The 60948-nt window shown below is 36.9% G+C and overlaps 2 protein-coding genes and 1 long non-coding RNA gene across 10 annotated transcripts; 2 read left to right on the top strand and 1 right to left on the bottom strand.

Annotated features, from left to right (window-relative positions):
• The first annotated feature begins 1251 nt into the window (after window positions 1–1251).
• On the top strand, window positions 1252–26387 carry LOC110806410 (transducin family protein / WD-40 repeat family protein). 8 transcript variants are annotated; one of them, XM_088223101.1, is made up of 7 exons: window positions 1282–1513; window positions 1588–1644; window positions 1754–2146; window positions 3435–4260; window positions 14203–14304; window positions 24512–25141; window positions 25965–26387. In XM_088223101.1, the coding sequence occupies exons 4-7, from the start codon at window positions 3463–3465 to the stop codon at window positions 26178–26180; spliced, it is 1746 nt and encodes a 581-aa protein (XP_088079227.1). In that variant the 5' UTR covers window positions 1282–1513; window positions 1588–1644; window positions 1754–2146; window positions 3435–3462; the 3' UTR covers window positions 26181–26387. The 8 variants fall into 8 exon arrangements, with proteins under 8 accessions (XP_088079232.1, XP_088079227.1, XP_088079231.1 ...); XM_088223105.1 differs by lacking the exon at window positions 1754–2146; XM_088223102.1 differs by having other exon boundaries at window positions 1282–1644; window positions 1754–1856.
• Window positions 26072–35402, bottom strand: LOC148253313 (uncharacterized). Its single transcript, XR_015821713.1, has 2 exons — window positions 34917–35402; window positions 26072–26498 (listed from the first exon to the last, which is right to left on the bottom strand). It is a non-coding gene; the product is annotated as an uncharacterized LOC148253313 (long non-coding RNA).
• Window positions 35403–45466: 10064 nt separating this feature from the next.
• Window positions 45467–58840, top strand: LOC110806411 (GC-rich sequence DNA-binding factor-like protein). The gene is made up of 6 exons (XM_088222320.1): window positions 45467–46914; window positions 49248–49415; window positions 56045–56724; window positions 56900–57182; window positions 57405–57694; window positions 58007–58840. Exons 1-6 carry the CDS (start codon window positions 45706–45708, stop codon window positions 58197–58199), a joined length of 2823 nt encoding a protein of 940 aa, XP_088078446.1. The 5' UTR covers window positions 45467–45705; the 3' UTR covers window positions 58200–58840.
• The last annotated feature ends 2108 nt before the right edge of the window (window positions 58841–60948 follow it).

Here is a 60948-nt window from a genome sequence, read left to right as displayed (position 1 = left end):
ATCCATAATCTTCCTCAAATCTTCCCTCAATCATCTTCACAATTAATTAAAATTTTCTCCATTTAAAAAGTTTATACAAAAGGAGATCTTATCTAATTTATTTTGGTTATAATCCTCTTAATTTTTATTATTTTCTTATTTAGTTGAAGATTTAATTTCCGATGTGATTTATGCAATTAATCTAGGAGATTTATTCTTTATAATGCACATGACCAACGCTATAAATAGGTGTTCAATTCATGGTTATACTCATTCAAGTTCAAACAATAAAATCAAAAATTTTATTTTTCAATGACTGAGGTATTCCTTATCCTTCTTGTTGGACAAGTAATTGGGTCAACTTATTAAAGTAATCATATGACGTCCTTTAATTTTTTCAATTATCTTAATTCCTATCGTCTATTGATAGTGGTTTAAGTAAGGATAGTTTATCTAAGATTTAAGTTTTGATACTATTTGAGTATTTTATGAGTTTTGGATTGTATTGTTCATCTTCGCTTTCACATCAACTTGTTTTCAATTATTTTGTGGGGTTTTTGTATGAAAAATTAGTCATTTGCAAACGAAATTTCTAGATAATCATTTTATTAACATTTTATGGATAATTAAATAAGAACTTGAATCACATAAAAAAGTTGTAAAAAAAGTGGTTTATAATGATACCTTGGGGCATCCGATGAGTGAAAAACATAAGAAGTTTCAAAACTAGTTTCTTGATCCAAGGGGGTTGGTGTTATATATAAAAGATGCTGGTTGAATCTACAAACTAATTAGCAATATGTTTTGAAGAGAGGTGAGACGACACTGCTTATCATTGACAATATTTTTTTTAACTTTAATATAATTACCTCTTTTTTCTTTGTCATAGACATGCCTAGGAGTGATACGCATAATACAAAATGAGGCACGAACGTAGACCACTCTTAATGGAGTAAATAATTAATTTTGATTTATGAATTAAAATTACTATATCTATTAAAAAATACAATTGTCAATTTAGTGATATACAATATATTTTATAATTTTTTTAAAACTTTTTTAATTGTGAGATTGTTATTTGATTATATTAATTTTTTAAATATTCTATTTAGTTGAATTCTTAAAAGTTATAATCAGAAAGTAAATCCTTTAGCTAAAGAGACTATTTTTATATAATTCTAGTGCCTTTATTCGTATATAAAAATTAGAACTTAAAATCTGAAATCAGATTCGGGTCGGACCAAAACCCGGGGAAACCCCGACCCTTGGCTAGGTCTCTCTTTAAAAATGGTGTCTCTTGACGGCTGGCAGTGGCTTGGTGCTTACGAGTTTGGAGTGTGTGGAGGCTGGTGTAAGAAAAGGACGAATTTGGCGGCGGCGAGAGGATGAGGAGGAGATAGACGGTGAGACTGGTTGAGGATAAAATTGTCTTTTCACTATTGAAGAATATAAACTGACCTGGAACCAGCAATCTCCTCTTTCTCGCGCATAAGCTCTCTCCCTCTCCTCTTTCATGAATTCACACTAAAAATTGGTATCCTCCCTTTCTCATCTTTACCTACTGTTGGAATCTCTTTCTTCTAATATCATAATCATCATCATCATCAGTTTTGATTGAACCGGAGTATACGCTAGGATGCTTTCCTTCTCCTGCTGTTTCTGAAGGTTTTTTGTTAGCTTCTTGTCTCTTTTCGTCTTTTGCTTTTTTTCCTGCTCGGTTTTTGGTGCCAGTCGGTTCTCCTTGCTTGACTTGTTCCCCTCTTTCTGTGTGTAGTCGATCCGTCTGCTGCTTGGGGTTTACCTGATGACTTTCCTTCTCTTTGGGTTTACTGCAAGTTTTGATATATGGGTCTTGCTTAATCGTTCGTGAGATTGAGGTTGCAGTTGTATCAAATCCATCCCAGATTGAAATTACTTCTTATCTTACTCTATTCCTCTCGGAAATTTTGGATTTTGCCTGCTCTTTTTCCTGCAAAATTGATCATATAGGTGAGCAGATGATAGAGTGGATCAATAAGCGGATTTAAGATAGATGTTCCACGAATTTTCTGCCGATCCTCGCTGATCCGCTAGAGCTGCGGATGGAGAAGGGAGGATGGATTAGGGCAACTATCCACAAGCCAGATTAGTGGAAAGCAAATCTTTGAAAATTATTAATAATTATTTCGTAATTTCTCGTTCTTTCCTTATACAATATATATAGTTTGCGTGGTGATGGGGGTTTTCTTGTTTCTTGCTTTTTTCTCCTCCTCCATACGCGTTTCCTTTGCAGAATTGGATGGAGTAGTTTTTCAGTAATTTTATTTTCTCGTCTGATAGTTTCTTTATCTGTTTTTCTTTTTTTTTTTTCATTTCTCCTTGGAGGATCAACCGGAACTTTGTTCATTTTCATGAGTCATGCAGAAAATTCGGAAGGAGTTTTAGTTAGTTGCGTACTATCTTCGTAATCGCTTTTTGTTTGATTGTTCTATCCTTAGTTTTCTGGAAGTTTGTAGTTTCTCTTAAAACAGAATCATAAGGTGCTTTTATTTTTCCTTAATTATTATTCCGATTTTGAAATGTTTTCAGTCTAGTACAGTTGTTTCATAATTGTAAAAACTATTTAAATTAAATTTTATTTCCTGCCAGGAAGAGGAAATCAAATCAAAAGAAGTCTGTTGCTTAACATTTCTTCTTCTTGAGTTACTTATTGTAAACATCATGAACTACCTTTGTCATGGTGGCTTTATTTTCCAACTGGGCATGTTATGTCTAAAAGGCTCAATGGGCCATTTTGCATATCAGAGTTAGCGCCATTGCTGTCATCCTCCAATTTATGTCATGATTCCTCTCCTACAGGATTTATATTGTTATTTTTATGGAAGTTTCATTCACTTTATACTTTACCTATGGAGCTATTTTGGTAGTTAGCCTTCAAATATCTAGGATTACCAGTGTCATCCAATCTAGTTATCAGCAGAAACATTTTGTTCCTGGAAAAATCAGTCTCTGAGCAATTGTGTTTTTTACAAGTACAAAACATTATTGTGCTAATGCAATTCCAGTTGTGGTCAGTAAGTCCCTTAAATCTGGTTAATTATCCAACTGCATCAGTCTCCTATAAAAGGGGTGGATGCTTTGCTTCAAGTCCTTTCTACCTTAGACGGAAAGAAATTGTGCTTGAAAATGGTCTTCTTCTATGTTGTTTATCGGCAATTTTTTTAAATTATTATATGATATAAGTTTCTATGCTTATTGAATATATAATAATATGGAAAACAAACTTTGGCCTTTTTATTCTTGTTAAGGATTTATTTTCTGTCTGCAATAGTGTGTTTTTCTGTCTGCAATAGTGTGTTGTTTGTAAAAACTTAATTTTATCTTATACATTATCATAAACTGCTGCATTTTTGCCCTTACAATGCTGAATAGGTCAAATATTTCTCTACTCTCACTTGCTCCTTTTTGACGTGTAGGATATATATGGGCTGAGTTGGGAGTTTCATGGGAGTTGTAGAGGATAGTGAGCCACCCTTGAAACGAGTGAAAGGGCTTGTAGGAGAGTCAAACAGCTTCTCAGAAAATTCTTCTCTTATAGAATCTGCAAATTGCTCTTTGGGAGACTTGATGGCTAGGCCTTTGACCTCCCAAGGGGATGAAGAAACAATTGGTTCGAAAGGTGTAATTAAAAAATCAGAATTCATCAAGATTATAACTAGGGCGCTGTACTCACTTGGTTATGATAAAAGTGGGGCTCTTCTGGAGGAAGAATCAGGGATACCGTTGCATTCATCAGTGGTTACTTTGTTTATGCAGCTAGTGATGGATGGAAAATGGGATGAAAGTGTTGCTACATTGCACATGATTGATCTTTCTGATGAAACAATTGTGAAATCCGCGTCTTTCTTATTACTAGAGCAGAAGTTCTTTGAGCTTCTGAAAATGGAAAAGCTGACTGCTGCTTTAGATACTTTAAGAAATGAGATTGTGCCTCTTCATGTCAATATGAAACGTGTTCATGAGCTTGCATCCTGCCTTATCTCACCTTCACTGTGTTTAATGCTTGCAAGTTCTGGTCAAGATACTGAGGGTGCAAAGTCAAGGTCAAAAATTCTTGACAAACTGCAAAAATTGCTTCCTGCTTCAGTCATGATTCCTGAAAAAAGGTTAGAACATTTAGTTGAAAAGGCTCTTGATGTGCAACGAGATGCTTGTGTGTTTCACAACACTTTGGATAGTGATCTCTCCTTGTACTCTGACCATCAATGTGGAAGAAACCAGATTCCTTCTAAGACTGTACAGGTTAGAATGCCTCCAGGCCAAGATCATATACTAATGTTGTCGTTTGTTTGACATATTTTCCTTTCTTGATTCATGGGATAACAAAATTTAAATGGTGGGTTTAGGGGGAAAAGGAACTTGGAAGATAAGAACAGTGGAAAAGCATTAGTGATTATCCTCTTCTAGTGATTCAAGTATTAAGTAATTTTAGGTGGCTATTGGCTGAATTGTCATCTCTTGGCCATTCATACGAGTGGATGGGATTCAAACCATCGGACTAGCTCCACTATATCCAACACATAATGCATTCAAACACGTGCACATGCACACATGCATAACATGCATAAATGCATATCGGTTAATTTGTTTCTGTACTGGTCATGTCAACTCTGTTATCTTTTTTTAAACGTTCTAGATAATTGCATATATCTTTGATATAATATCTGCGAGCAACTCTCTTGTAAGTTTCATGATTTATTATCAAGTGGTTGAAATGTTTGCTTTCATATATTAAGAATAAAAGATCTTCTAAGAAATGAGGAATTGGAAAAGGTAATAAATTGACAAGAAAGAAGATCAATGTAGAATCATACCTCAATCTCTTTGAGAACTAGCCAAAAAAATATTCCCAAATACTCATGTGCCTTTGCCCACAGCCGGGCTAGAAAAGTCATCTTATCTCGAAGAAGAGACTTGTTAGAAAAAAGTCTTTCAAGAATCTATCATTTCTCTCTAGTTCCAGCACCCACGAGCCAATAAAAAGAGCTGCTCTCCAAAGTGTTTCTTTCCCCATTCTGTGTTTGAGATAAAAAGAAAGCATTATAAGCAGGGAAACCACACATCATGTGAAGTCAAGATATCAGTGATGTTTCCAAGATTGTCTCCATCTAGGAGAGGATGACCTTTAATCAAAATGGATGAGATCTGGAACCAATGATCTCTAAGCTAAGAGAGTTAGAGCCAATGCCCTCAAAATACTTGTATTTCTTTCTGTCCAAGTATCTCATATACTGGACAACGAATATTTTCTTTTTGGACTTTCTCTTATGAAGACCATCCCAATCCCAAATGTCATGTGAAACTATGCCACCAATGACGCATGACAAGTTGAGAAGGCAAAGGACAAAATTCCACAACCATCTAACTTCTTGACGGTGCAGAAGGGGAGAGGGTTGGGGAATTCACCCTCATAAAACATTGGAAGCCATTAACCAAATTCCTCTCTCACTTATCAGATTCTCAGTGGTAAATATCTTTCCCCACACAGCTTCCCAAACAAAACAGTCAATATGAGAGGAAGCTTTCCTCTTCCGAATTTGCGTCCATGGGTAACAAAAGCAACTTGATTTGAGACTAAAGATTACGATAGAAAGACTTCATCTAGAATACTTCGCTCTTAGAGAGAGGCCAGCGAGGAATGTCCTTGCATTCTAGGTTGATGTGATTGGGGCTAAGATATTCATCTAAGAGACTATATCACTCAATTCCTAGTCATTGAAATGTCATGGAAGTTGTAGATTCCACTTGAATATTAAGCCATCTGATTTTAAGCTATCACTCACCAATGCCTCTTTGTCTTGGGCTAGGTTGAAAATATAGGAAAATTGGTCTCCATTTGGTGTATGAATATGTTGTCCACATTTCATTTTCTAAGTTTATTTGTATTTCATTCATAAATCTATATAAGTTATTTAATAAAAGAACATAGTAAAAATAATGATCGAGTTAGAAAACTTTAAATGTTTTTTTATTGTTTCCAGAAAAATTCTTTTTGTTACATACTTTCATGAATGATGATATTTATGAAATTTAGAAAATGAAAAACACAAAATGTTTTTATGTACTAAATGGAGTCTTAGTTTCTCAATGGTCTATCACAGTAGCAACATGCCTCCTAGAAGCTCAAGGAGCGACCATACTGATCTTAAAGAGACAAGAAAGATCAACCTCTAGGCTTCACCTGACTAGTCCACCCTCATTAGGTAGAGCCATACTCTACCTACATGGTGTCCAACCCCTCCTGGACAGGTCATATTTGGCACTAATAACCTCTCTCTAGAGCCCCTTGATGTAGGAATTCCACGTGGTAGATGAATCTCCACAGCTATTTGGCTTTTAAGGACTTGTTTTATTCCTGAGGGATCTAATGGCGAGTGCCCCACTCGAGAGAGAGACCTCTTGACCATATCCCAAGTCCCTGGATGAGGACCTTCTTTGCAAACTAGAACCCATTCATAAGAATTGACCTTGAATAGCTTCAAAATGTTTAGCTACCTTAACAAGGAGACAAAAGAGAAATGAAATAGATTGGGAGGACAAGATGTTTTTAACGAAGGTTAACTTGCCATCCTTAGAAAGAAATCTCATCTTCCACCTTACTAGCTTCCTTTCTGTCTTGCAAATAATAGGATTTCAAACTTTGGTTCTTGATCTAGCAACAAGTGGCAGTCCAAGTTACGCCGAAGGCAAAGAACTATGCCTGCATGCTAGAATTTGAGCTCTCCTCCATTCCCAAGCCTTCACCAAAAGCCACTGAATTGATTTTTTAGGTTACTCCTTAGGCTTGATGTAGCCTCAAAACACACCAAGATATATTTAAAATTTAACAGCTAATCTTTATTTGGTCTATAAAACAAAGTAGAGGGATCAACAAACAGTAAATGGGTAACTTCCTTGCAAGAGGTTGCCTCAGCCAAGACTTAGACCTTGAGTGAAATTAATGGCTCTGGCATTTTGAATAATTTTTATGAAAGTCTCCTTGGCTAAGATGAAGATGGAGGGAGAGAGACTCACCCTTTCCTTGTTATTCTTACCCAAATGGCGAAGAAAAAAGAAGATTAAACACTCAAGAGAAGGGTACAATACTTACGTAATGCCAAAAAATGTCAAGCAATTCTTCTGGTGGTTTTACACTTGGCATTTTAGCTTCGTCTCTCCTCTTTTTTGAGATCTATTATTGTTCCAGCACCTTTTTCACTTTGTGGTCGAAAGATAATGAGAACTTTTGAGACATCCTCTGCATTGAGAGGCTTATGATTGAGAATGAATTCACAAGGAGAAAGGAGGAATTTGGAAATGAGATGAGGAACTTCAAGTGTTAAGGATGGAATCTGGTGGCTTGGTGAAGTTGACATGCAGTTTGCAAGGAAAGAGAAAATACAAAAATGAGCATCATTACTTAGTCAAGTGGTTTTTGGAACAATTTGAGGTTTCAAGATGAACCATTTAGTTAGTCTTTGTAAATGCTTGGAACTACATTGTGAAGAAGAGAAAGAGCATGATTATCATGCTCAATGGTGTGAACTTGTGGAAGCCATATGTAAGCAATTTACTTTGGTTTGGACATCTTTAATCTTTAGAAGCTTATGTGTGGATAATAATGGTTCAAGGTTTTTGAAGCTGGGAATGGTAAGATAACTTAAAACTGTATTCTTCTTCTCCTTAAAAAAAAGATTAAAAAAACCTTGAATTGTGTTCTCTTTTCTCCTTATAGGACTAAGGATTAGGACCATAGAGTAGTCCCCATTTCGGCATGTAGTAAGATGGGGTTACTTGTTGGACCTTGGGAAATGCCCAGGCTGGCCCTATTTCCCTTCAGAAAACACTCCAAACTCTTCTGTTTCAGAAGTTATTTCAAAGTTGATAATAAAAATATTACTTTAGATTTAACAAAGATTTTGGTAAAAAGGATAGTTCTTGAGAAATACAATTTCTTGTCACGGTGGGTTTTTTTTTTTTGGAGAGAAATGCCAGATTTTTCAAAGACTCCATGTCTCATTTTTCCATCCTTTGGCATATGATGTCATTTTTGGCGTCCCTTTGAGTTAATGCACATCAATTTTCCCTATTCCTTATCTACTCTGCGCAGAGATTAGCCAACCATTATTTGTCAAACATTACCGGATTTCTCCTTTTCGGTTGGTTTGTTTTCTTTCTTTTGGGAGGATATGTAGTCTTTGCAGTTGTGTTTTCTTCTCTTTCTGGTAATACTTTTTCCATTAAAATCTTGTCATGGTCAACATAATATTCATGATATCTTTGATAACTTGTGCTGCCATTTATTCATAAAAGTTTTCACTGCCTCTTTTTACGAAGTATGATATGCTTGAAGTTAAGAATGATTATTACTTTTTCTCTAATGAAAAATTTGCAATAAATTTTCTTGTTTTTTTTTTTCATAGAACTGCTTTATGCTTTTATCTTTGTGTCAAATAGTTCATGTATCTTTAATGAAATCAATCGGCTTAATAGGTTTTATAAAATATCAATAGAGCTTTAAAATCACAGTTCTGGTTTTTTCTCTCTCATGGATCAATTTCTGTTGGTGTTAGTTTTTATGATAGTAATTTCTATTTTTTCACTGTAGAAACATTCTAAATGGGGCACATATAGTTGTTATTTGACATGTAAAAAAAAATCTGCTGTGCTAATTATTTCAGTTAAAAAGGTAATGAACTATCTGATGCAAAAATGAAAACAGAATGGACTTTATGATAATAACCATAATGATAATCAAACTTACCTTGATATTATTGGACTTGCTAACTAAACTTATTGGTAATTCTTTCAAGTTTGTAGGAAATACCTCTATCTATACCTTTTTTCGTAGACTAGAATGCTGCTCTTTTTATATCAATGTTTGTCTACCTTGTCAAATAGGAATTACCCGATTTTGTTATGTTCCTTGGTTAAGGATCGAATCATCGGGCGGTTAATATCCTTATTCTTATTACGAGAGCAATCTATTTTTGTGAAAGTAGATTATAGCTCATTAAAAGCGAGTTGTTACATTAGACTTCTTTTGAGAGAGATCCCACCTCATAGTTTTGAAATAAATTCTAACTTGTCTCTATTAATAACAATGATATCTGTACTTATAAATATTACAATTCTTATTTAGAAATTTTAATTTATTTAAGAATCTTAATATAATTATAAATACTCTACTAAAATATTGGAAATCCTATACAATTTAAGAATGTAATATCAATGGAAAATTATATACTATTTAAGAATATAATACTAATTAGGATTCATGTTTAATGTTTAGGAATCCAATACTAACGGAAAATATATACTATTTAGGAATCCAATATTAGTTGGAATTTCATGTTTAATTGAACTTCAACCTCTTGTTTAGCTGTTATCTTCCTTCCATATTCATGCCCTACAAATGCGTTCATAACATTACTCCCCTCCTAGCCTTCAAGCTTATTCTCAAGTTTAAAATGTGGATATGGCTGGCCTGTCAGTTTTTTCTTGTTATCTAGTGTCGCATTAAATCTCAAGACAAAACAACTATTTCTATTGGTAATCCAAAACAAACGGCTCATTGCAGTTATAAATCAGTCCTTTCGACTTTCTTTCTACCATCTTTGACCTTGTTAAGTTCTTTATAAATGGAGAGGAAATGTTACCAAATTGTGCCAAAACGTTGTTGCCATGTGGAGGCGGTGTTCCCTGAACTAAATTGTTAGGCTTGGTAATGGACTAAAAATGGTCACTATAATTTCATTTGGTCATGACCCACTATTATTGTTTCCTTTCAAAAGTTCTAACCTTGCCAATTGCATGCACTAGAGTGGTAGGTCATTGCATCTCGACCTTTAAACAGAGAGAATTGATGAGTCATGTTGTGAATAAATCAACTTACTGATCACGGCCAGTAGCCTCTGAAACTGTCGTTCTTTTTCCTTTTGAAATAGAAGTAAGAAAGTAAGTGACACCAAGGGGGTGCCCAATTTACAAAAAATGATACAAGTCAATAAGTACATCTACAATCGCTTCTAAGTCGGCTATAGAGTATAAGTTATGACCCAAAATATTAGAGACAATAATGAAATCATTTATCTTTGATATTTACAAGGGTTTCTTCAATATTCAAAAGTTTTATTGTTCATTTCCTTCCAAATAACCTAGAAAATGATTAAAGGAATGAGACAGGATGTTTGGTTATTAGAAGTAAAACTCTCCCACGCTAGAAGATCATTAATTACAGAATCGGCCATCACCCAGTGGACACCAGACAAGCTGTAAACTAGGGACCAAAGATGATATGTGTAAGGGCACCGAAGCAGGATGTGATTAGAACTTTCGGTGGTGCACTTGCAAAGGAAACATCTATTAACCAGATAGTTCCCCCTTTTCATCAAGTTGTCATTGGTTAGGATGCGATTCTTGATTGCTTCCCAAGCAAAAAATGATATTCTCGAGGGGGCCTGTGACTTCTAGATGATTTTGTAGGGGAACAGAGGAGTGATAGTTATGTCATTTTTGGTCAAATAGCTGTAAAAGGAACTGATAGAGAACATTTCATTTTTCTTAAGGTTCCAACGGAGTTTATCATTGCAGTCCTTGAGGTGAATATCCGGCTTCAGATTCATGAAACTTTCAACTCAATCACCTATCAATCCTTAAGATTTATGCACAAATTAACAGAACACACACCTCTGCCATCCTCACCAAAAGGGTCCCTGACGGATTAGTCTGTTTTGAGCAATAGCATATATGAGAGGAAATCTCTCTCTTAGTTTAGAGTCCCTGATTCAAATATCATGCCAGAATTTGTTGTGGTCCCCTCTTCCAATCTGCCAGTGGGAGCAATCATACACAATCTTTAAGACATTCATGATACCCTTCCATAAATTGAGGCTGTGTGGTCTGTTGGCTACATAAAAACTTCTAAGTTTGTCTTTCCTCATCCATTTAATGTCTATGATTTTTTTCCAAAAACTATTAGTCGCCACCAAGTATCACAAAATCCATTTGGCATGTAGAGCTTTGTTTGTAGTGGTGATAGATTTTAGGCCCAAACCGCCTCGTCTAGTCGATTTCTTGACATCAACCCAGCGAATGAAATGGTATCTTCTCTTTTCATCAGTATCCCCCCAAAAAAATCTGTTCTGAATAGCTTCAAGTTTTTTGGCAATGTGAACCGGGATGGTGAAAACAATCAATTAGTACATAAGGAGGTTGGAGAGAGTGTTTTTGATGATTGTCAATCGACCCTCTTTAGATAAAAAAATGTCTTTTCTAGTTGGCAAGGTTTTAATCACACTAATAACCGGATCCTACCCAGCACTATCTTTGAACTTGGTACTGAGCGGAAAACCAAGGTATCTAATGGGTAAATTAACTTCCTTGCATCCCAGAACCATAGCCAACTGTTTCCCGTAGATTCCATTCCCAGTACACGTTAGTTCATATTCCTAATATTGATCTTAAGGCCAAAAACAACTTGGAAGCAAAGAATGATGCATCTCAAGTTAAGCGTGTAATCAACCCTTGGTTTATATAAAATTAAAGAGTCATCCGCAAAAAACAAGTGGGAAACCTCAATTTGGTTTGGGAACTTACCAATTTTCACCCCTTCAAATAGGTTCAGATCACAAGCCCTCTTCAAAAGTTTGTTACTAGCCTCCATAATAATGATGAAGAGGAGAGGGGAGAGGGGATTGCCCTTGCGGAGACCTGTAGTGGCATGGAAGGAGGGTCCTCCATTGACCAAAACCACAAAGCTGGTGGTGGTTATGCATGTTTTAGTTTATTTCCTCCACTTTGACCCAAAGCCATGCTTGAAAAGTAAGTAGTCAAAAACAAATTCCAATTGACATGGTCCAAGATCTTCTCCATGTCAAGCTTGCACAACACCCCATCTTTTTTATTTGCTATCAGATCATCAACTACCTCATTTACAATCGTGAGGGCATCGGTGATCTGTCTCCCTTTAACAAATGTGTGTTGGCAATCTTCAATGATGAGATGGAGCACTTTAGCCAATCTATTAGTGAGTACTTTAAAAATCAATTTGTATAAGCTGCTCACCAAACTTATGGGTCTAAAATTCTTGATATTCTTAGCACCAACCATCTTGGGAATGAGAACAAGGGAGGTCGAGTTGAGGGATTTGACAAAACACTTGGATTTGTGGAAATCATTAAAAAGATCCAGGATATCCTCTTTAAGGAGTGGCCAGAAGGTGTGAAAGAATTTAAAGTTAAAGCCATCCAGGCCTTGGGATTTATCTGCATTACATTCCCTTAAACAATTCTCAATTTCACCCTCGGTAAATAAGGCTTCCAGAATTTCTTTGCTGTGAGAGTCCAAGACCTCAAAAGGTAGATTGTCTAGCTTGGGGCGGGCGATGAATTCTTCCCTGTACAGATTATGATGGTAACCTTTAGCCACTTTATTCCCAGTAATGGTAATCTCATCAATGTGCAACTCTTCCACATAATTGGATCTTCTTCTATGATTGGCAAGGTAGTGAAAAAATTAGGTGTTCTTATCCCCCTCCTTAAGCCATTTCTCTCTAGATTTCTATTCCATGAAATTGCTTCCATGTGAAGCTTGTTGGCCAGTTCCATTTTCAATTAATTTCTCCTGGAATTCCCCACCTAATCGAGACCATCGAAACCCTTTAAATTGTCAAGAGTGCTAAGCTTGGCCATCATCCCGTCAATGCTCCCTTCCTCCTTAAAGACCAACTTCTTTGGTCCTTTTTTTTTATCTCAGCTTTTAGAATTTATAGATCTCTCTTCCTCCTTAAGTCTCTGAAATTGTTGCTGATACTTCTTAACTGAGCCTGTTTTCTTGAGGTGGACCAATTCGCCCGATGGGTTGTTTTGGAGGGGCGGTCCAGACTGTAGGGTGCAATACTCTATGAATGTTTCCCATGTCATGTCCGGTTCTTCTTATTATAGTTTATAGTATCAAAGTTGGGCTTCTCCTAGCATGTAAAAAACTGTTAGACTAACCTTGTCAGTGTGTTGCTGATTAGCAAAGAATTGCTCACATCGATTGAGTCATATCAAAGGATCTTATGTCTCGTCGTAGGTGGGAAAGTCCAGTTTAGCGTAGCGTGAGATAATTCCTGTGCTTCCCAACTCTGTATTTGTAGTGCGCGATTCCAATCAGTTGTCAGCGTGACCGGATTGGACTGTGTGGCTTTTGCCGACTTCTGTTCTGCCCTCTAAATCTCTGTTGTGCAATTGGATGAATCTGAAGAAGAGCCTCCATCTGTTGAGATAGTTGTTGCTGCTTAGCATCTATCAAGCCTCTGATTCAGCTTACTAGATTTTTTAGTTCCTTGCGCAATCCTTACTTGCCCATAGTGTCTTGATTTAATACCAAATTGTTATGTTCCCTGCTTAAGGATCGAGTTATTAGGCAGTTAACAACAAAATTGTCTTCAAGCAAGGGGTTACTACCCTTGCTCTTATTATGAAGGTAATCTATTTTGTGGAAATAGATTACAACTCATTAAAAGGGAGTTGCTACCTTAGATCTCTTTTGAGAGACATCTCACCTCGTAGTTTTGAAATAAATTCTGACTTGTTTTTATTAATAACAAGTATACTCTTTTATATAGAAGTTATAATTTTTATTTAATAATTTTAATTTAATTAAGAATCTAAGTTTAATTAGTAATAATTTATTAAAATATTGAAAATTTTATACTATTTTGGAATTCAATATTAATAAAAAATTATATGCTATTTAGAAATCTAATATTAATGGAAAATCATATACTATTTGGGAATATGATATTAATTTGAATTCCGTGTTTAATTGAACTTCAACCTTCTATTTAGCCACTGTCTTGCCTTCGATATTCATGCCCTACAAATGCGTCTATACAGGTTTCACAATGCTATGTTTATGGAAAATTTCTTATTTTTTGTTACATTTCAAGCCATTGCCATTATTGTTGTTGTCAGTAGCACAGTCTCAAGCTGTTATCTTTAACATATCAACAACCCAGTTTAGTATAGGTGCCTATTATCGTTAGTGGTTTTGTTGTCGCAGTCTAGTAATCAATTATTTGTTGAATTTCAGCTACTTATATGATATTTATTTGATATCTCATGCTTAAATATCTAGTGTAAATTTGTTGCATATTTATTCCCAGTTATAGAAAAATGCCAGAACGTGAACATTTTTCTATCTATATGAATGGATCAGATATTGCAAGCGCATAGCGATGAAGTTTGGTTTTTGCAATTCTCCCATAATGGAAAATATCTGGCATCTTCGTCAAAGGATCAATCTGCCATTATATGGGAGGTAAATTTTTCTTAGCCATTTTTGTTTAAAATTTTTAGCCTTGCCTTACCATGTCTGTTCACCTCTGTTAAACGTTAAATGCCAAAAAGATTTAATGATGTTCTATAAAATCCTTTAATGTTCTCTGATATCTTTTTATGTATTGAAGCTAGATAATTAAATGAAATGGTCCTTTGGTAGCTAAATTGATTTAGAAGATCCTTTAAGTTACGTAGTAATAGATACTTGAACAAACTTTATATTGTGGAATCGTATTTGAATATTTGACAATGGATTTTTTTACCTTGCCATAAAAGATAATGCTTCTTTAGCAACCTTACATTTGTCTAATCAAATCCAATTGACTTCTCATATGTTCTTGTGAAGGATCCTCCCTTCACTAATGAGGAAATCCTGGTGGAATTCGTGTGAAATTGAACATAATTTTATAATGAAACAGCTTTTGGTAAGAGATAAAAAAACATGATGAACATGGTTCGATTGAATAGTTAACCAAGTTCCTTTTTTTTTGGAAGAAAACATCAACTTCAATTGTTCAGCAATTGATTGTGTTTCACCTTCAGTTTAGGAAAGACAATTAAATCAATTCCTAGCATTGCGAATAGGATCAACTAAATCATAAACACAAAGAAACTCAAGACATATATGGGGACTGTTTAGTGGCATTAGACTAAAAAGTTTTTACTTTCTGTATTTATTTTCTTACAAGGTATTTTTAGTGTTGAGGTTCCTAAGCAATGGTTTTTAGCTCATGTTATTCTCTCTCTAAAATTCTCTCTACTCTCTGAATTTTCTTTCTCAAAGCAATAACTTTTTCCCTATTATTTCCTTTTCTATCCTATTTACACTTAGTCAACATAACTGCGTGGATTCTTTCGCCATGGTCGACCGGTCCTCTTAGTCCGGGGTGAAAATTAGCCCTAGTGAGATCTAGTGTTTGTCATTTAGTTCGTTAAGGGGTTGGTTTTCGCTAGCTAGAATGGTTGTTGGAAAATGTAGGTTTTTGAAGATAGGAGGCAAGTCGTTTGATGTGGTGGCAGAAGGGCAGGGTTTAAGGATTTTCGAGAATGGTAGGGGCTTTCAAAAATCAATCTTCTATAGCAAAGACGAGGTAGAGTGGGGCTGAGGGAATGCTTTAGACAATTCCATTGGGAGAAAGGGGGAGAATCATGAAGCAGGAATCGAGGCAGTAAAGATCACATCATGTGGAGGGCGTTGAGCGGAAATGGAAAAGGTATTTTCATTGTTCTTTCTCGTATGATGAGGAGACAAAAGGGCAAATGTACCCGTATTTTCATCCTGGAGGGTGAAATAGGAAATGGATGGTGGCAGATGATGGGGGCAATATACAAGGTAAACGATGTCGAACTAGTAGCACCGAACTGAGTGAAAAAGAAGGATAAAAAGATCATTCCACCCAACTTCCCAGCCATTATTGCTAGTCAAAACGCTTTGTTTATTGAAAACAGATGCCCATGTTGTAACACGGAGTTGGTGGTTTGTCTGGGTAGAAAGAAAAGTGAGTCTTTCATGAAAATCCTTCAAACTGATCCCCAAACCCTAAACCGGGTGAAGACAAAAACACCCAAACCGGCTCCTCAACCCAGCCATTTCAAATTTCAAAGTGCCCAATTGCTCCAAATCAAGGCGGGAGAGACCCAAAACAATCTGGGCAGAAATGACACTCTTTCAAGTCATTCTACACTAAAAGGAAAGCCAAGTGTGGGCTCTTTGTTGAGGGAAAGGAAAATCGCAAATATTGGGCCAAAGTCAGGTTGCAAGTTCACTTGGGCTGAAAGGGGTAAATGGGCGATTGATGCGGATTAGGCTGGCCCATCCAACAGGCCCTATTTAAATGGTTGACTGAGACGGGTTGTAGCCAATCCATTCAAGCTGGTGGAATAGTTAAAAGGAAAAATGGAAGAATTCACAAGGTTCGTGCCCAAAAAGAGAAAATCCTGGCTGAGAAAGAACCTTTGGGAAAGCTACAGCATCCAGGCGGAGAGAAAGATTTGTTGGAAACGATTATTAGTTCGGCCAGTCGACGAAGAAGCAAACTTGACAATTGCTTGTTCGAGCGAGTTGGAGATGATGGGTTTCGTGAGAAGGGAAGAAGTGTATGAGGAAGAAATTCCGTCTAACTTGATGATAAGTGATGTAGCTCGTGAATTGGGGGGAAGTAATGATTATTGCTATTCGAGCTCTTTCTTCTTCGAAGATGAACAACTTCATCAGATGCAGTTAGTTGATGTCCTGACAGAGAGGCCTTACATGAACAGTGAAAGGGACAGAGAGAATAATCTTCTCCAAGTGACTCTTGAAGTTAGAGAGGCCTCCAACACAAGGGAAAAGAAGTTTGCTGCTGATGTGATGCTTTCGGATGATAGTTCTACTTGGGTTCTTGAGAATGTCCAGAGATTAAATGTAATAGTTGGTGTGGTTTTAAGGGTCTTGAAAATAGAGCTATGGAGCTTTTCAGAGATATTGAGAGAAGCCAGAGATATTGAGAGAAGTCGTATAGAAAAAGAAAGAACTAAGGCAGGGAAAAACAAGGGGAAGGAGAAAATGGGAAGTGCAGTCTCAAGGGAACTACAGAGACTTATTTCCACTATAAATTATGATGGAGTTAGGAAGGAGAAGGGGAGAGAAGGGGAAGGGGAAGGGGAAGCTGAAGATTTAAATTTTTAGAAGAATTATTTCTTGAAATGTGCGGGATATCAATGACAATAACAAAAGGCAAATTATCAAGAGCGGTCTGAACAGATGGAAACCAGAGGTAGCATGTCTTGAGGAGACAAAAATGGAAGTTGCTGACAGCAAGACAGTAAGAAGTTTATGGAACAGAAAGGAGGTGGGCTGGTGTGTCTCCCCATCCATCGGCGCCTCGGGGGGTATCGTCATCATGTGGGATGATGGATGAACATGAAATGTGTTGATTGCACCCTCGGATCCTGTACATTATTGTGTACTTTCAGAGATACCAGAAATGAGATGGAGTGGCTGTTCATTGGTGTCTACAATCATGGGGAAGGGAGGGAGCGTGCTCTTCTGTGGAGGGATCTCGAGGAGTGCAAATCCATATGGAAGGGCCCTTGGGTGATTGGAGGTGACTTAAACATGGTCCTGAACAGCATGGTACGTACTGGTGATCACTTCAACAGAAAATGTGCTGAGGAATTTAAAGATCCTAGAGAAGCTCGAGCTGATTAACTTTCCTTTGGTCGGGGGTAGATGGACTTGGACCAACCAATGCCTATGTCCTGTGAGTTCCAGAATTGACAGGTTTTTGGTTTCTGTTGATGTACATTATAATTTTCCTAACCTTTGTCAAAAAAGATTAAGCAGGATTACCTCCGACCACTTTCCCATATGTCTGGAGGCAGATGACATTCTTTGGGGTTCTTGCCCCTTCTGGTTCGACGATTCAAAGAGATGGTTAAGGTGTGGTGGGGAAGCGTATGCCCTGCAGATACACCCAGCTTTATTATTGTGAATAAATTCAAGCATTTGACAAAAGAAAATAAGAAGTGGTGTAGAAAAGAGGATATGAAGTCTAAGCTTCAAATGAGTGCCATGATGAAGGAAATGAGCAGCCTGGATAAAAAGGAGGAGAGTGCTCTGTTGGCTGAGGAGTGGTTACACAGGGAGACACTAAAAGAAAAAATTAGTCTCTTTCTACAAATGGAAGAGGCTAGCTGGAGACAAAAATTAAGGAAAAATTGGGTCAAGGTAGGGGATAGAAATACGAGATATTTTCACTGCCTTGCAAGTCAGCATAGAAGAAGCAATTTTATTGGCTCGCTTAGGTTCGGGGAAGAGGAGATTGAAGGTAACCAGAATTTGAGGGATAAAGCGACTGAGTACTTTCCCGCATTATTCACAGAAAACTTGGAGTGGAGACCTAATCTTGATGGCTTGTCCTTTAATTGTCTGGATGTTGAAAGCAGTCAGGACTTGGAAAAATTGTTTACTGAGGAAGAAGTCCTTGAAGGGCTAAAAGATTGTAACAGAGAAAAGGCGCCTGGGCCGAACAGTTTCCCCATGGGTTTCTTGCTGGAGTTCTGGCCCGTGATTAAATCGGACATGATGAAACTGTTTGAAGATTTTCATAGGACTGGAAAATTTGTAAAGTCTATTAATTCTACATTCATTGTCCTTGTTCCAAAAGTGAGTGGAGCCCCTACAATCAAGGACTTTAGACCTATTAGTTTGGTTGGTATTGTGTATAAATTGATTGATAAAGTTTTGGCTAAAAGAATGGTTAGGGTTCTGGACAGCATCATTGGGGGACCTCAACACGCCTTTGTTGGGAGTAGACAAATCTTGAATGCAGCACTTATAGCCAACGAATTAGTAGATGAACTACTAAACAAAAAAAGTAACAGTGTGCTGTGCAAGCTTGACATGGAAAAGCCTATGACAATGTAAGTTGGTCTTTTGTTAATTACATGTTAAGGAGGCTTGGTTTTGGAGTTAAATGGAGGAAATGGATCACCGCTTATGTTACCTCTGTCTCATATGCTGCGATTATCAATGGTGGCCCATCAACATTGTTTAAGCCATCAAAAGGGCTGAGACAAGGGGATCCCCTGTCACCATTCCTATTCATTGTGGTAATGGAAGCTCTTAACAAAATGATCCTGAAGGCCAGAGAGCAGAATTTATTCCAAGGCTTGAAGGTAGGGAAAGGTGCCTCTAAGGAAGAAATTTCTCATTTATTTTTCACTGATGATGTTCTATTATTAGCGAACCAAATTTGGCAGCTTTGTTGAACATTAGATACATCTTAATGGGGTTTCAAGTGGTTTGTGGTTTGAAGATTAACTTGTCAAAATCTGAATTTGTGGGGTTGGGTGAAGCGGATGACAAATCATACTTGGTTGAAGCTTTGGGATGTAAGAAGTCTAATATTCCAAGAAAGTATCTTGGCTTACCTTTGGGGGCAATTTACAAAGATCGAAGGACTTGGGACCCAATTTTCAACAGAATCGAAAGGAGATTGGCTGGTTGGAAAATAAACTTACTGTCTTAAAGGTGGCCGTCTCACACTTGTCAAGAGCATCCTTAGCAATCTACCGGTGTACTGCCTATCTTTATTGTCTATCCCTTGCAATGTGGCTAAAAGGTTGGAATCTTTACAAAACAACTTTTTGTGGGAGGATAAGGAGGATGACAAAAAATTTCATCTCATGGCTTGGAATGAGCTGAAAAAACCCTTACAAAGTGGTGGCATTGGGATTAAGCTTAGAAGGAGGGGGTTAATTTTGGTAAATGCTTGTTACCTTCGTAAAAAAGCTGAGGAAGACTGCATGTACCTTCTCTTACATTGCCCTGGCGTTTATCATCTGTGGTGTATGGTCTACAACAGGTTGGGTATTAGCTGGGTTTGTTTGGGTTCTATCAAAGAAGAGATTTGGGCTTGGAAGCAACTCAGTAACAGCTGTATCCTTGCTGATTTGATTTCCATTTCACTTATGTGGACTGTGTGGAAAGTTAGGAACTGTAAGGCATTTGAGGGTCTTGATGTCACTAATAATTTTGATGTACTGGAGATTAGATGGCTTAGTACCCTGAATGTTTTGCTTACGGGTCATCCTCCAATTTATTTCGAGTCTTATAGGAAGATTACTGGTATGGAGGACTAAGCTGTAAATAATTGTACATGCTTTTTTGCATCTCTGGTGCTTATACTAATACTACTTTGCTACTTTAAAAAAAATGTATAAAAGAAGAATTTCGTTAAGAGAAATATATAAGTTACAATCTGAAGGAGGATAAACTAAACAAAAGGGGAAAAAGATACAGAAAAATAGAAAAAGTAATGAATGAATTGCATCAATGCAAAGTTGACCAAAGGACAAATAGCCCTTCTACAGAGCATCAAATGGTCCTCTCTGCTTCATAGGCATTAATTGAGTCTACTTCTGCAATAAAATTGTGTTTTCTTGGCTTGAATGTCCCAAAAGATTACTTAGTCCATGTTTTGATCATCATCTTAACATGGTTTAACCTTATAGCACCACTGAAGCTAGCTACTCCTCATCAAAGAGTCTAAACCACCACTCTCTATTTAGCTTCTCAAAATCTTCAACCTTTATCGACTTGTTCTTGCATCTAAAAGAAGGCAGGCCTCATTTGGTTTATGAAAATCTAGACATATGGGATAAAGATTATTCATAAACCTGTGCAAAAGCATTGAAAAGACCTGGGTCCTAGGGTCTACTAATTCTAGAAAATGGAGGATTTCTAGAATTTCTCCATGTCCATCAACCACCCTCCAGGAAAGACCAATCAATAGCATATTGGAAATAAAGTATCACGAATATCACAAGCACAAACCCTAAAAGCTAAAGGATGTTTGCAAAGAGTACAGGACCATGTTGAGATTGCTACCCACTATTCAACCACTATGTAAGGGATATCCCACGACTGTATGAACCTGAAAAGGTCCTCCAACAGGCCTCTGTCATGACCTCCTCCTTTACCATATACCCTAATGAAAGTCCAACTGCCTGAAGATTTTAGATTTATATTCACAAGTGATGGACACAACTACTCTGAAGCCCTTTGATGAAGTCCGGACTTCCTTCCACAACACTAGAATACCACAGGACAGGTAGATCAAAGAATCAAACATCCTTTCTTCCCCATAATCCTTTATCGTTAGATCTGTCATGGAGTACACTTAAGTTTCTTGTGGATGACCACATTTGTTTAAAGCCCCTTTGATCACAACTCTTTTGGTAGTATCATTGATATCTCTAATGTTTCAAGAAATGATTCTGCTAATCATCATTAACAAGAACAATTCTGAGCCTCTCTCCCTTTCTGGTTCTTGGCACCGTCCTATCTTCTCATAATTAGTGGAGCAGTTATGATGCTTCAGTTCCCACCTTTTACCTTTGCTCTTTACTTTCTTCTTCCTCTCTTTGTCTTCCTACTTAGCTCCTTACTGGGCTTCTTTTCTCAAGTTTCCTGAGTAGATGAGCAGCTTAGTTGCAGGCCGTCAATCACTCCAAGTAACTTACCATTTTAATGCAATTTATCAACCAAATAGATTCTGATAGTAAAGTCAACACCTGTAACTCACCCTTATTGTCATCCCACTTGATATCCTTATCTGGAGTGAAGTCTCCAACCTTAGCACCATTTTACACTTCCTTAATATCCCATTTGCACTGGATAGGAATGGAAGAGATGGTGGAAATGTAGAAACAAAAGAAGGTTGCTAGAGAGGAAAGACAGATCCAACACCATTTGAGTCCTTTGAGCTTAGTTAGTTGTACTAACCAAACTCAAAGACTGTCTTCTCACACCAATGTAAAGGAAAGATCAAAAGACGACAACAACAAGGCCAACTATGAAGATGTGGTTATCGGGTTTCTCTTTGTGAGATGGATTTCCCTAAAAGCCGGCCGAGACAAGAGGTTGGAATGGAAGCAGTTCAGATTTGGGTTTAAAAGCCCATTTTTTCTTCAGCTCTTGAGGATATTTGTGCTTAGAAGGGGACCAAGCCAGATTAAGCTTTTTAGAAGCCATATATTTCTTATTTTCTTGCCCAACTCCTGTTGACTAGTCAAAGCAATTTGAATATCCTTAATCTCACTTGTCTTTGTTGTCAGGGGTTACACAAAAGTTTCCTTCTCTCCTTCCTGCTGTCGGTGCAAGAAATATAATCTTCAACTTGAAAACAAGGCTGATTCTGCACATAGGGTAGGCGCAAGAAAGAACCTTTGAGGGGTAGTGTCCCCTCTTGTTTCACAGATGAGGGTATAGACCTCCTTTCTACTATCAACTCTCTTGCATTTTCCTTATTGTTCAAGGGAGGTCGCCGAGGACCAAATCTCTAATTTTAAACTTATTAGTACTAGTATTTCCTAGCTTATTAGAATAGTATTTCTAATCTTTTTAGTTTAATTATTTTCTAGTCTAGTCCTTCTTGGAAAAAACTTCCTTAGCTCTTTATAAGTACCTTTTTAATTTTCTTAGGATCATAATTCAGTTGGCTAATAAAATATTTTGAGGATTTATCAATTTTCTAGTCCTGTAATGTAATCAAACCCTTAAATGTGATGTTTAAAATTTCTTAGATGAAATATTTGAGAAATCCTAGGTATTATGTTTAGGTTTTTATCTCCCAAATCTCTGAGTGATCAAACTAACCCTAATTTGTTATACATTATTGCTTTAAGTTCATTGGCCGAATTGTGCTTTGTTCTCCCAAGTGTGTTTTATGTGTTTTCGTGATGATATGTTACGCAGCCCTCTCTTTGTACTGTGACATGGTTGGGAATAGGGATGGCATGACCCACCTAGATCAGTGAGATCCACCTGATCTCGGTTTGACTCGAGACCATTTTTTTACAAATAAATTGGGTTTGAGGTGGGGTGGGTATTGCAATCAAATGATCAGGGCGGCGCGGGTTCGGTTGGACATTTCCAAACCCGTTCAAATCTGACCCGCCTTCTATATAAATATGTTAAATATTAAATGTGTAGCTATATTTTATTTTTCCGACCGAAAAGCAAAACCTAGCTGTCTCCTTCATTCTTCATATTTCACTTCCACGCCTCTAGCAATCAACCTCCAACAGCCAGCCTCCTCTGCTCCATTTTGTACTTTCCAGATACACCTTCAAAGCCAGCAGCCAGCTTCATCTTTCATTTGCCGACAGCCCGGTCTTCCGTCTTTGACCATGCAGCCACACCAGCAGCTCCTTTTCCATTGGTTGACTCTCCAAAGGTTGGATAAGAGGATTTTCAGCATTATCATCATCCTCATCGCACAACTTCCACTTGCCCTTTTCTTTCAACTTCTACTATTTTACATCATCACCATCATTGTCATCAATGTGTCGAAATCATTGTCACTCGAGAGTCAAGATCCCTCTGCTCTGCACCACCGCGATGGCTTTGTTTCCAAACTCTACAATTGTGGCGCTCAAATATGTCATTCCCCTTTCCTTTTCCTACTCGGAGGCACCAAAACCCTAAAAGTTTCTTCCTCTATTTCACCTTACGTAACCAAAGGCAACCACCGTCATATGTCGTCGTTTGGGCCATCTCTTCTTTGGACTTTTGATCTTGAGCCTGACTGTGGGTTTAGAAGAGAAATTAGCTTGGCTTGCCTTTGGCCTGAGTTTTGGATTCTGGACTTTTTGTATCTTTAGTGTTGTGCCGAAGCTAAAAGGCTGACAGGTCCTCCTTTCAGATGAATTAGACTTTTTTGAATAGTTTTGGCTCTAAATAAAAATTGGGGTAATTGGGTAGTACTGGGCAGATACAGTGCAAATAATCCGCAAACCCAATATGGTCCAAAATAAGTTCAAATAATTAAACTTGCTTCAGGTTCGGGGCTGGTTGGGTTTAGTACAAAAGAGAGGGAAGCGGATCCAAGTTTGGTCATATCCGTCTCAAACCCACTATGTTGCCATCCCTAGCTGGGAAAGTACACAGTTATTTGATACAGTTGTTTCTCTGAACCTGGAGTCCCTTATTACCTCTTCTCTTCATGGGATTGGACGGAAAAGTAGGACAGATTGTCATTGGGAGGAGCATTTTGGCTAGGTTGTGGGGTGCTGTTGATTGAGAGAAGAGGATTTTAAAGGATCATTGTGCTCCTTTGCATCATTGTGACAAGATGACTCTTTTTTCCTTCTCTTTGAGTTAAGACGCATGGACTTTTGTTTGTTTATTTTCTTTTTTTTTTTAGTTTTTTTATAACTTATAGAGGATGCCCAATTATCCCCTGAGGTAATCTGTTCCTCCTTTCTAGATTGTTCTTCTTTTCTCAATAAGAGAAGGATATGGATTAAAATGTGTATCTGAAAATCCACACTTTTTTTTGGAATTCATTTGATCCAAACACAACAATGTTATTCATTCCATTTGAATTTACTTGATTGACTTAAAAGTCACTTTTCTTTTCTTTTGCATCTCGACACGAACAGACTTGGAATATAAGAATTGTTGGTCTGGAGTTTTCAAATTGAGTTGAAACTTGAAGCCTGTGTAACCTGCTAAGTTACAATTATTTTTTGAGTTTATGAGCATATCATTTAACGTCAATTATAATGCCGTCAATTAGGTGCTTGTTACTGTCATTTATTATTCTCTCAGTATCTTGTCTAACACGTTGCGTTAAGGGACCTATCTTCTCAAATTAAAATATTCTGTCATGATGGCTTGAGATATTTTTGTCTTTTAGGTTAAAGCACCAGGTCAAGTTTCATTGAAGCATGCCCTAATTGGTCACCAGAAGCCCGTGCTGACTGTTTCATGGAGTCCTGATGACAGCCAGCTTCTTACTTGTGGACAGGAAGAGGTCATACGACGTTGGAATGTTGATTCTGGAGAATGCCTCCATGTTTATGAAAAGAACGGTCTTGGATTAATATCTTGTGGATGGTTTCCTGATGGTAAAGGGATATTTGCTGGGCTAACTGACAGGAGCATCTGTCTGTGGGATTTGGACGGGAGGGAGCTGGAATGTTGGAAGGGACAGAGGACACTCAAGATATCAGACGTTGCCATAACTAATGATGGAAAGAAGATCATAAGCATATGTAGAGAAACAGCAATACTGTTGCTTGACAGGGAAGCAAAATTTGAAAGATTAATTGAGGAGGAAGATGTGATCACTTCATTCTCATTGTCCAAAGATAATAAATTCCTGCTTGTTAATCTCATAAACCAAGAAATCCATCTTTGGAGCATAGAAGGTGATCTCAAAGTAGTGTCGAAATACAAAGGCCATAAGCGTGCTCGGTTTGTCATAAGATCCTGTTTTGGTGGATTTGAGCAATCATTTATTGCCAGTGGTAGTGAAGATTCACAGGTAACTTTGTTTTTCCTCATGGAGGCTGCAATATATATATATATATATATATAACAAGTTTTGGTTGATGGGTATGGCGGTTGAGTTAATGAGCTTGGATCTCCCTGACTCTCTCTCTCCTTTTATTTTCCTCTCTTACCTACTCTTTCATACCACATAGAACCTTCTTAAGGAACTACTTCTAAGCAAATTTTATATTTAAGTAAAGTATGAAATGTCTGGTAATGTGGATGAGTAGTCTCTTTTGCTTGTGTTTGTCTAAGGAATTTGTGAAAGATTATTGGGTCATATATTTACTCCCCTAAGAGAGGTGAAATGGAAAAATGTTTATGGTAGGTAGGTACGGATGGGGTTAGGGCCAGTGGTAGGTTAATTCCTTTGTAATTAACTTGTGGCAATATCATCTGTTGCTTACCACCAGATCCCATGTACATTATCATGTGGGGAAATGAATGTTGTTAGATGACCAGATAGGATTCAAGTAATATGGAACTATCTAAATTGGAGTTGAATCAAATTCATTTAGTTACTGAATAGAAAAAAGGTATGGTACCTTGCAAAAGAAATGCATTTGATATTTTTCAATTTTTTTTTGATATGGTGGAATCTGCTAGCTCCTAAATTAAGAGGTGGTGTATCCCTTCCATATTTCATCTGTGTCCATGACATCTTAAGATCGTTTACATGCCTGTTGGGCACTTGTTCTTCAAAGATGATTTCATGTCTGTCACTTGTTCTTCAAAGATGATTTTATGTCTGTGTCACTTGTTCTTCAAAGCTGATTTTATGGGTTGACCTTCACTTTTACTATTTCCTGTTACAGGTATATATATGGCACAGATGCTCAGGGGAGCTTCTGCTGGCCCTGCCTGGTCATTCCGGGGCTGTTAACTGTGTAAGCTGGAGTCCTACAAACCTCCATATGCTAGCTTCAGCCAGTGATGATCGTACCATCCGAATATGGGGCCTAGATCAATCTAACATGAAGAGGAAGGACCATGGCAATGGTGTCATTCACCTCTGCAATGGAAGAAGCTGAAAAAAGAAACAAAATTCATTGGAATTCTTCTAATAGGGATGTTTCAAGTTCATTAACATTCATGTAAATTTTTGTATGTTGTCTACTTCTGTTTTGGCATGCTTAGCAGGCTAAAAGCATGTTATTTATGCTCTGCTATCTGCCAACAGAAAAATATGACCTTCCATTTCGTTATATTTGATTATGCTGCAGAAGTTCCATGGTCAATTATTCTCCTCTTGTATTTCTTCAAATATATCTTCTGTGAAGACCTGGTATAATCATCTCTCTTCTGCTGTCTTTTTTCTTGTCCTTGAAGATCTCTGTCGGCTTTAGAGGCTGCAAAAAGCAAAATAGGTTGGTCTAAACGGTCCAAACCGAAATTAAAACAATTTAATTTTTATACTAAATCTTCATCTGATTTCAGTCTATTTTTTTGGATCGATGAACATCTCCAACTCAAAAGTTGCTAATATCTCATGTGTTTATGATAGTATCAAAATCATTATAGTGCAGATGGTAAATAATTCTTAACATCTTGAAGTTATGTGTTCTCAAAAGATTGGATCAATTTAGAAATAGAAATCAATAACTAACTTAAGAACAATTAAAGTGAAGAGTAACAAAATGAGTAGTAGTTAGATGGTGAAAAATGCATTAGGAATAACAAACGTCATATTAGAGACCACAACTAAAGATGGTCGTAGGACGACTATGATTTGCTAGTAAAAATTGTTTATTACATATAGGAAGTAGATAGAAAATTATTTATCACATATGTCATGCAAATAAAATTTTTATTCATTTTTTTTAAGTAATATCTTAGTAAATAATTAAAATTTTGAAGTATTAATTAAAAATAAAAGAAAATTTAAAATAATATTTAAAAACAATTTACAATACCCACGCATAGAAAATTTATTAAATTTTAGGAAAATACAGTAATTACTAACTCCAAATAAAATTTTAAAAATTAAATTAAAAATAAAAAATTATAAATTAAGGGTTTAGGGACATAAAAAAAGAAAAATTAAAATTTTGGGAGCTTTCTATAATTAAAAAGGACCAAAATGAATGAAAAATGCGAAAAGGGGGTTTGGGTGAAATTTCAGTAAGTTTGACACCTTAGCAAGTGAGGTGCCAAAGCTGACCAATTGGGTAAGGCGATTTCATCCATGTACATTGCTTAGTGGACTCGTGAGATTTATTTGATTTAATGGTAAGAAAATACAGAGAAATGAATTATCAGGATTGCATCGTGTATCTAGATATCGATCCAGCAAGTGGCACATCTGGCGATGGCGCATGCTGATTATGGCTATGGCGCGTGCAGCACAGCGTGGTGATCCCAGTGAACCACATGTGGCGACACGTATGGTGGCACATAGTGACTCTAGTAATCGTGAACCGCATGTCTAATGTAAAAATCTCTTTATCTTTCGTATTATATTTATTTATTATCTAAAAATACACATCGTTTAATACATATGTTTTCTGTTTATAAATGAGGAAAATATTTAAGTGGTAGTAAATTTAGAAAAGACCGTAGGCTTGAACCAGTATAAATTTTGAAACTTTTTTTCGATCCAATTTCAGGTAAGATTTGAGTTAACTCTATACAGAGATATTATCATGTATATGTGTAAACATGTATATATATGTAGATGTGTGCGTGAACATTTAAGTGTATGTATGTGTTAGTGTACACGTTAATAAACTTATATGTATGTATGAATGGTAAATGTGCATTTTAATGCATATAATATATATACTGTGTAGTTGTATGATATGAATGTATGCGTAATTGTGTATGTATGTATATATATAAATGTAAATTATGTGAATAATTTGTTTGTATATGTACATACAGTACATCGGAATGTCATTATGTGTGTGCATTATGCATATGTAAACGTGTGCTTGAATGTGTATTAGTTATGTGTAAATATACATTAATATACATGTATATTAAATAGTGCCTACGAGTATATGTGCGTGAAATATATATATTTGGATATTGTCATGTGTGTGTAATGAATAGATATATATATATATATATATGCATTATGTATATGTAAACGTGTGCTTGAATGTGTATTAGTTATGTGTAAATATACATTAATATACATGTATAAATAGTGCCTACGAGTATATGTGCGTGAAATATATATATTTGGATATTGTCATGTGTGTGTAATGAATAGATATATATATATATATATATCAAGTATGATATTCGAGTAGAAATGTAATAGTCGAGTGAAAAATATGAATTCTGCGTGTACACATAAATATATAGAGGTAAATGTGCGTGGACATGTATATAAGCATATTGAACTTGTGTATGGAATGTAATAAAGGTACTCGTTCTGTACTGTTATGCATGTGTGTGTATGTGGTAGATATGTGTTCAATTCTATGAGTAGGAATAAAAACCTTAAGTTAAGCTATGTTTTAAATTGTGAAATAAAAAAATAAATTATTCAAAAGCATTAATAAGATACTTAAGTTAAGCTATGTTTTAAATTGTGAAATAAAAAAATAAATTATTCAAAAACATTAATAAGATACTTAATTCGTTAGTCGTGAATAAAAAAGGAGAGTGCATACATGTGCTAAATTTAGCAGAGAATATGATGAACTTGCAAATGGATAAAGATATAAAATCTAGTTCAGACATTTATATGTATATATGAGTGTTCAGATCACCTAGTAAATGTACCTATTATGATCAATGTGAGATTTATGTATGTTATCCATGTGATAGGGGAATCCTCGCCTCTTCTTAATAGCGATATAATGACATCGCTTGATGAATATCCTAAACAAAGTTTAAAAACTAAATACATAAAAATGTGAGTTTCGGTGTATTTTATTTGAGATTTCTTTATATGTCGTGCGTTGATATTTTATTTGATATTTTCTTTTAAGTTAAAATTAAATTTGAGTAGGGAGATATGTATCTTTATGAGAGATCTAAATTTGATCTGAGTGGAGAGAAATGTGTGTATATAAGATACGAATTGAATTTGAATGGAGACGTATGTGTGTGTATGTGAGATTCGAATTGAAGTCACATAGAGAGATGTATGTGTGTGAGAGATCCAAATTAAATCCGAATGGAATAATATGTGTATGAGAGATTTGAACTGAATTTGAGTGAAGAGATATATATGTGTGAGTGATCCTACCTCACATTTGGGAGAAAATGTGAATTTGTGTATATGTGTGTTAAATTTTGTATATGTAAGATTTCTATATAAGATTATATACAAGTGTGAATGATGAAAAGATAGTGAAAAAGTTAACAAAATATGTGAATAATAAGCAAAGAATTATTCGTATTAAGTACAAGATCTCATAAATAATTTAATAAATAAAATTTAGATTAGAATGAAGAAGATTTGGATAAGTTTTCATTAATGTTTTGTTGTGTATTTTATTTATAATGTTTTGCTTGGTATTTTCTTTAATTTTATAAACTTGTATAATGTTTTAAATAGTTTTGCATGAATCCGCATATGTAAATCTCTATTATAGAAATCACTTTTTTATTGAGTTCGTAAAACTCACCGCAATTCGTGTCACATCCTAGATACAGGAAGATCAAGAGCAAGCCATAACAAATAAGAGATGTCAAAGGAAATATTTTAGCTTTTGGGATTAAAAATTGCACAATGAATAAGAATTAATTTAAGTTTAACATTCTATAATTAATTTTTTCCATTATAAGGGATGTGTAATAATGTGCAATGCTCCTGCATTCTATTACTTAGAATTAATGTATAAATATTTGTATCCACCGACATTAGAAGTATAACTATTATATAATTTACTCAAAAATAAATATAAAATAATATTATAAATATATAACATTAAATACTTATAAATAAAAATTTATTTGTTTTGAGTTGAATTAAAAATAAAATAAAATTTTATTTATTATATATATAGTTGAGGAATGCTGTTCAAATTGAGTATATTATTGAATCTATATCTATCATGTACTAATTTCGTATTAAAACTTTATAACAATACTCATTTGATTATAAATTTTTATTTAATCCTTTTTTAAATGAGTTAGTACCTGAATTTCTCGTGTTTAAGTCCAACATGGTAAAACCAATACAAGTTACAAGTTGACATAATTTTTAATATGTTTAGCTATTTATTCTACCCATGTTTTTATATTATTTTCATTAAAATATAATAGATACCTATGTTTTTACCATAAACTTGTCCATATAGACCTATCTTATTTTCTAAAATAGCAAATTAGTGCTTAAAAAAAACCTCTAAAGGTATCAATCAAAGATAGAAGAAAAATTAAAAGTAAAATTAAGAAAATTCTCTAAAGACAAAATTTAAAGAGAAAAATCACTTTTTAAATAAAATATTTCTTAAAGTATATAAAAACCCATCAAAACATATAATTAACACAATACATATAACGAAAAATATATAAAAATTGATTAGTAAATCTTAGAGGCCTAAAAATTTCATATTTCCTCACATTGTTATTGTAAATGATAAAATATTTTGTGAATATGTCATAAATAATTTTAATCCCTTATATACTGTTACGTCCCCCCAAAATCAATATAAACAATTTATAATATTTAACTATAATTCACTGTAGATCTTCAGAAAATATAAAAACTCTTCCCTTGACAACCAACTCAGTAGTTAGAGAACTAAGAAAATCCAAAGAAAAAAAATACCATCACAAACGTCATCAATTGTAAACCTAAATATTTATTGTAAACCTAAATATTTGTCCACTCTCCGGCTGGTACATATAATCCCATCTCAGTGACTAAGTCTGTAGCGCCCGGGGAAGTTGAAGAAGAAAAAAAAAAAAAAAAGGGCCACGTCAGCAGACCCAGTCAGCAGTCCCGGGCAACCGGGACCTGCCACGTGGCAAGACCACGTCGATCCGGGACGGACCACGTTGGCGATTCGCGTATGCGCGATCGGACGGCCCAGATCAAGCGTGCGATAGGACGACCCAGATGCAATCGCACGGACGGCTCAGATTCAATAAAAAACGGACGGCCCAGATTAAATCAAAATGGACGGCTGAGATCAAAAGGCAAAAGGGTATAAATAAGACCCCCACACCAGACCACAAAACCCTAGCCGCCTGCCCTCGCCGGAGAAGACGAACCAGAAGCCGGCCGCCACCACCCGCCGCCGCACCGGAGGGATTTCCGACTGCCGATCGAGGTAAATTTCATACCCCCGACTCGTTTTTCCACGCTAATTTCCCCTGTGGCCAAATCGGAGCCAAAATCCTAGCCAAACGGCCGAAAAACACGACCGAAACCCAGCGGCGCCGCTGCGTCCCTCCTCGGTTTTTGCCTCCGATGAGGCCCTTCCCGGCCTCCGTTTAATGCAATTTTTATATCACCGTGATCACCATTCTTTTCTCTACAGGTTGATCGGAGTCGAATCACCAAAACACGAACTTCACCGGAGAGCCGCCACACTCGAGAGCACCGCCGCCGGTAAGCTTCGGTTTTCCGTAATTTTTTGGCCCCCTAAGGGCCCTAGGGTTGTTTAATCGCAAGGATCGATGCAAGGGTGGCCGAATTCGGCCAGAAATGGCCAAAAACGGCCAAACCGAGGCGAATCACCGCCGTAAGCGGCGGCGCCGTCGCCGGAGCACGGCGGAGCCGCCGTGCTGGAATTGCGATATTGGCCAAAAAGGGGCCCTGGGCCTAATTTGGGATTTTTTGAAACACGTGCAGGTACCAGTAGTGCATTTCAGTTCCCCGGGAAAAATTCAGGAAAAATTAGGGACAGCCTGTAGGCGCACTGTGAAGCCGTGTTCGCACCCCGAAACGAGTAAGGACCCCTCACCCTATTTTCTATCACGGTATTAAAGTTCAATAATGATAAAACGGTATTTCTTGAATCAACGAATGTGTGAAATTACTTAAGGTCGCTAATGGAGCCCGAGTCTAGTGTGTTTGTCGGTTAACTGTTATTTGCCCTATTTTATAGTTTTAAATGCAGTATGAGGTTTGATGTTTTCATTTAATAGTTCGTGTGCATATTTTACTGTTTTATTGATTATGAATTGAATGACTGGGATATTGATGCTGTATGTTGTCTGTTTGGCATAAATTACCGTTTTGCTTGTTTGTATGTGGATTGATGATGCTGACTGAGGAAAAAGAGAATGAAAGATTATGTAAATGGGTAATTCTATAAATGTGGTCAGCCTTACTAGATATCCTGGGAGATGGTGGACGGACCGGGTCCGTAGGGAACCCTACCGGGATCGTGGTCTCCCATACCGGACGGGGTATGGAGATCTTATGTGTTTTGGCGCCCATACCGGACGGGGTATGGGGACGGCCCTGGAATCTGATTTCAAGTGTTAAGGGTTAACGGGTAGCGGGACCCCTATGGATCCCCATGGATACTAGTGGGCTGGTAAATGAGGAAAATATGTTGTGTAACGATTGAATTACAAAAGGCTTAATAAGTATTATGTTATACAGTTCATATATGATTTCATGATGATGATAATGTTATTGCTTTCGTATACTGTTTTATGGATTTCACCGAGGTAAGTGGATGGTGAAGGATTTATTATTGATAAAAGAATTTGTTGTAAATTATGCTCCATTGGTCTTTTTGTGTTTTCTACCCACCTTTACCTCCGTGACGGTGAGATATCGTGATGTCTTTACTGGGCTAGTGTAGCTCATTCCTTATTTAATCATTTCAGATCAGGAAGACATCGTTCCCGAGCCGGTTCCGCAGGAGGACGACGAAGGGGACGCCTAAAGACTCCATAGTCATATTCGTAGCTTTTACTTTCAAGTTTCTCCTTTAGGTAGTTTGATCTTTTATATTTTGTGAGCACGTTTTTGATTTTAGTGTAAGGGATGTTAATCGAATTTTTGACTTCGCTTCCGCATTTGATATTATTAATACATTTCATTTTAAATTTCCGAGGCCGTTACAAAGTCGGTCACTGTTATTTACTCTTAGAAAAGTAGTTCTTATTTTCCTTTTCTACTCAAACATGCAAAATCAGACTGAGAACTACAGTGTTCCAGTCCGTGGCTAAACTTGGCCCTCGTCCCGGTCCTGTTCCGATTCTGGAAGCTCTTATGGGGATTTCTATTTTACTATCTCTGTACCAAAAAGTAAGAAATGAGTTAATAAAGTCCAGTAAGAACAAACTCATGCATAGATCAAAGAATTAAAATAGAAGTAACTAATTATCCCCCCAATATTTTTCCATCATAACAGGCTGCATCTTTTCCTAGTATCTTTCCTCTTCCCTCTTCCCAGTAGTAGGTTTCCCCGCACTTCTCTTTTTTTTTTCTTTGCTGTTTCCCTCGTCCCCAGTTCCCTCTCCTGCACTGCCTAGTGACTCCCCAGTATGCCCATTCCTCTATTCTACCTCTCACCCGCAGGTCTGCTCTCTCTTTCTCAGCTTCTCCATTTATTTTCTTTTTTTACTGTTTCACTCCTCTACAGATCCTCACCGTTCTGTTCGAACTTACACAGCTCACGTAGGCCCCTGCCGCACCCAAAGGGCTACTCTCTTTCACAGCCCTATGTTTCTTTGTTTTTTTTTCTCAGTCACTTCTTTTTGATACAAGCACCCCACTACTCATCTGGCATGCTCTCTCCATATTTTCTTCTCACTCAGTCTCTCTCTCTCTCTCTCCCCCTGCACATGATCACCATTTTTTTCAATTATCAGTCCCTTTTTTTTTGCTCATATTAATAATATTTTTTTTATAGGCAATTCGACATTTATGCTACTCATTTGACTCAACATCCACCCACCCAAATTCGGTGAATTAATTCATCATAAAATTCTTAACTCAGCACACACACTTAATGACCCAATTACAGGTCACATACGCAGCTTTACCGAGGCTCTCAATACTGCAGGGAATGCAATCAGGGTAATATAGAAAATGCTTATGCATACGCATTGGATTTTGTCCGGAACCTTGCTACCGGGTTCCATCATACACATGTACTCAACCATGACAAGTTCACAGCCATTCAATTCAAACACCAGGTTTACATACTCGTCTGGAATCATTTCCATTCCTCATCATACACATACATAAAATAGGCAACACTGTCACACAGTACTTACTCAGTTCTACATATCATCACAGAGTTCATGTTAAAATTCGATATTTCACAATCCCAAAGTTGGCCACTCTCATCCACACACTCTTTCAGAGTGATAGGTTAGAATTTGGAACAATCACAGGACATATATATATATAAATGATGTTTCACGTTTTTTGTTTCTTTTTATATTTCTTTTTTTATCCGTTCCTCTCTGGTTCCACCGTATCCCTGGTACTGGTGGGTGAGTTCCCCACTATAAACCCCCTTTCCCATCCTCTTACCACATAATTTCCTCCTATCCTTGGTGTATTTCCCATTTCGTTGTGTACACACACTGCTACCCTAAGGAACCCACCAATTTAGGCCTATTTCCATATCAACCCCTTACCACTTCCCTCTTTGGAAATTTGGGGTCTAGGTTAATCTATTCTTCTCTCTCCTATTCTCTTTAACGAATTGGTTCAACCCTCATTTTGTTTTGGTTGATCTAGTTCTTTCCTCTTCCTCGTGTCTTTCGATTTACACTCACTAAAATTTTATTCAGGAAATTTAGTGGTAAGAAATGGATTCATCTTGTCTCGCGCAGGAAATTAATTCAACTATTTGCAAAACTCAAGTTTAAGTTCAGCTTGAACTTACCTTTTTGTTCTTCGAGTACTGCGTCTACTTCCCACAAGAAGTTCTCCCCGTTCGCTCTCCGCCCAGCCGTGAAGCACCAATTCTTTCTTCTCTCTTCTCTGCACTCTGTTTAGCACTTCCGTTCCTTTCACTCCTCCCATCTGTTCGCCCTCTCCCTTCTCTACTTATAAGCCTTGAAATATAATCCGGACCGTTGTTCCATTCCCTTCCATCTGAACCGTCCATGTATGAAGAGCGTTATACGGTTACCCGCACCATCCACATCGTCTCTATCAACGTCGTTCTCCTGTAACCAACCCAGGGTCGTCTCACCTTCAGCTTGTGTGTCCCCGTTCATACCATTTCCCTCTAACAGACTCCCTGTAACTTCCCTTAACACCCGCTTCATGTGCCTTATTCGTTGGCGTTTGATTGTAATGACATTCGTTGGCTTTACTTTTAATTAGACTTCATTTAAACATTCCTCTTTTATCATATTAACCCTAGTTTTTCCTTCTTTATTTTCAAACTTGTATAACAAAAAAAAAAAAAGACTTGCTGAATGCTCATTTCTCTCATTAATTATGCATACTATAGTATATTTATTTTTTTGACTATAGCATTTTTTTCCTGACTGTTACAATATCCTCCCTAAAAGAAAATTTTGGTCTCCTAAATTGTTATCATTCCTTAAAAAGTTGGGGATGAATCTTACTCATCACATCCTTGCATTCCCATGTTGCCACAACACCTTCACCATTGGTATGGTACGATTTCTCAATGTCATCACGTGTTGCTCAAGTATGCACATGGGTTCCTCTTCATATATCAAGTCCTCCCCCCATGGCGAATAACTTATATGGTATCACATGTGATAGATCCGAGAGATATTTGCGTAGCATGGACATATGGAACACGTTATGCACCTTTGAATATTCCAGTGGCAGGGCTACCATGTAAGCGGTCGAGCCAATCCTCTCTAATACCTCAAAAAGTCCTATGAATCTAGGGCTCAGTTTCTCCTTCTTTTCGAATGTAAGTAATCCCTTCATGGGCAATACCTTCAAGAATACATTATCACCAACCTCAAAGGCCAGTTCTCTCCTCCTATTATCTGCATAACTTTTTTGCCTACATTGAGCAATTCGAAAGTTGTCTCTGACGATCATTATTTTTGCGGTGGTCTCTTCTACTAATTCAGGCCCAATTAGTCTCATCTCCCCTATTTCGTCCTAACATATTAAAGATCGGCAAGGTTTACTATATAGGGCCTCATAAGGTGTCATCTTAATACTAGAGTGATAACTGTTGTTGTATGCAAATTCCATCAAAGGTAATAACTCGTCCCGACTTCCTCCAATGTCTATAACACACGTCCATAGCATATCCTCTAATAATTAGATGGTTCTCTCTATTTATCCATCCGTTTGTGAGTGAAAAGTCATACTGAAGTTCAGTTTTGTGTTTGCGGCATGTTAAATTTTTTTTCAAAATCTAGATGTAAATCTAGGGTCCCAATCTGACACTATTATCACTGAAATCTCATGCAGTCTGATTATTTCCTTAATATACAACTTGACTAATTTATCCATTGAATCAATGACCCTTATTGTAAGAAAGTGAGCCGACTTCATTAGTCGATCTACTATTTACCCATATAGCATCATGATTTGCCTGCGTTCTTTGTAAACCCACTATCAAATCTATTGAGATATTCTCCAATTTCCATTCCGGTATTGGTAGAGGCTGCAATAATGCTCCCGGCCTCTGGTGTTCGGCCTTTACCTGTTGGCATATGAGGCATTGCGACACGAATTCAACAACATCCTGTTTCATTATGTTCTACCAATTGCGATCTCTCAAGTCTCAATACATCTTGGTGCTACTTAGATATATTGTGAAACGCGAATTGTGTGCTTCCTTTAAAACATCACTTTTTAATTCTATATTGTCTAGGACACATAACCTATTCTTGAATCTAAGTAGTCCATCCTGGTGTACACTGAAGTCCGTCTTTCTCCCTTGCTCCACATCCTTCTTAATTTCTTGTAACACAGTGTCAGTCATCTGTCTTTCCTTAATCTTTTGGATCAGGTCCAATTGTACTTTTGTTACTGTTATATATCTCTTAATGTCTTATGCTTTGATCTCTAGCTTCTGTATGACTTTTCATACTTCCCATTATGAGACCATCATGTGTGCTAGCATTCCCGTACTTTTTTTGCTACGGGCATTTGCCACCACATTTCCCTTACCTGAATGATAACAGATTTTACAATCAAAATCTTTCAGCAAATTCATTCATCGTCTTTGTCGCATATTGAGTTCTCTTTGTGAAAACAAGTATTGTAAGCTTTTATAGTCAGTGTAGATTTCAAAAGTCTCACCGTACAAATAGTATCACTAAAGTTTGAGAGCGAATACTACCACAACAAGTTCTAGATCATGAACCAAGTATTTCCTTTCATGAATCTTTAACTGTCTGGACTCATATGCAATCACCCTTCTATGTTGTATTAATACAGTGCCCAAGCCCTGGTGTGATGCATCACTGTATAGCGCATATCCTCCAGTGCCACAAGGTATAGTAAGTATTGGAGTAGTAGTAAGTCTACGTTTCAATTCTGTGAAACTTTTCTCGTATTCATTATCCCACTTGAATTTCACATTCTTCTTAGTCAGTCTGGTAAGTGGGGCTTTAATGTTTGAGAACCCTTCATAAATCAGCGATAATATCTGGCTAATTTCAAAAAACTTCTTATCTTTGTCACTGATTTTTTCTGTACCTAGTTTACCACAGCCTCAATCTTAGAAGGATTCATGGATACCCCATCTCTCGACACTATATGTACCAAGAATGAAATTTGCTCCAGGTAGAATTCACATTTACTCAATTTGGTGTATAATTGAGCCTTTTTGAGGATCTCTAACACCCTAGTAAGATGTTTAACATATTCCTCTTAGTCCTTGGAGTATATTAGAATATCATCAATGAATACAATAACGTAGCAGTCCAAGAAGGGCATAAACACTTTATTCATCAAATCCATGAAAACGGTCAGTGCATTTGTTAGGCCAAAAGGCATGACCAAAAACTCGTAATATCCATACCGAGTCCTAAATATTATTTTAGCTGTATCTTCTGCCCTAATTTTTACTTGATGGTACCAAGAACGCAAGTCTATCTTGGTAAATACTTGAGCCCCTTCTAGTTGATCGAACAGATCATCTATCATCGATAGGGGATACTTGTTCTTGATGGTAATTAAATCTCGGTAGTCTATGCACATTTGGATCGATCCATCCTTCATCTTTACAAACAAAACTGGTGTACCCCAGGGTGATATGCTAGGCTGAATAAGTTTTTTGTCCAGTAACTCCTGTAAGTATTTGCTTAACTCTTTTAATTCAGTCTTTGTCATCCGGTACGGTGCCTTAGAAACAAGTTGTGTCCCAAGCAATTCAATTAAAAATTCTATCTCTCGATCAATTAATAGTTCGGAAGGTCATCCGGGAATATATTTGGGAAGTCCCTGACTACTAGTATCTCCTAAAGAGTGGCCATTATACCCTTGTTCCCTATCAATATGGGAATATTAATGTTATGTATGATATTAATAAAATGCAAATAACACAAAGATTTATGCCCTCTATTTACCAACAATAGTTCCAATTGCATCTTATAACTGTTATGGTTTACTTGTCTATTTATTAACTCAATACGTATATAAACTTTCTTAAAGGGCCAATGGTTCTTCCTTAGGTATTGTCATCATAACTTCTTTTTTAAAACAATCTACATTAGCATGGTAGGCTGCTGACCAATCCATTCCTAATATTACACTAAAATCGTTTATATCCAACAAGATTAAATCTACCTCTAGTGTTACTCCTGAAATTTCTACTACATAAGATTTATATTTTACATTGGTATACAGAGAGCCGCTCGTTGGCATAGACACCTTTAATACACGATCCAAGGGAATTGGGTCAACCTTTAACTTAGGTGCGAACGTGGGTGAAGTAAAAGTGTGTGTGGATTCTGGATCAATTAAAACTTTAGCAGGATATGTAGCGCCCGGAAAGGGGCCGAAAAAAAAAAGCCACGTTGGCAGCCACGTCAGCAGGCCCGGTCAGCAGTCTCGGCCAACCGGGACCTGCCACGTGGCAAGACCACGTCGTTCTGGAACGGGCCACGTTGGCGATCTGTGTAGGCGTGATCGGACGGTCCAGATTAAAACAAAATGGACGGCTGAGATCAAAAGGCAAAGGGTTATAAATAGAACCCCCACACCAGACCACAAACCCTAGCCGTCTGCCGCTCGCCGGAGAAGACGAACCAGAAGCCGGCCGCCGCCGCACCGGGGAAATTTCCGACCGCCGATCGAGGTAAATTTCGTACCCCCGACTCGTTTTTCCACGCTGATTCCTCCTGTAGCCAAATCGGAGCCAAAATCCCGGCCAAACGGCCGGAATACACGGCCGAAGCCCAGCGGCGCCGCCACACCCCTTCTCGATTTTTGCCTCCGATAAGGCCCTTCCCGGCCTCCGTTTGATGCAATTTTTATATCACCGTGATCATCATTCTTTTCTCTACAGGTTGACCGGAGCCGAATCACCAAAACACGAACCTCGCCGGAGAGCCGCCGCACCCGAGAGCACCGCCACCGGTAAGCTCCGTTTTTCCGTGATTTTTGGCCCCCCGAGGGCCCTAGGGTTGTTTTCTCGTAGGGACCGATGCGAGTGTGGCCGAATTCGGCCTGAAACGGCCGAAAACAGCCAACCTGAGGCGAATCGCCGCCGCCAGCGGCGGTGCTGTCGCCGGAGCATGGCGGAGCCGCCGTGCCGGAGTTGCGATATTGGCCGAAAGGGGCCCTGGGCCTAATTTGGGATTTTTTGGAACACGTGCAAGTACCAGTAGTGCGTTTCAGTTCCCTGAGAAAAATTCAGGGAAAATCAGGGGCAGCCTGCAAGCGCACTGTGAAGCCGTGTTTGGACCCTGAAACAAGTAAGGACCCCTCACCCTATTTCCTATCACGGTTTTAAAGTTCAATAAATGATAAAACGGTATTTCATGAATCAATGAATGTGTGAAATTGTTTAAGGTTGCTAATGGAGCCCAAGTCTAGTGTATTTGTCGGTTAACTGTTATTTGGCCTGTTTTACAGTTTTAAATGCAGCATGAGGTTCGATGTTTTCATTTTATAGTTTCGTGTGCATATTTTACTGTTTTATTGATTATGGATTAAATGACCGGGATATTGATGCTGTATGTTGTCTGTTTAGCATAAATTACTGTTTGCTTGCTTGTATGTAGATTAATGATGCTGACTGAGGAAAAAGAGAATGAAAAATTATGTAAATGGGTAATGGTATAATGTGGTCAGCCTGACTAGATATCTTGGGAGATGGTGGACGGACCGGGTCCGTAGGGAACCCTACCGGGATTGTGGTCTCCCATACCGGACGGGGTATGGAGATCTTATGTGTTTTGGCACCCATACCGGACGGGGTATGGGGACGGCCCGTTTCACCCTCATACCGGACGGGGTAATGAGGTCTATGGTTTGGCGCCCATACCGGACGGGTTATGGGGACGGCCCTGGAATGGATTTCAAGTGTTAAGGATTAACGGGTAGCGGGACCCCTATGGATCCCCATGGATACTAGTGGGCTGGTGAATTAGGAAAATATGTTGTGTAACGATTGAATTACGAAAAGTTTGATAGGTATTATGTTATACAGTTCATATATATGTTTTCATGATGATGATGATGTTATTGCTTTCGTATATTATTTTATGAATTTCACCGAGGTAAGTGAATGGTAAAGGTTTTATTATTAATAAAAGGATTTGTTGTAAATTATGCTCCATTGGTCTTTTTGTGTTTTCTACCCACCTTTACCTCCGTGACGGTGAGATATCGTGATGTCTTTACTGGGCTAGTGTAGCTCATTCCTTATTTAATCATTTCAGATCAAGAGGACATCGTTCCCGAGCCGGTTCCGCAGGAGGACGACGAAGGGGACGCCTAAAGACTCCCTAGTCACATTCGTAGTTTTTTTTACTTTCAAGTTTCTCCTTTAGGTAGTTTAATCTTTTATATTTTGTGAGTACGTTTTTGGTTTTAGTGTAAGGGATGTTATTCAAATTTTGACTTCGCTTCCGCATTTGATATTTATAATATAATTTCCATTTTAAATTTCCGGAGCTGCTACAGGATAGGTAAATATAAAAAAACATACCTTGAATTAAGTCTGATATGGCCTCTGCATCTCGTGTGGTGATAACATATACTCTACCTTGGGTCATGGGCCTCGGAAGTTCTCAGGACTCTAGGCAATCTCAAATTAAATGTTGTGTACTTCCACATCGGTAACAACTACGATTGTTCACACTACATGGGCAGTCCCCATGATTTTTACCACAACAGGCATAATACGAATTTCTTGTATTACCCCATTGACTCATGGTTGGAATCTGAATGGTTCTCGATCTCTTATCTGGCTGGATGGACCCTAGCATAGATCTCTTGAAACTTAAAAATTCTTTAGCATGTTCTATACTCTCTCTAAAGCGTTTTCACCAACTGAGCTTTCTCTAGGACCGCCTTGTAGGCAAGTAGTGCAAAAACTATTATTTGGTGATAAAGTTTAGGTCTCAACCCCTTCTCGAACCTCCTAGCCTTCTTTAACTCATTCACCATCACCTCTGCGGGAAAACATCCAAAATTTATAAATTTCTCAGCGTATTCCGCCACTGTTTATTTGCCTTGGCAGAGATCTGCAAATTCTACTTCCTTCCATTGTCATAGAAAATTCAAAAAATACTCTGCATTGAATGCTTCTAGAAAAAATTTCCAAGTGATAGGGGGAACCAGTGCTCCCTTCTTTAAAGTCCACCATTATTTTGCTGCTCCCCTTAACACAAAAGTGGTCCATTATATTTTTTGCTCTACATTCACCTCTATCACACCGAACAACTTTTCAATTTTCTTAATCCAGTCTTCTGCCATCAATGTATCAGAACAACCATGGAAGATAGGGGGTTTAAGTCTCTTAAATTTTTCAATATTGTTGGTGTCAACCCCAACATGCCCATGATTCGGTGCCTGTAACTGTGTGGTCTCATGTCGCATTTCTCTCTCTCTGATCATCATTGCCAAACTCTCCACTACCCGACATAATATGTTAAAGTCCTCCTTACCAATCACCAATGAGGGCTGCTCTGGCATCTGCGAAGCTGGGGGCAATGCCTAACGAGCTAGAGGTTATACTGAGCAAAAAGGTGGTGGTCCCTATAATGTAGGAAAGGGAACCTGGTGGAAAGAGGAGATATAAGTTGAGTCTTCTGTGGTCCTTGGCAAGCTGGGGTAGTCTCCCTTCGTGGCCTGTTTCTTCCCCTCTTCATGATTTTCCTTGTTCTTGCAACCACAAAAAATTAAATGTCTATGGCTCCAAAGTTCATATTGTCTAATCCACACATACATACATCTATGTTATCACTAACTAATGTTATCGTAGTGTTATATTATCATCATCAATTCTACATACATATATTGATTATTATTGGGTTATTTCGTATTTTATCCCAGAGAACCGCTCTGATACTAACTGTAACATCCCCTTTAAATTTGGGTGTTGGAAACTACCCTTCATATACGTCAATATAAAAGATTTATAATATTTAACCGTAATTCACTGTAGATCTTCATAAAACAGAAAATCTCTTTCCTTGACAACAAACTCAATAGTTATAGAACTAAAAAAATCTAAAGAAAAAAATACCGTCACAGCAGTCATCAATTGTAAACTTAATACTTATCCACTCTTCAGCTTGTACATTTAATCCCATCTCAGTGGCTAAGCTGGTCACTATTATTTACTCTTAACAAAGTAGTTCTTCTTTTTCTTTTCTACTTAAACATGCAAAATTAGATTGGGAACTATAGTGTTCCAGTCCATGGCTAAACTTGGCCCTCGTCCGGGTCCTATCCCAATTATGGAAGCTCTTGCGGAGATTCCTATTTTACTATCTCTGTACCAAAAATTAAGCAATGAGCTAATAAAGCCTAGTAAGAACAAACTCTTGCATAGACCAAAGAATTAAAATAGAAGTAACTAATTAACCACCCCCCGACCCAAATTTTTCCATCATAACAGGCTACATCTTTTCCTAGTATCTTTCCTCTTCCCTCTTCCCTCTTCATAATAGTAGGTTTTCCCGTACCTCTCTTTTTTTTTCTTTGTTGCTTCCCTCATCCCCAGTTCCCTTTCCTGCACTGCTTGGTGACTCCCCAATATGCCCATTCCTTTATTCTACCTCTCACCTACAAGTTTACTCTCTCTTTCTCAACTTCTCTGGTTCTTTTTTTTTTTTAACTATTTCAATCCTCTATAGACCCTCACCTTTCTGTACTAACTTATATAGCTCACGGAGGTCCCTGCCACACCCGAAGGGCTACTCTCTTTCACTGCCTTATTTTTTTTTCTCTCAGCCACTTCTTTTTGTTATAAGCACCCCACTACTCGTCTGGCCTACTCTCTCCATGTTTTTTTCTCACTTAGTCTCTCTCTCTCTCCCTTTACACATGATCACCATTTTCTTAAACTAGCAGAGTCCCTTTTTTTGTTTTTTTACTCATATTTGTAATAATTTTTTTATAGACAATTCCACATTTATGCTACTTATTTAATTCAACATCCACAAAATTTGGTGAATTAATTCATCATAAAATTCTTAACTCAACATACACACTTGACAACCCAATTACAGGTCACATACACAACTTTATTAAAACTCGCAATACTGCAGTGAATGCAATTAAGGTAATATAGAAAATGCTTATGCATACATATTAGCTTTTGTTCAAAAACTTACTACCGGGTTCCATCATACACATGTACTCAACCATGACAAGTTCATAAGCATTCAATTCAAACACTAAGTTTACATATTCGTCTAGAATCATTTTTATTCCTCATCATACACATACATAAAATAGGTAACACTCTCACACAGTACTTACTCAGTTCTGTATACCATCACAGAGTTCATATTAAAACTCAATATTTCATGGCCCCAAAGTTGGCCACTCTCATCCACACACACTATTTCAGAGTGATAGGTTAAAATTTGGAACAATCACAGTATATATATAGATATATATATATTATATATATATATATATATATACTGTTTCACGTTTTTTTCATTTTTTTATTTTATTTTTTGTTTATCCATTCCTCTCTAATTCCACTATATTCTTGGTACTAGTGGGTGAGTCCCGCACTATAACCCCCCTTTCCCATCCTCTTACCACAAAATTTCCTCTTATCCTTGGTGTATTTCCCATTTGGTTGGGTACACACACTACTACCCTAAGGAACCCACCAATTTAGGCCTATTTCCATATCAACTCCTTACCACTTCCCTCTTTGGAAATTTGGGGTCTAGGTTAATCTATTCTTCTCTTTTCTATTCTCTTTAACTAATTGGTTCAGCTCTCATTTTGTTTTGGTTGTTCTATTTCTTTGCTCGTTCTTGTGTCTTTCGATTTACACTCACTAAAATTTTATTTAGGAAATTTAGTGGTAAGAAATGGATTCATCTTGTATCGTGCAGGAAATTAATTCAACTACTTCAAAACTCGAGTTTAAGTTTAGCTTGAACTTACCTCTTTGTTCTTCGAGTACTGTGTCTACTTCCCACAACAACTTTTCCCCGTTTGCTCTCTGCTCGGTCGTGAAGCACTGATTCTTTCTTCTTTCTTCTCTGCACTTAGTTTAACACTTCCGTTCCTTTCACTCTCCTCCCCTTTGTTTGCCCTTTCCCTTCTCTACTTATAATCCTTGAAATACAATCTGGACTGTTGTTCAATTTCCTTCCATCTGAACTGTCCACGTATGAAGAACATTATACGCTTTCCCGCACCATCAGCATCATGTGTCTCTATCAATGTTGTTCTCTTGTAACCAACCCAAGGTTGTCTCACCTTCAACTTGTGTGTCCTCATTCATACTGTTTCCCTTTAACAGATTCCCTATAACTTCCCTCAAGCATCATTCATACCGTTTCCCTCTAACAGATTCCCTATAACTTCCCTCAAGCACCCGCTTCACCTACCTTTATTCGTTGGTGTTTGATTGTAATTACACTCATTGGCTTAACTTTTAATTATACTCCATTTAAGCATTCATCTTTTATCATATTAACCCTAGTTTTTCCTTCTTTATTTTCCAACTTGTATAACAAAAAAAAAAAAAAGACTTGCTGAATGCTCATTCCTCTCATTAGTTATGCATACTGTATATATATATATATTTTTTTGAGTATAGCATTTTTTTTCCGGTTGTTACATATACTGCAATTTTTTTTTTCCAATTCCTTTATATTAATAAATAAGAATTTTGTAAATTTAAAAAATTTGTTTGTATCTAATTGGTGGTTTGGTTTTACACTTAATAATGCACACCTTGTTTGTTATTTTTAATTTTTTTTGATCTTTTAAGATAATAAGAGATAATATATATATATATATATATGTTTTAAGAGTATGTAATGTACAATAATAATTGTAAATTTTTAATTTAATTTTAGTTCTTTTCGGTTTTACTCGTGGCTTGAGATCTAGATTTTCAAAGAATCGCAGGAGACGGACTCTAGATTTTCCGTCGCACTAATCAGAATAGGAAGAAGGAAGCAAAACCCTAGGATTTCCCAAACCCTAACCCCGAAAGCAAACCTTCATTCCCAGCACCCGACAATCAAGGCTATTACAAACAGGATATCCGATTTTACTGGGTAGTAATGAGTAGTAACAGAGCTCGGAACTTTCGCCGGCGGGGCGACGACGATGGAGATGAGGATGATACAGAGGGTTCTACAGTGGCAAAACTCGCACCTGTCCCTTCTTCTACAAAACCTAAAAAGCCCCAAAGCTCAGCTCCGAAGAAGCTTCTTAGCTTTGCCGATGACGAGGAGGAAGAAGGAGGAGCTCGTACCATGTCTTCCAAGTCCACTTCCTCCTTCAAGATCAAAGACAGAGAAAAATCCTCTTCTCGTCTGATGAAACCCAGTTCCTCGCACAAGATGACCTCGGCTAAGGAACGCCTTGCTTCTGCTCCTCCCTCGACGGCTCCTTTACCTTCAAACGTACAGCCTCAAGCTGGAACATACACCAAGGAGGCACTTCTCGAGCTCCAGAAGAACACGCGTACTCTTGCTGTGCCTTCCTCTCGCCCACAGCTCTTGTCCTCTGAGCCCAAAATAATTCTCAAGGGCCTGCTTAAGCCCCAGCAACAAGACTACACCACCAAACAGGCCCCGGGATTGGACTCTGAAGAAGAAGACGAACAGCTCGATGGTGTTAAAGAGAGAAAGGAGAGTTTGTTGAGGAGGGACAAGGATGACGCACCTACAGGTACTGGAAAGGGGAGTGAGTTCTTTCCTGACCAGGCCACCATAGAAGCAATCAGGGCCAAGAGGGAGCGCATGAGGAAATCCGGAGTGGTTCCGGCTCCTGATTATATATCTTTGGATGGAGGGACTAATCATACTGCCGTGGAGGGATTAAGTGATGACGAAGCAGAGTTTCAAGGGAGGTTCGTGGGTGAGAGGACCCAGACTGGGAAAAAGGGTGTGTTTGAGGATGTCGATGAGAGGGTAATGGGCAAGGATACCAAGTTGCGGCCTCTTTATAATGACGATGATGATGAAGATGAGGAAGAGAAGCTCTGGGAAGAGGAACAATTTAAGAAGGGATTGGGAAAGAGGATGGATGATGGGCCGGTGAGGATAACAAGTAATAGTAGTGTTAGTGTATCTATGCTTCACACAGTCCAGCAACAGCAGAAGTACATCTACCCAACTCCTGTATATGGTCCACAGCCGAATCTTTCAGTTCCTCCGAGCATTGGAGGAGCTGTAGGAGTATCCAATGGTTTGGATGTGATCTCATTGTCACAACAAGCTGAGGTTGCCAGGAAAGCTTTGCACGAGAATGTTAAGAGGCTTCAGGTATGACTTTGATCTCTTGCTCTGTGGGAACTCATGGTTATCACATTCTGTTGCTCTGACAAAAGATCTTAAACTTACTAAAGGTATTATGATAGACCTCTTCTATTGGAAAAACGAGCATATTAAGAGATAAATAGGGACAATTAGGTATTCTCCAAAAGCAAAACAAAATGCGGAGAGGCTAGCTAATCACAGGAAAAAGTAGTTGGTCAATCTCTACTTAAAATCGATAAGAAACATCCTCGACATGATCATTAGCCTTGGCTCCAGAAAAAAAGAATTTCCAAATAGTTGTAAAAGGTGAATTATAATTCCGAAAGATTACCAGCGAAACAGCCCCACACCAAAGAGTCTTACGGTTTCTCTTCATCCTATAATAGTAGACTTATAAACAGTACAAGGTATTTAAAGATTATAACTTTTAATCTACTCGGCAACCCAAACTTTAACTCATTCTGCATAAATTTCCCTAGTTGGAGAAAACTCATCCATGAATTTTGGGTGCAAATGATGTAAAACCTTGAACTTCGAGTTTGTCCATGAAAATTAAGAAACTAATTGCTTTTCCGTGAGTGTTTAAAGAGTACAAGCTTTTCCCACATTTTTGAAAATGAAAACTAGCCCGATCTGGCATAATATCGTTTTTCGCCTGCCCTATTGGCTCCCTCGTTTTCTTCAGATTTCACCACCGCTAGGTAGGTTTTCACTCCTCCTATTTCAACAGAGAATTTGAGCTCCATCAAACAGTGTGGATAGTTGACTTCATTCCCTTAGCCCTTGACTCCACCACGTTCGAGACCTCCAACTGAGGTTTCTTATCTGGATTCACCAGTGGACGATACAATAGTTCAGATACCGACTTCATCACTCTCCACCAGCTGCCTATCTCCATTCCTTCTGGAATGAAATGCGTTTCACCCCTCTCCCATTCTCCTCTGATAGTACCAGAAATCTCCCATACCTGTTCCATTCGAGGACAAGCCATAGCTTGTCATATCTCCCCACTGTATGCTTCCCCCACTACGTCCTCCCCTTCCATCCATCAATAAAAGTCCTCCAACGCCTCCATCAACCACATCACCTCTTCCTCATCCAGAGCTATTGAAACTCTGAAGCCCCGACCGTGTTCACTTATCCTCACCCCTTCCACCTGACACCGCTCACTTACAATATCAAACGACTTTTTGTCAATGACCACAAATTTTCTCCCCTTTGTTTTCATTTCCTTCCTTTCGGCTAGCCCTCTTGGCGGACCTGACCATCCTCAACAAAGCCCCTCTTCCTTCCTCTCGTATCTTGCTTCTCTCTCCCTTCAGGCGGCGCCCCCCCCGGATCCTATATGGTGGATTTGGAGCATTCAAGTATTAAATAATATTTTGGGAGTTTCTCAATTTTTTAGTTTTGTGATGCAATTGAAAATTGACCCAATTAATGGTTCTGGTAGCTTATTCAGGCATTCATGCTATAATCTGTAGGAGTTTTCAAGTTGCAACCACGCCCATGCCTAAGCTATAATCAATATCCGATTTTTGAAGTTTCTAAAAGGTGCTGTTGTAGTATTCTTTTTAGGGAGTTAAGGAGTTCTCTAAAATAAGTTGGTATTGAACAAGAAAAAGATGATACAACACAAACTTAAATATTTTTTTGAAAACACCCTTGCTATCTTTTTCATTGTTTATTCAATCAATAATAATATATAAATATGATTTTGACCAAGCATTTTAACAGTGTAATGTTTATACAGCTTTAGAGAGTGCTTGGGTTGGCTTAAATTTTGGTCAAAGGGAGCTTATAAGCTCTCTAAAAAAATTCTGAATTCTATTTAACAATTAATGAAGAGCTAATAAGCTTCGTAGTTTTAAGCTCTTTCGTGTTGGGAAAGCTGGTAGTTGGTGTTTTTTTTAAAACTCTGGTATTGAAAAGTACTAATACGGTTTATAAGCTTGTGTGACCCAAACAATTTAATTGTTTATTTGTAAAAAATTCACCAATATTTACCAAATACACTATTGAAGAATTTATACTCTACGGAGTCAGTAACTCCTATGTTTTGTGTTAAGTCAAAGACTCTAGTTAGTGAAGAGCTTGTAAGCACTATAAATTATAAGCTCATATATTCTAAGCTAAGCCAAAGACTTCTTAGGTCTTCTTAGAAGTACTTGTTAATTGTATGTTCGCAGTGATGCATTTACAATAAATGCATAACTGTGGTTTCTAAGTCTAAGTTTTGGCATGTCCAAGAGATATGTTGTTACTTGCTTTTAACTAGTCAAACATCTATCTGCCAATATTCAAATAGTTGTGCTTACTTCACACATATTTTGTCTTTGAAGGAATCCCATGGTAGAGCCATTTCATCGATTACAAAGATGGATGAAAATTTGTCAGCTTCTCAATTGAATGTTATTGCACTTGAGAAATCTCTATCTGCTGCTGGTGAGAAGTACATATTTATGCAAAAGCTTCGTGACTTTGTTTCTGTTATATGTGAATTTTTGCAGGTATGCCGAAATCTAATTTTGTTCTTTGTATTACGTGCACCAATATCCATGTTTATAGGACTATAGGTTTTCAGCAGCTTAAGTTTGCATTTTTGTGTTGTTGATTGCAAGTTGAAATCTTAGACACAAACTCTTTGAAATAAATTAGGCATTAGTTTGATTGTATATGGCATGAACTCATGCAACTATAGAGCATATATTAGTAGATGTTTATGTGAAAGTAGTCAATATATACCTGGTTAGCTGGAACTTGTGTGGAAGAATGAATTGTTATATATTTCATTGAATATTATAATCCTATATATTCAAGCGAATAACAATAACAAAAGGAAACAATATTAACTACAGAGATATAAAGATTTGGGGATATAATATTAATATACCATTTACCCTAATGAAACCCTAATTTGTACTTCTTAACACTTCCTCTTAAGCTGGTGAATAAATATTATCAATTCTCAGCTTGACAATAATTGTCTGAAATATAGGATTACTTATTTTTTTTAGTCAAAACATGGACAAGTTGTAAAATGATTGACATGTACTGTAGGGAACTAGTAGCAAGAAGATTGTGTTCTGGAGGGAGTTGGAGGAGTGTAAGAAAAAATGAGGTAGTAAATGGGTTGTGGACGTGGATTTTAATATGTGTTGAGGCATAAGGAGAGGTCGGTTGAACATTTCTCTAGAGCGTGTGGCAATGAATTCAAAGCATCAAACAAGTTGAATTTGATGGACTTACATTTGTTGGGGGGCAAGTGGATGTGACAAATCAAAGAAGTAGGCCTTCTTGTTCGACAATTGATTAGTTTCTAGTGTCATATGATTTCCTGATTCAGTTTTCAGGTTTGTGCCAAAAAGTATTGCAAATGTCTATATCTGACCATTTTCCAATGAGCATTGCTTCAAATGGAATATAATGGGTCCTATTTCATTTAGACTTGATAACAAATGGCTAAAGGTGGAGAGTTCTCGATGTATGATTGAAAAAAGATAGAATGATATTATTGTGAATCGGAAAGAAAGTTTTAAGATTGCTAAAAACTTATAACCTTGAAAGTAAGGAGGAGGTAAGAGAAGAAGAATGTACTAACACTTTTTCTAGCAATTGAAGACATTGACCAAAAGGAAGGAGAATGTTAGTTAACTCTGGAAAAAGCAGCTAGAAGAGAATCTCTGAGCGCGAACTTGGCTAATAGACTTCATATAGGGGAAATATCATGGAGACAGAAGGGAAGAAAAAGATGGCTGAAGGAAGACGATAGAAATACAAGATGTTGTTATTGCTTGGCCAATCGTAGGAGAAGGTGTAACTATGTGGAAGAACTGATGATTGACAACCACAACATAAAGGGTAATGAAAGAATGAGGGATAAAGCTCAAGGATTCTTCCATAAACTGTATGAAGAAGAGGTTGGTAGAAGGCCAAGATCGGATGGGCTACAATTGAAGTAGTTGGATGAGACAAATATACATGTTTTTTATCTCAAAAAAAAATTGAGTTAATTTAAAGAAAGAATTTTTTAAAGAAGAGATTATGGATGGGCTAAAGTATTGCAATGGTGATAAGTATTGGAGCCAGATGGTTGACATGTTATAAAAGGGGATCTACTGGAGGTCTTCAAGGAGCTACATTAATTGTAGACTTCTATGAAATTATTGAACTCAACTTTTCTGGTGCTTATTGCCAAGGTGGAGGAGTGAATAACATCAAAGACCAGACCTATCAGTTTGGTGGGATGCATCTACAAACTCATCTCTAAAGTTCTTGCTAGACGTTTGTCCAAGATGTTAGGAGAAGTGATTGGGGAGAGCCAACATGTATTCTTTTTTTGAGATAAAAGTGTAGAAATATATTAATATGAGGTGCCAAATCCATGTACAAAAGGATTTACAAGTCAGTTAACATATTTGCAAATGACCCTAAATCGTCAGAATGGGTAATACTATGATCTAACACAATAGAACCAAAGATATGGAGCCATTTACTCTAAAAGTGTCTTCCTTTCCTTCAAAAGCTCTGTTGTTCATTTCTTTTCAAATTACTCAGATAATAGTGAGAGGGATGAGTCTGAATTTTTTGTTTTTTCTACTTATCATTTCCCAAGCAAGTAATTCATCTTTGACAGTACCAGCCGCAACCCAAAGTATGCCAAGAAGACCGAAGACCATGGTCCATAGAAAAGAAGTGATAGGGCACCAAAGCAACATACGGTTACACGATTTTGAATTTCTCTTGCACAAGTAGCATTTGTTTGTTAGAGTAATGCCTCTTTTCATGAGATTATCGATGGTAAGGATATGATTTTTAGAGGCTTCCCAAGCAAAGAAGGAGATTCTTGGGGGTGCACTAGCCTCCCAAATCATTTTTGCTAGGAAAACCTGTTTGATCCCACTGTTTTATGGTTGTAGAAAGATTTGATGCTAAAAAAGCTACTTTTGTTCAAAGACCATATCAGCTTATCATCTTTATCACTAATTCTTATAGATTCCAGCATAGCCATCAAGTTATCAAATTCTTCAATTTCCCAATCTTTTAAATTCCTGTTCAGCACTATATTCCAACAGTTGCCCGCGCTATTGTCAACCGCATGCTCAATGAGCATAAATTTTTCCTTGGCCAAAGCATAAATGAGAAGGAAACGGGTTTGTAGATTTTTGTTCCCACATCAGATGTCCGACCAGAAATGGGTTTTATTTCCTCTGCCCACTGCCCATTTAAAGCAATTCATAATAGCTTTTTCCATACTAGAGATACTCTTTCATAGGCTCAGTCCATGATTACTGTGGTTCTTTAGACGACCCTTCATATTCCATTTGCAGTCCACAACTCTTTTCCACAAGCTATTAGAGTCATTCCAATATCTCCATGCCCATTTTCCATGCAAGGCTTTATTTAAAGTCCTTATGGATCTCAATCCGAGGCCTCCAAAACTAATGGGGGTCTTCACCTCCTCCCAATTTACAGGATGAAATTTTTTTTTGTTTTCCTCTTCTCCCTATAGGAATCTGCATTGTGTTCTTTTGAGAATTTTGGCAACCTTTGTAGGGACAGTTAGAACAGAAAGATAGTATGTTGGGAGGTTTGATAAGGTGCTTTTGATCAATGTCAATATGCCTCCCTTTGACAAGAAATTTCTCTTCCAATTAGCAAGGCGTTTATTAAAGATATCCATCATTGGTTCCCAACTTTTAGGATCTTTATGTTTCGCACCAAGGGAAACCCCAAGGTATTTTATAAGAAGTAAAGTTGTTTTGCATTTCAAAACCGAAGCCAGAGGATTCATATTATTGTTGATCCCAAAACCCACCATCTCAGACTTTGACATGTTGATCTTTAAACCCGAAAGAGCTTGAAAGCACAGAAGAATGCATCTAAGATTAAGCAACATGTTAATCTCAGGCTGACAGAAAATTAGGGTGTTATTAGTAAAGAATAGATGAGTGATTTCAATGTTTTCCTCTTTACCGATGTTGATTCCTCTGATCAGATTCAAGTTTCTAGCCTACCCAATAAGCTTGTTTAAAGCTTCCATAACCATGATGAAGAGTAATGGAGACAGCGGGTTGCCTTGGCGCAATCCTCTTGAAACATTAAAAAATTAGGAAGGGCCATCATTGACCATGACAGCAAAACTAGTTGTGGAGATGCAAGTTTTGATCCATTCGCACCATTTTAAACTGAATTCAAAACGCTTGAGCATATAGTCAATAAAGTCCCAACTAACATTGTCGAACGCCTTCTCCATATCCAATTTACACAACAATCCTCTGCTTTTATTTCTGTTAAGATCGTCAACCACTTCATTTACAATTAAAATGGCATCAGAAATTTGCCTCCCTTTAACGAAAGGATGTTGATAATCCCCGATGATAGACTTTAAAGCTTTAGAGAGCCTTCTAGCCAACACCTTTGAAAGCAATTTGTAGACACTGCCCACTAGACTTATTAGTCTAAAATCGGCAAAACAACTATCCCCTTCTTTCCTGGGGATTAGGACAAGGAAGGTAGAGTTGATCGAGTTAACAAAAGAGCCAACATGTATTTGTGGAGGGAAGAAAGATTTTGGATGCTGTCATGGTAGCAAATGAAGTAGTGGACGATTTGGTGGGTAACAAGAGGGAGGGGATACTTTGCAAGTTAGGTTTGGAGAAGACATATGACCATGTTAATTGACAGTTTGTGGATTACATGTTGGGTAGATTGGGGTTCGGGAAAAAGTGGAGGAGGTGGATGGAATTGTGCATCGCCATCTTATCTTTTAGCAATGATGGTTAATGGAGGACCTTCTTCTTTCTTCAAGGCGTCTAGGTCTGCGACAGGGAGATCCTCTATCTCTCCTTCTGATTGGCTCAGCAGTTCAGCTTTAAGGATCGCCTCTACCCTCAGCAGTTTAGCTTTAAGGATTTCCTTCCCCAGCATTTGCTCTAACTATTAAATTAGATATAGCTTTTCTTTTTTTTAAATTTTTTTTTTCCAGTTCTTCCCTTGTGGCCATACACCTCCCATGTGAACAAGATTCTTCAAGCTTGATGATCTTTGGTTTTTCATTTGGTCAATCACATAAACCATCTTGTCATGCCTCTGATTGGATCCAGCAGAGTGTATGATATAATTGTCTACTCTGCAACTTCCTATGCTTTAACATTTTGTAATATTCACTTTTTTATTTCTCCATTTCTTTTGGCCAACCTCTTAAATATGGCCTGATAGAGTTGAAAATAGCTAGGTTATGTTAAACTACCTAGTCATAATCATAAAGTCTCTTCTGATTTTCATCTTGGTACTGATAGCTTTTTTGCCTTTTCAAATGAATCAATTAATCCAAAAATATGAGTTAAAAAAGTAGGGAACATTTTAAAAAAAGGTGGGATGCATTTTGCCATGAAGCTCTCGGTGTAGGGTCAGTCTTAAACCAAGCTTATTTTTCTGCTTTTCCTTATATTTCATCTCTTTGTTTAGGATCTTTTGGGGAGTGGCTGAGAAAATTGAGAGGAACATCGAGAATTTTTTATCGTCAGGGGGGGTGAGATGTCGAAGATAATTTGGTTAGATGGGATTTGTCCTGTTCTTCTAAAAAAAAGAGGGTGGTATAGATATTGGCAATTTAATGTCTAAAAACTTTTGTCATAGTTAGCTAAAGGGTTATGATATTTAGCTTTGGAATCTTGTCCTTTGGGGCATAAGGGGATCAAGAGTAAGTACAGGTTGCAAGGGAATGGTTGGGATTCTAAAGCTTGAAATACCACGACTGGCAGAAGCCTCTAGAAAGCATCTCTCAGCTTCATGGGCCTTACCTCTTACCCGTATGAGAGTGGTTGATGACTCTTGTATTTTGTTCTGGGAAGATATTTGGATTGGTAATCTCCCCCTTGCTAGCCTTTTTCCATGCGTTTGTAGCTTTCCTTTTGCCATAAGTCTCCTATTTTCTTCATTAATCAACTTGTTGATAGACAACTTTTTTAGCAATTTAAATGATTGAAAGTAAAAAATGGTATGATTTTTTTGCTTATATCCTTGAGCCTTTTGTAGTTTCTCAACAACCTGATAGTATAATTTGGTTATTGGGTTATTGTTCAAAGTAGGCTTAAGAAATGATCCATTGCAAGTTTGTAGATCCCTTTTCAATTTCTAACTAAACTCTTACTTCAGATGTATGTTATGTGTTTAAGGGAGGTTGAGTCCCACTGCCTTCTCTTTTTGCATGAGATGGTTTAGAGGCATTGGTAGTTTGGGACAAAAAGGAATCTAGCTCCCCTTGGAGAGAAGAGCTTTTCCAGTTTATGGGTGTTATAGTTGGAGCACAATGCTAGGCTTTCGAGGATCCTTGCAAATAACCTAGCATTGTGCTCCGATGATACCACCCATAAACGGGCAAAGCTCTCCTCTCCAAGGGATGCTAGGTTCCTTTTTGCCCCAAACTCTCTTGAGGGAGATACCAGAAGCATTAAAAAGCCTAGACCAATCTCTGAGACTGCAGACTCTAGGAGCAAAAAGCTAGTTTATTTAGAAGGAAAGAAACAGAAGAACTTTTGAGAGCATAGAGTTTTCTTTTCATATAATTAAGGATGCTTGGCTCCTGACACTAGGTTTTTTGTCAATGTGTCATCCTCTCTATTACTTTTGAGGACCTAAGAGACTTAGTAGATATTTTAATAGATTTGTAAAGAATTATATATGGGTTGCACCTCTTTGGTGCCTTTATATATAATGCTATTTTTACCCTTTAAAAAAATTCACTTTCAGGTTTTCTGAAGGAAAAGCATAGAGGTTTATTTTTTGAACCATGTAAATAATTGATTGGAGGCTCCAACTTACAATAGTCACCTAATTGGTAGATATGGTAAAAATAGTACTTAGATAATATTAATCTTGTATCCTGATCAGTGGATCTCAAAACGCTTAGAAAAAGCTTATTGTACTTGCTGTATGCTTCCTGTGTGTGCTTCTACATTTTCATTGATCATGTTGCTCTACAGCATGTCATTTAGTTTTTTGAATGCCATCGGTGTTCAGTATAATTAACTGTGCAACATTCTTCTGTCTTCTTGATTGAACCTTTTATGTTGGCATATAATCAGAAACCTAGTATTGGGTTGAACTCATCAGTATTGTGTGATTTGTCTTTCAGGAAAAAGGTCCCTTAATAGAGGAAATTGAGGTGCAGATGCAGGAACTTAACAAAAATCGTGCTTCAGCTACTCTAGATAGAAGAGCTGCAGATAATGATGATGAAATGATGGAGGTAGAAGCAGCTGTCAAAGCAGCATTATCAGTTTTCAATGAACGCAGTACCAGCAGTACAATGATTGCTGCAGCTACAAGTGCTGCACTGGCCGCATCTGCCACCATAAGAGAACAAGCAAATCTGCCAGTGCAATTAGATGAATTTGGTAGAGATAAGAACCTGCAGAAACGCAAGGATATGGAGCAGAGGGCTGCAACTCGCCAGAGAAGGAAAGCTCAATTTGATTCAAAGAGATTATCAGCCATGAAAATTGATGGATCCTATCAGAAAATAGAAGGAGAATCGAGTACTGATGAAAGTGATAGTGAGACTGAAGCATACAAAGAATCCCGAAATCAATTGCTTCAGTATGCTGATAAGGTTTTTAGTGATGCATCTGAGGAATATTCACAATTATCAGCAATCAAAGAAAGGTTTGAAAGGTGGAAGAGAGATTATGCATCAACTTATCGTGATGCTTACATGTCACTAAGCGTGCCAGCTATCTTTTCGCCATATGTAAGATTGGAGCTTTTACAGTGGGACCCACTCCATGAAGATGTAGATTTTTTTGATATGAAATGGTAATTGATCTACAAATTTTCTCTTAGTCTGAGTAATCTAAGTGGTTGTCCATATTTACTTGAATTTTCTTTTTCTATAACATAGGTGTAGAAAAGTGCCGAAACAAAATAGAACTTATTATGCATGTTTGCGTATAATATCTCAAAATGTACTAACTACTTTTCTATCCTTCAGGCATTTGTTGCTATTCGATTACGGTAAGCCAGAAGATGGATCTGACTTCACTGCCGATGATGCTGATGCTAACCTTGTTCCTGAGCTAGTGGAAAAGGTAGCACTTCCTATTTTACATCATGAAATTGCCCATTGTTGGGACATGCTTAGCACAAAGGAGACTAGGAATGCTGTTTCTGCCACGAGTCTAGTAACAAACTATGTTCCTTCTTCCTGTGAGGCTCTAGCAGAATTATTAGTTACTATTCATACCCGTTTATCTGAAGCTGTGGCTGGTATTAAGGTATAAATTCCAGATAGTTCTTTCTTTCCCTTTCTCTTTGTCACTCTCGCTATATATATACACGTATGTAGAGAAGCAAATATATGTATACATATGTATCGATCAAACTGCCAATGAATAAACATACGCCATAAGTATTTCAAAATCTAATTATTGGTTTCCATTACAAATTTATGTTCTGTGAACTGATTCTCCATTGTTTATTTGATTTCCACTTTGTAGGTCCCCAAATGGAGCCCACTTATATTGAAGGCTGTGCCAAATGCAGCACAAGTTGCAGCATACCGATTTGGGATGTCTGTTCGTCTCATGAGAAACATTTGTTTGTGGAAAGACATTTTGGCATTACCAGTTTTGGAGAACCTTGCTCTCGATGAACTTTTGTATGGAGAAGTTATACCCCACCTTCGAAGCATTGCATCTAACATTCATGATGCAGTAACAAGAACTGAAAGGATTGTTGCTTCTTTATCTGGAGTATGGGCTGGTCCAAATGCTACCAGAGACCACAGGTACGAATAAATGACTTCCTTTTTAATTGATAATCGATATTTTTGCTGTTTCACCTGCCATGCTTGCACTTTTCAGTTCCTTTTTTTTTCTTTGAATGGAAGCATTTCTCAATTCTTAGAATATACTTTCATAGTGAAATTTGCTTAGTGAATTTATGTTGGTGGATATTTTAGTCTCATTAGGTGTCATCTAAACTTAGTTCTTCATATTTTAGACCATATTGATTATTTCATTTGTCAGGTTGTGAGGTTATAATATGTGGGTTTGAGTTGCCTCTGGTGAGTCTTATTATTTTTCATGTGATTGTGCAGTCATAAATTGCAACCGCTGGTAGATTGCATTTTGTCACTGGGAAGAACTCTGGAGAAAAAGCACGTGTCTGGTGTGACTGAGACTGAGACTGGTGGACTCGCCCGTAGGCTGAAGAAAATGTTGGTAGAGCTCAATGAATATGATTATGCCAGGGAAATAGCAAGGACCTTCCATGTCAAGGAGGCGTTGTAAACCAAGTTGGAAGGAGAAATAAAAAATCAACAGTGTCACGAATGTTTATAACCATGTGGACTTGCCCTTAAAAGTTGACAAACCTTCGAGATAAACCAACGTAATACAGTGGAAAGAATCACTGTTAAAGTTGACAGAGCCACCAGGGCCAGGGACAGTCGTCTCAAGCTGAAAAATAGAAGAAAAAGAGCCGCGGACCTGACACGAAGAGCATATGAAGGATCCATCTCAAGAAGCCAGATCTTCTCTCTTCTAATGACTTGATATGATTCTTGGAGTCTTGGCTGGCAAGATGAGGATTTTTCGGAGGTAGAATATCTAAGAAGCAATTATGTGATTCCTTTGATGATCTAAGTGTGGGACTTCACCGTGAATGTTTCCTCAGCTGTAATTTTGATTGAAAAAAAATGAATCCAATGGTAGAATTTATGCAGTTCCTTTTAGGTTTCCAGGATAACTAATTACCCGTTGACTTCAAAATCAACTGCCCACTATTCATATTCTTAATCCATGGGAGTTCATAAATTCTAGCAGCATTTTGGTGTATCTACCTTGTTATGTGACATTTTATAGTAATTTGCTAACCAGACTTGTCACTCATCAAGGAGGGGGGCTGTCTCTCTTTTTGGATTTTTGGGACATTTTTGTTTTTGCATTGTCTTTTCTGAATTTGTGGACAGATTGACATCACGAAAAATGGTTACAACGACTAATTTCTGCATCTAAAGTGATCTTTAGTAATTAATAAACTTCTCAGGCAGGATTTGAGCATGGAGGTAGCTTGGAAGTGAAAGTAGATGGAAGGCATTATTTCTACTTTTTGGTTTTGTTTAAATGCCAACTCTATTTTACTATTTTTATTTTGATCTTATGATTTAGTATATTTCGTTGGATTGTGATTTATTATTGTGATATTTGATGAAGGTATTAAGGATTTGAATGGTGAAAATTATTATGTTTAATTTTAAATCAAAATTATATATAATTATTGAGTATTATATGAAAGTTGAAGGAATGTAACTTTAATAACTTGAAATTGAGTTTTTGAAAAATAGTAGTTAGGTTCTCAAAATTGTTTAGTCAATGATTATTGAGATCAAAGTAATACATGTATTCCCTTTGATTATTTCAATAAAGAAAAAATGAAACTGTATTAGCTCATATGAACTATGATCCTTTTTAATTTTTTATTTTATAGAAGTTTATTCTTTAAAAAAAAATGAGACCATGTTTACTTTGGTAAATATAAAAATATATTTTTGAAATAATTATTTTCTTATTTACTCTTTCAAAAACTTTGAAATTATCTTGAAAATAAAATAGTATAATATTATTGAAAGTTTTGTCTTTCCCCCACCCTGTGCTCCCCTCTTATCCTCCTCTTCCATATGATAAAGTAATTACTTTGTCTTTGGTTTATATTTAATTATATTTTTATTTAATTTTAAATATTAATCATTTAATATTTAAAAATTAGTCAAATACTTTTTGATAAAAAGAGTGAATTATAAAAATATCTAATCTAAATTAAATATAAAATTAAGTTGACATCATAATACTTCTTTCATTCAGATTTTCATCATATTAATGTTTTACTTTCATTCATATTTTTATTTTATTTTCATTCTCATTTTTATAGAATTAAAAATTTATAATGAACTCAATGTTAATACCTTACAAATTAGTAAGACCACATAATATATTTTTCATCTGAAAATAAAATTTAATTATCTTAAGAAGACCCGCTTTAGTTATATAATATTATAGTAATCTATCAATTTATGTTATATTATAAATATACCTTTAAAAGTCAAAAAACATTTAACTCAAATGACATAATATTTTCATATAAGAGATAATTATTTGAATTCAAGTCATATTTCATCTTCTATTTTAAAAAAATATCTTTAAAAATTATAGTATTTATTAAAAAAATTTAAATAAAACTTGATACATAAAAGATATATACGTACAATATATATATTAATATTTTAAGTAACGCTTAACTATAAATAAATCGACTAATAACTAAATATTTTAGAAATAAATCAAAATTACAAAAGAAAGATAATATAAAGGTTGTTTATTCCGAACAAAATATTTGAGTTCGATTTTGTTAGAATTCAGTTAATTTTTATCTCGCTCGATGGATGAAAGGAAAACTACTTTTGTTTTAATGTTGTTGTATTGAAGTTAAATTATGTTTGATTATCTCAATTTACATACAACTAATATCATAAATTTAGGAAACTTTTTTCTAAAATTAAATATTAACTAAGGAGACTCATTAGCAAAAAATGAGGTATCAGTTTCAGGATAATAAAAGTATATCGTTAATATTGTTTCCACAAGTACTATATATATATATATATATATATATTTGCATCATATTAAGAAAGAAATATTTCACAAGTCTTAAGAGCTTGAAGAAAAATATGGCTAACCCAAAAGTTGTAGCTTTTGTTTGCTTATTTCTTCTTATATTCTGCATGGGTTAGTTGCTTAACATTTATTGTTCTTTTTTTTTTATTTTTTAAATTTTCATGTCTCTTAAAACACCAATGAAGATAATATATTATATTTTCTTTTCCTATAAGAAAAATACATAAGTAGCCAAAGCATGGTTGCAATTGCTTTAACTTTTGATTGTTTCATAGGGAAATTGACTTGACTTTTAAAGGGGTTATAAACAACTTTTCTTCTTGCATTTGAACTTTAAGTTCCACTAATTAAATCTAATATAGTTTTT

This window comes from Carica papaya, chromosome 6, assembly GCF_054855325.1.
Source record: "Carica papaya isolate Zhongbai chromosome 6, ASM5485532v1, whole genome shotgun sequence".
Taxonomy (NCBI): Eukaryota; Viridiplantae; Streptophyta; class Magnoliopsida; order Brassicales; family Caricaceae; genus Carica; species Carica papaya.
Note: the sequence above shows the minus strand (reverse complement) of the source record. Positions and strands in the feature narration are given on the sequence as shown.

Excerpts from the sequence above, each read along its gene's own strand:
- LOC110806410 (XM_088223106.1), top strand. The coding sequence starts at position 3,463 with ATGGGAGTTGTAGAGGATAGTGAGCCACCCTTGAAACGAGTGAAAGGG. Across the intron at positions 4,261-14,202 it reads TTCCTTCTAAGACTGTACAG|ATATTGCAAGCGCATAGCGA; the intron begins GTTAGAATGCCT and ends TGAATGGATCAG. Across the intron at positions 14,305-24,511 it reads AATCTGCCATTATATGGGAG|GTTAAAGCACCAGGTCAAGT; the intron begins GTAAATTTTTCT and ends TTTGTCTTTTAG.
- LOC110806411 (XM_088222320.1), top strand. The coding sequence starts at position 45,706 with ATGAGTAGTAACAGAGCTCGGAACTTTCGCCGGCGGGGCGACGACGAT. Across the intron at positions 46,915-49,247 it reads AGAATGTTAAGAGGCTTCAG|GAATCCCATGGTAGAGCCAT; the intron begins GTATGACTTTGA and ends TTGTCTTTGAAG. Across the intron at positions 49,416-56,044 it reads TTATATGTGAATTTTTGCAG|GAAAAAGGTCCCTTAATAGA; the intron begins GTATGCCGAAAT and ends TTTGTCTTTCAG.